Source organism: Cornus florida, unplaced genomic scaffold (assembly GCF_030987335.1).
Source record: "Cornus florida cultivar Cherokee Brave unplaced genomic scaffold, ASM3098733v1 CherokeeBrave_3.0.0_Hap2_Chr05, whole genome shotgun sequence".
Classification (NCBI taxonomy): Eukaryota; Viridiplantae; Streptophyta; class Magnoliopsida; order Cornales; family Cornaceae; genus Cornus; species Cornus florida.
In genome coordinates, this window is record NW_026775575.1 from 52,546,800 (window position 1) to 52,618,888 (window position 72,089).

Here is a 72,089-nt window from a genome sequence, read left to right on the forward strand (position 1 = left end):
TAGAGCATATCACTATAAATTTAGCCACAAACTATTCAAATGCTTCCTAACTATCATTGACTTCCAAGTGAAGAACCCTACAAGCATTTGGATGAGTTTCTTGAAGTATGTTCCACCGTAAAATATACGGACATGCTGGAAGAGGTCTTAAGACTCAAACTTTTTCCATTCACCTTAAAGGACAAGGCAAAGTATTGGTTTAACAATCTTAGGCCTTTTTCAATCACTTCTTGGGTAGAAATGCAGCAAGAGTTCTTGAAGAAGTACTATCCGGTTTCTAAGACCAATGCCATGAGAACTTCCATTAGAGAATTCACACATGGGGATGGAGAAACATTTCATGAGGTATGGGAACACTTTAATGAATTGCTTAGGAAGTGTCCATATCATGATATGCCCAAATGGCAATTAGTTCAATATTTCTTTAAGAGCTTATCGGATAATTATAAGGGCATGGTTGATACTTCCATGGGTGGCTCTTACATTGATAGGCATGAGGATAACGTGTGGTGTCTTTATGATAGCATGAGTGAAAATTCTTTGTATAGAACATTATCATCTAAGAATGGTAGAAATTCACAAGGTAGGAAGAGTGTTGGCTTACATCAAGTCGACCATTCAAATGAAATAGCCGCCGAAATAAAGTCTTTATCTCAAAGGTTTAATCAATTTTTGATTAACCAAAACTTAGCGAACCAAGTATCTTCCTTCCCTAACCATTCTCATCGTGCATCAAATGAATCATGTATGACTTGTTCTAGTGTTCTTCATTCTACTTCTCATTGTCCTCACGGACAAGTGCAAAATAAACCTAATGAACAAGTCAATGCAGCTTTTGTGAACCGAGGGAACAATCATTATGGTACTCATTATAATCCAAGTTGGAGAAATCATCCGAACTTCTCTTGAAAAAACCAAGGAAAGGGCTCAAACCCTTCCCAAGACGGTTTTCAAGGGAAATACATTCCACCTTTACTTCCAAGCCAAGGATCCCAAGGTTATAGACCTTATCAATCACAAGGGAATCAATTTGCTAACTCTCATTTTCCCAACCAATCTTATTCCCAAGGAAATGCTAGAAGTCCTGCCTTTGAAGAAAAAGTTTTGAATGCTTTGGGCACTCTTGAGGCAAACACACAATTACTTCATTTCCACTCTCAATCTATTGCAAAGCTAAAAACCCAAGTAGGGCAAATAACAAGCACTCTTAATACAAGAGAGAAGGAAAAGATGCCTATGAATGCCCCACCTAAGCAACAATGTGTTGTGGAAACCCATTCTTCATCGGAAGGCCACACCATTGAGCATGTTAATGTGGTGACTACCTTGCGGAGTGGTAGGATTGTGGACAATCAAGTTGAAATGTTCAATTAAGAGAGTGAACCGGTACAACCTCAAGTTGTCACCCGTCCCGTTTCATATCCTATTCCTCATTCATTGCATATACATGATCTTGTGAATGAGAAAGCTTCAAAATGTGATTTGAAGAATGATTTTGAAAATGATTTGAAGAAAGATTTACCGAAAAATGAATTTGAAAAGGTTTTGTTTAAAAATGATTTGAAACAAAGTGATTTGAAAAATTCTTGTATTGAAGAGTTTTCAAAAGAAAATGCTGAAAAAGTGTTTGAGCCAAAAGCTCTATTTCCGGATGTCTTAAAGGGAACCATTTCAAAAGACAAGCAAAAGGCAAAAACCAATGAAATCATGGAAATGTTTAGGCAAGTGAAAGTCAATCTTTCACTTTTGGATGCAATCAAACAAATTCCGGCTTATGCCAAATTCTTGAAAGACTTGTGCACCCAAAAACGGAAAAACAAGAGCCAAGCACCAAGAAAAGTGGTTTTAACTGAGCAAGTGAGCTCAATTTTGTAACATAACACTTTACCAAAGTTTAAGGACCCCGGTTCACCTACCACATCATGCATCATTAGTGATCATATCATTAATCGAACGCTTTTTAACTTAGGAGCAAGTGTTAACCTTCTTCCATACTCGGTTTATGTCAAATTGGGCCTAGGTGAATTGAAACCGACGTCGGTAGTTTTACAACTTGCTGACCGATCCATTAAGAAGTCTAGGGGTATAATCGAGGATGTATTGATTAAAATTGATAAATTCTTCTTTCCCGTTGATTTCGTTGTCATTGACACGGAACCGGTCCCAAACCCTAAAAGCCAAATTCCCGTTATCCTTGGCCATCCTTTCTTGGCAACCACTAATGTCAATATCAATTGTAGGATGGGGATAATGAAGATCTCATTTGGCCACATGAAGGTGAGTTGAATATCTTCAATCCCACACCCAGCTCATTTGACAAATATAAAGGAGAGGTTAATGTTATAGATAAATGCTATGATCTTCAATGTCAAGGAAGTGAGCTTTTGTGTAAGACCAAAACTTCAAAGGGATCATCTTCAACCTTGCATTCTCAAAGTGTTGTTTCAAATTCTTGCTTTGAAAGGGCATGGAAGGCCAAAGATTGTGATTGCATTGACAAGGGATCAAAAGTTTCTTTTGAGCTAAATTCAACAAGTTCTTCAAAAAACCATTTGTTGGGTGGAGTTCAAAGCATCTATCACCCTAACAAGGAGGGGATGCATTATAAGATCTTTGATCCAGGCTAAAAGACCCCAATGTCTTGCTAGAGACATTAAAAACTAGCAAAAGTATTCGTAGGGTGTCAAAACCCTATTCCTTCCTCATTTCTATCTTTAATTTCATTTCTTGCGAAGTCTAGATACTTGTTTTTGATCCATATGCATTAGAAGGAACTGTGGTTAGGATTGCATGAGCTTTCATATTGGAGTTGAGTATTTTGTATAAGTTCGATCGATCTCAAATGAGAGTTCAATCGATCGAACTTCTACCTGCATCCGACACTTAGAAAAATTTTCGACCTGCATCCACCTGCATCCAAATCACCTCTCTGTCCTATCGTTCGAACTTGTTCTCAGATCGATCATAACTTTTTCAATTGATCCAAACTTCAAGTTCGATCGATCTTGAGTTCCAACACTTAGACAAATTTCTGAACCCAAAAACCTACATATTTTTCCTCTATGTCAGATCGATCGAACAATTTGTTCAGATCGATCTCTGTTCTTCAATTCATTATTTTGACTTTTGCTTGACTTTATTTTTAACTTTTAATTTTTAAAATACCAAAAAGATTTTATTTTATTTTATTTTACTTGTTTATTCAATGAAAAAAAAATACTTTTATTTTCATTTTTAATTTTCAGTTTTGAATTTTAAAAAAAAAAAGAGAGAAGAGATTTTACTTTATTTATTTCAAAAATCCAAAAAGATTTTATTTTATTTTTATTCTTATTTTTAAAAAATCCAAAAATATTTTCTGTTTTCAATTTTAGTTTTAATTTTGCAAAAATTAAAAAAAAAAAAATCCAAAAATACTTTGAAGAAAGATCATCACAGTTCGATCGATCTAAAAATTCAGTTAGATCGATCGAACTGGTCGGGGATAGTTTTAAAAAAAATAGAAGCCGAGGGTTTCAAGATCGATTTCAAAGATCGATCCAACCCTCTCATTCTCAAAACCCTTGTTCCTCATCTTCGCCACTATGCATCCATCTATCTTCTTCGTCTCCGGCAAGATCTCCGGCGAGATCCAGTGAGCGTTGACTTCTCTCTTCACTCAGATCTGAGTTTGTATCACCTCTTCGCATCTCCTCTCCTCGATTTTGGGTAAGATCTGAACTCCATCTTTGATTTCAAGCTTCGGATTGATGCATACATGTTTTAAATGTTGACTCCATGATATATTGATGATGATTTCCTCCATTAATGAAGCTTGAGGCACTATGTATATATGTGTATATATATGTTTATATGTTTTGTATATATTTGAGTTTTGATTTATGGGAGTATGGGCTGAATCAAGTGAGTAATATTGATTGTTTGTTGTGTTAATGGGCCCACGACACTATTCGTGAAGGCCCCGTGCCATCCACGTCACAGATCTGTGACTTTTCGATTTTCACATCGCATAGTTCGATCGATCGAACTTATTTCTCAGATCGATCTTGAGCGATCGATTGAACTCAGTTTTTCGGTTTCTCAGATTGATAGAAGTTTTGAGATCGATCTCACATTTTTTGTGATCGATTGAACTTCACAGATTTCATACACACATTCCATGCATCTTATCTTGTGTCCATGCTATCTCATTCATGCCCAATGCCTGTGATTTTTCACATTGGATGCATTTTACGCTTATACTGCTTAGCATGTTCACATCCTGTCACTTGTATAGATTCATATCATATATGTTTTGTCTATCTTATTTGACATGCATGTTTCTATTTTGTGCTTTAAATTCTTTATTCTGGCACTGACTCCCCTTGCAAGTTTTAAATTATTTTCAGGCCATGACTAAGCGCAAGACTGCAGCCCGCGGACATTATCACCGCCGGGGCAGGCACACTTTCAATGACGAGGTTGGTCCTTCTCATGCACAGGACCCTGCACAGGAGGAGCCATTAGAGCCTACTCCACCTCAGTCACCTTCTCATCAGGCTCAGGCTGAGTTTACACCATTTCCATCTCCTTCACCAGCTTAGCCAGCCCAGGAGCTTGACAGACCATTGCCTAGATATACACAGATAACAGTGGCTCATGAGTCAGTTTTTGATGTTAACTTATTTTCCAGATCGGTGCTGACCCGATCAACTTATGATGATATTATCCGGAGGGGCCTTGCAACTATTCTTGCGCCAGTTACTAGCCCTGTGTATCCGAGGCTTGTACGGGTGTTCTTCCAGAACCTCCGACCATCCCTGCGTACCACAATAGAGCTGGTTACTACCATTGATGGCCACCAGATCTCTATTACTGTGGACACACTATCCCGATCATGCCATTATCCATACCGATGCCCTCCGGAGCTACAGGAGCTTTATCCCAGGCTCTACAAGCCTTTTTATGCCGACATGGCAGTTTTCTTGACAGGTCACTATGCCAATGGTGAGACTTTCGCCACCCACACTTATCTTCCAGATGACCTATGGTTCTTTGATTCCGTTCTTTTTCGGAACATATACATGGCCGGGCACAAGATTTAGAGGCGAAGAGATTATCTGACAGCCCTATACGCATTCTATACAGGGCACTGGGTGTCTATCCCCGCGCTCATCTGGAGTGTGATAAGGAAGCTTTACGATGAGTATATCAGTAAGGAGAGGCCCAAAAGGGCTAAGTCTCTCCCAGGCCACCTCATCACCCAGATCCTACTAGACCAGCGATATCCTTTCCATCCTCGGGAGCACCCTGAGAGAGGTTCCTGTCACTTCTTGAAGAATGACTGGGACAAGAGCTATAATGCTATTATTGCCTGATTACAGGAGGATGCAGCTCAGGCGGCAGAGGACTTAGATTTAGACGATTTAGAGGCTGAAGCCCCAGCAGCAGCAGTAGACCCGGCAGTGGACGACACACTAGTTGATCCGGCTATCAAGCGTATGGACATTGATTTAGAGCGACCTGCAGATGACGCAGAGCAGCACTTTCCAGCTGGATCACCTATTCATGCAGAGGAGCAGACTTAGGATCTTTCTTTTGATTCATCAATACCTGAGGCTCCTAGTCAGACCCCCGGCTTTGGAAAGCGTCTTCAAGCTCTGAAGGATGCAGTGGTTGCTATCAGAGCTGATATTGCTGCCATTCGAACCGATGCTGTGGCCTATAGAGCTGATTTTGCTACATTCTGCACGGATGTCATGACTGCACTCCAAGACTTATCTCACGATATCCGCGGAGCTCACCCTGCCAGTCCTGCCCCACCTACCTGAGATTATAACTTCTTCTATCTCTTTATACTCCATCTCTCTGATTCATATCTATTACTTTCATCACTGTATATTATTTACAGCCGGATATGTCGGCTTTGATCTTTTGATATACTCTATACTTTATTTTCTTTATATATATTTTTGCTGTGGATGTCATCTATTATGTTCTTATATCTATTTGTTTGACTCCATCAGGTGCATCGAATGGCTACAGTGAGAGAGAATGCTACATAATTTTTAGGACCATCTTTATACCTCTCTCACTGCTTTATTTCATTTACACTTGCATGTCCACTGTGCACTGATTATCCCTTTTGTTATCTGATGAGTTTATTTGAGTGCCAAATTTCAGGACCATAGTTAATCCCAAGTTTGGGGGGGCCATGCCACCCACTTTGGATACTTCAGTCCCAATCATTTTTTGCCTTACTTGCACTGGTATACTCTTTCCCTTTATTCTCTTTGCACATTACGGACACTATGCCGTTTAAGTTTGGGGGTAATGGTGTATGTTACAGTGTTTTAAATTCAAAATTTTGAGCATGACTTGTGTATTTGAGAGATTTTCTATGATTAGTCCATATTAGCGATGATTTTGATCTTTTGAGGACTATATTGCTTTAAATTTAAAAATTGCATGACTTGATAGTCCAATACTCCTTGTATGCCTTGTGGATGCCATTTATGAGTAAATTTTTCGAAAGATTGATATTTTGCTTGCACTTGTGGTCCACATCACCTTGATTTTGTGTTTGTTTTGAACTCCACTCTAGGATTCTACACTAGCACAGACGCACACTAACATTCATTTGTGGGGTACATGCTTTGTTGATTATTGAATTGGTTCTATCCCAATTGGGCTAGTAGTGCATTGAAAACTTTCATTCTTGATAAAGGTGCATAACAAACCCTTTTCACTAAGTAACCGGGATTCTAGCCTCATCAAGCACTAAACTTCCCGCGCCGAAAGGTGGAGGGCCCAAACTTTAGGTTAATAATTCAAAAAAAAAGAAAAAAAAAAAAGTTGCAAAAACAATAAAAAAGTGAGGACTTATCCCAAAAAGTGAGAAGTGGGAAATGATTAGATGGAGGTTGTCTTAATTTGTAGCCTAGTTGATTTAAGCTTGTAAGTCCGTAGGGGTGTTTGAACGCCTAATGCCCTAAAGCCGTCTGGTTTGGGAGTCATTGACCTAACGCTCGATCTCATGAATAGCTAGAAAGCTTAATAGATCAACACATTGCACCATACTTCCATCTTTGATCCTCAATAAATAAAAAATAAAAAAAAAATTGAGTGAAAAGAATAAGCGCACCTAGAACAATAAAGCTTTAATAAAAGTCCACTTTTTGTCTTGATAATCGGTACTAGATTTGTGTGCTAGTTTGAGGGTAAGGATGTGATTAATTCTTTAGTTGGCTTAGATAGCAACACATTTGATGCCGGTCCACTCAAAAAGGATTCTAGAGTTGTTTTGATTTGCATGATCATTTTCTTGATGTTTGGAGGACCATACTTGTTTGCTTGATGTTGAAATTTTGGGAGATTGCTTGGAAATGTTTGAAAAAATTGCATACTTGAGGTAGTTTTCTCTCAATGCTTGTTTGCAATATTGGTGTCTCTTTTGTGAAAATGAGCTTAATGTTTGTGGGTATCATTTCTGGAAACCCTCAAGAGACTTCACTAGTCTACTAGGGGTAATCTAGGGGTTTAAAAGGTTTGTTGCATATGCTAAATGTAATCGTGTTCCCTACGAAAGTGGCGTTATCCATTTATTACTTTCTAGTACATAGTTGTATAGTTGTTCATTTCATTCCTTTACTTTCTAGTTCATTGCTAGGGACTAGCAATATTTAAGTTTGGGGGTGTGATGAGCACTAAAAAGTGCGTATTTAAACCCCTTAAGCTTAGGTATTCTAGTACCTTTATCTATCTTACTTTACCGTTTTAGATTGATTTCGTGTTATTTCCATTTTCAGGCACTTATCCCGAAAATAAGCTAACTCAGCCAAATAAGAGCAGAAATGAAGCAATTCTGGGATGAATCAAAGAAAGGAGCCAAGTGGAAGCAAAAGGTGGAATTCAACATCTTCGATTGATCTCAGATCAAAGTTCGATCGATCCAACATAATCGATCTTAGCACTTCAAGATGGATCTGAGCCATGATGACATTTTTAGAGATCTCAAAAGTTTGATCGATCTAACATCATTCTTTGATTGATCGAACTACCTTGTCCTTATCCAAATTATTGATCTTATCCAGTTGTATCACCTTACCAACCACTTTTGTCCTTTTCTCAAAAATATCTTCGAAATATCTCAGATTTGTTTTTATCCAAAAAGGCGCTGCCATTAAGGATCAATCTAACTTCAGTTCAATAGATCTCAGCAAGTTCGATCGATCCAAGTCCAAGGTTCGATCGATCTAACTTCCTCCAGTGCTAAAAAGTTAAATTTTCAGATCATTGAAAGCTGTCCTTATCCAATCATTGGGGAATATTTTGTGCACGACCCCAGCTCATTTTGTGTGTCACTTGACCAACCTATATATATAATATGATACACTTTTTGAAGAGGATCCATCTATCACAATAGAGGCTATTCTTAGGGAGGAAGAAATGAGGAGAAGGCTATAGACACAAGCTTAGGAGCTCTTCATCAACCAAGGAGTAGATTTCTTCCATGGAGTTTGCCCTTGAGGGTTGGAGAAACATTAGCATGAGTGGCTAGACATCCTCTTGGAGCTAGAGTTAGCCCCAAACATGCTTTATACATCTTGATTTTGTATATTATTGAGGGATTAGTGTTGTAATACATGTTTTGGCACTTACATATATATAGATCTTGTTTATTCAATGATTTATGTGGTTTAATACTTCCAATTGATCATTTCATTTTATCCATATGTCTATGTATGCTAGAATAGATGTTCATGTGTTTACCTCTATTTCTTGTGTTATTGATGCATATCTATGTGTATTAATGCCATAGATTTAGAGATTGTCAAAACATAGTGCTTAATGGAATGCTCTTGTAATTTTATTGATGGTTCATGCTTGATGGATTGTGCCTCTCCCTTAGTTTAATTAGTTTAATTTCATATCATTAGATTAATTGTAGTATAGTGGTAGTATAGTTGTTAGATGGGATGACAATCCATGCTTGTTATTTGATGTTCCATACTTTTAAATGCAAGTAGCATATGTCTCTAACCTTGTGGTGTATTTGGTTTGCGAGCTTAAGGAAAGGATTAGTGACTTGCTAGATATATTGTGCTTTTCACATGCTACTTAGACAATATATACTTAATTGCTAGATATATTATGCTTTTCACATGTTGTTTAGACAATATATATTTAATTGGTCATCCTTGTTAATTGAATCAACCAAACACACACACACATCAATATTGCAACACGCATTTTCCTCATTAGTCACTTGTTAAGGGTGTAGAAAAGTATTCTTTGGTGGTGACCTCTAAACCCCAAGATCTCTCTTTCTTACTTACTCTTTATTGCATTAAATTATTTAGTTTAATTTTCTCTCTAGTTTAATCAACCAACCCACTATTTGTTTGATCACTCGACCTACTAACCCTAATTGTGATTCCTGAAGCTAGTACGACAACTCAATCCCTTGGGACGATCTCTTCTCACACATACTACATAGTATATGTGTTAAGCGGTTTATAAATTTAAATTATGGTGCCCACTTGACACTAATTTCTAAATTCAAAGTTTTGTGCATCCTTTTATGCACATGCCCTAGAAGACACCAGTAATACCCTTAATTTTAAAAGGATAGTCTTAGTATTTAATTAATTGCTTTATTTCATTTAATTTAATTATTTGTTTTTTTTTTTGCCGATTTATTTAATATTGATTACTTGGCTTTTTAATTGAATTAGTTGGTTAATTGTTTTATTTAGTTGATTACTTGGTTTATTTGTTTTTATTTACCTTTTTGCTTAGCAGGAAAAGTTAATTTAATTATTTTCTTCCATTAATTGTTTAGTTAGGTTATGAGATTTAAAACATTATAAATTTTAATAATGTTAAATTAGGTTTTTATTCTTTTATGAAATCAATCACGTGTTGGCCGACTGGTATTTAGTTAGGTTTTCCGTCTGTAATTATAATTGGACTTAGGTTTTATAGAGGCCTATAAATATACTTGTATAAGTATTCCAAGGGTTTTAGAACCCTAATCACGTAATTGTGGAGGCAACGAGATACAGAGAGGGCTGAGAGAAAACAGAGGAGTTAGAGCAGTGCAGGGTCGTCAGAAAACTTAGGAGGACGAAGTTAAGGTTTTAATATTGAAATCTTCAAGGCAAGTTTTATTCTTACTTTCTCCCCTTAACTTGTGTTCTGTGCATGCCTAGGTAGTCTCTAGGATTTAAACAGACATTAAAATTGATCTTTTAATCATGTTTGAAGTGAATGGAATTGAACTGGATTGAATCAAATTAAAAATTGTTTTACGGTTAATTTATATTCTTGATTCAATCTTATTTTTTTTCCTGAATATAAATTTGTTTTAATTCATGTTGGTGACGTATAATAAAGTTATAAAATCTGTGGGACGTAGATTGAACCATAGGAGTCGTGATAAAACAGTTACGGAGGGTTTAAACACCACCAGAGGCGAATAAGATGACCGAAAATAGGATACGGCTCTCTGTGAGAGAGAGAACCGGCTGCCTAAGTGAGAGAGCTGGCTCTCCATGAGGGAGAGCCGGCTCCATGAGTGGGAGAGCCGGCTCCCATGAAAGAGGGAACTGGCTCCCTTGCTGGATCACCCTACGGGGTGTATTTTTGATATTTTTTTTATTCCAGGGGTTTAACTGTGGATTTTGAAAACTAACGGGAGGTTTTAAATGTTTTAAATTAACTTGTTAAAACCCTAAAACAGTTAGTATATGCTAATATGCTAATATTACTGGATATCATGAAATTTAATTAATTATTTGCATGCTGTCAGTGGATGTGGACTATTTATTTACTTGTTGTTGCTCTAGCAAGTTAATTGGTTGTGTATGATTATACCTAAGTATAATTGAATATAATATGCTCAGTTGGTTATCTGATTTATATTATATCATTCCCTGGATTTTAATTGAAGCTCTATTGATTACTACTTTGTCAATTATTGGACTGTCTTGTGGATTAATTGAAGTTTAAATCTAATTATTTAAATTGTTAGTTACATGGATATTATTCTGGATGTTAATTGATGAACCTTTAAATTATGTTTTATCAATTATATGAAAGTTATGGATTGTATGCACTAGTATAGAACGGTGGCATACTAGGGATGGTTTAGCTAAAAACGCTAAGTCCTACCTACTTTAGAATAAGGGAATGGATTATAAAATTAAATCCTACTTATATTTAAGTCAAAGCAATTGAGTAAGTTGAGTGACTAATTGGATTATTTGTTATTTGTGTTTAAGTCAGATCAACTGAATAAGTTGAGTGACTAACTGGATTAGTTGTTATTTATGTCAGATCAATGAATAATTGAATGACATACTTTGGTTTTGGATGGATTTTAAATATATGATTATGGTACCACGATTTGAGCTTGAGTCTCAGAATCGATAGTTAGGGAGTATATATGCATTGGGATGCATAGCTGGCTATGATGGTTGAGGTGTACCCTGTTTGGTCTAGGTATTTATGCCCACCTTTGGTGCGTTTTGCATGTTACATTCTATTCAGGTTGAGACCCCCTTTGTATTCCAGTGAGAATCCCTTAGTGTGGATATATATGTGTATGGACTAGATAGATATTGTTGAGATATCTAGGGTGTATCTGCGTATCGGGTCTCTGTTTGGATTATAGTTAGAATAGAACTTGTTCGTGGGCCTGACCCACTATCATTTTTCAGGTATCGGACGGTTCCAGTCTTAAAGCTTGTTCGAGCTGAGCAGAGACGGTCATTCACTCCTCCAACGACGTAGGATTTCCTTTCATATTTTAGTTTTGGATTTTATTTTTTCCGTACTTTACTTTATATTAGGATTTTATTAGAGGTCTACTAGATAGATTCCCGAGTTGTATTTATTAAAGGTTTTGGGAAGTTTGGATTATATTAATCTATAACTTATGAGAATTTTATATTTAGAATTCTTTTAGCTTTATTTTTATTCATTAAATTCTTTTGTATTCTGTGTTCATTTAAATATTAATTATTTGGTATTCCCTCGGGTTTTAGGCTTGGGCCTGATCAACCCATGTTTCGGAGTTGAGGGGTATCACAAAAACTCTCTCTGATGCTCAATTGAATTACACTACCACTGAAAAAGAGTTGTTAGCTGTGGTGTATGTCTTGGATAAATTCCGTTCGTGTCTTCTTGGATCCAAGGTCATTGTCTTTTTGGACCATGCCACTCTAAGGCATTTGCTCGCCAAGAAAGAGACCAAACCCCGACTAATTCGATGGATACTATTACTCTAAGAGTTTGATATTGAAATTCGAGATAAAAAAGGGACAAACAATGTTGTCGTCAACTATCTTTCTCGTTTACTCATTGAGAAGTCTTCTGAATTTGCTGCAGTTCGTGATTCCTTCCCAGATGAGCAACTGTTTCTGATTTCTCATACAAATCTTCCTTGGTTTGCTGATATTGTCAACTACCTTGTGGTTGGAAAAATTCTGTCCAAATAGTCCAAACAAGAGAAGGATCGGTTCTTCTCCCAAGTCAAAAATTTCTTTTGGGAAGATCCAGAATTATTCAAGTATTGCTCAGACCAAATTATTTGGCGATGCATTCCCGAAACTGAATTCTCAAGTGTCCTAAATTTCTGCCACACTCTTGCGTGTGGAGGACACTTCAGCGCTAGGAAAACTACTGACAAAGTCCTTCAAAGCGGATTTTATTGGGCCTCTTTGTTTCGGGATGCTTACAATTTCTGCAAGTTGTGTGAGCGTTGCCAAAAGCTCAGAGCCATGTCTAGAAGAGACATGATGCCCCTAAGCCCCATCTTAATCATAGGAATTTTTGATGTGTGGGGAATTGAGTTCATGGGACCGTTTCCATCCTACTATGTGAGTATATTCTTGTAACGGTGGATTATGTGTCTAAATGGGTTAAGGCTAAGGCTACCAAAACCAATGATTATAAAGTTGTGGTCAAGTTTGTTCAATCGAACATTTTTAGTTGATTTGGTATGCCTAGAGCCATCATCAGTGACGGAGGTTCTCATTTTTGTAATCATTATCTCAAATCCGTCTTTCTTAAGTACTCTGTCACTCACAAGGTTGCCACACCTTACCACCCTCAAACGAGTGGTCAAGTGAAAGTATCTAATCGTGAGATTAAGCATATTCTGGAAAAAATGGTTCGACCGGACCGCAAAGATTGGTCATTACGACTAAATGATGTGCTTTAGGCCTGCTGGATAGCGTATAAGACGCCCATTGGCATGTCATCATATTGACTTGTCTTTGGCAAAGCTTGTCATCTCCTAGTGGAGTTAGAGCACCGCGCTTTTTGGGCCATAAAATGGTTTAATTTTGATCTTAAGCAAGTCGGCTCTACTCGCAAATTGCAGCTCAATGAGCTTGAGGAAATTTGAAATGATGCGTTTGAAAGCGCCAAAATCATTAAGGCAAAGACTAAAGCATTCCATGACAAGCACATTGTCAACAAGTATTTTGCCCCTGGACAGAAAGTTTGGCTTTTCAATTCTTAGTTGTGACTTTTTCTCGGTAAACTCCATTCACAGTGGGATGGTCCATATGTTATCCCATCCGTCTTTCCTCATGGTGCTGTTGAACTTCATGATCCTACCGATGGATCTCTCTTTAAGGTTAATGGCCAAAGGCTTAAACCTTATGTTGATGGCATCGTCCCGCTTCGAAAAGTGGAAAAAGTCCTATTAACGGACCCAATTTACAAGGATTGATGCGAAATCATGGTTCATCTAACTATCGACACTAAATTTAGCACTCATGAGAAGCAATTCTTTCAATTCCAAAGCTTCCATCTTCTAAGATTGCCTTAGCAAAATTTTTCGGGAATTAGCTAAGTGTAGCCACAATTTGAACTTTTTCGGAATTGTTTCAAATTGCGTTCCAAAAGTCACTTTAGGCTTACTCGGTTATTTTAAGGTCTCGATACCATTTTCGGAATTTTTCAAGGTCGTTTCAGCAATTTTCTCGAGATCCAAAAATCACGGGAATTTTGGACCTTAAAATTTGTGCCTTTGCAGATGCGTTTCGATTCCCGTTCCAAGGGTTATCCCAAGTGTCTAGGGTCCATAAGAGCTTAAGTTTCTAATTGGACCAATTTTGGACCCGGCATCGCCCACGTTAGGCCAAAAATGAAAATTCAATATATTCAAGAGCTTTTAATTTTTTCCAAGGCAAGGATAAGCGCTCATCCCTTTACCCCACGAGCGCTCGTAACTTAAAAAAATTGCACTGCCTCGTTTTTGAGCTGTCATCCAGGCCAACGAGCACTCCTCTGTCTAAGCCACTGCCTCCTCACCATCAACCCAAAGCCACGCGAGCGCTCGTCCCTACCCCACGAGCCCTCGTGGTTCTAAAAATGTTTACTGGTTTATTTTCGAGTGCTCGTCCAGGCAGATGAGCGCTCATCCTGTTTGGCCCCCTTTTTAACTGACCTTCCCTCTCCCACTTTTCACCTTCCCACGTCTCTCCCCTTACCCCTATGACCCCCTCCTATGCATGCACCATCTTATTAACCTTCATATCTTCCTTTTCCTCATTTATACACTCCTTTCCTTTAAATACCCACCCCATTCACCCTCCATTGTCATTCCCTTCAAGATTGTTTAAGCATCCTCTTGGTCCTTCCTTCTCAGGGATGCTCTCCTCCATTTTCTCTCTTTCTTTTCCTTTTTCTTCATATTAAGAAGTGTGGGAAATGATATATTGGAGGATGTTGTTTGGTTGTTGAGGTTGGTGTTTGGCTAGGGTCCTTTCTAGGACAAAAATTTTCGGGTTTTCTCTTCCATTGGTAACCTTCTTTCCCTTCCTATTTCTCCGTGCACATCAGGTGTTCACTGAAATTTCCCATCCAATTCTCCATCTCCAAATGGCTCGTAGGGAATTATCTTGCCATCCTAGAACATCTAAGGATGCCCCTGCTATAGTCTGAGAACAACAAAAGGCTGCTTGGCTTGCCAAAAAGCTCAACTATGAGCTCCTATTCCAGCTTATGGATGTCTTTGCTGAGCACCCAACGTCCTCTTGGGCTATCACTGAATTGACCAATCGGTATCTCCAAGGCATATGCAAACCGGTTACCAAGGTTGCTTGCCCATGAGTGGTACGACTGTTTTACCAAAACCTCCATTGCCCGGAAGAGCCGGCCAACACTCTCGCCACCTCAATTGGTGGCACTCTCTACTTATTCAACCTCGATGACATTGTGGCTATTTCAGGCTGTCCTCTTCAATGCCTTGATGAACTTTTGGATGTTAGGGGTCGTTTTTATATAAGAAAGTTGATGATTTGACCATAGAGTAAATTGTTGTCGCAATTTGCAATGTCGCTGATCCTCATTGTCCGCGTAGTTTCACTCTCAAATCCACTCTCCCCGAGCGGGTTTGGTTCCTTGATTCGGTTCTTAAGCATAATGTGTGCCCTTTAGTACACAGCACCGAGCGCTGCGGTTTGGTGTTAGATGTTTTGTATACCCTGGACCAAGGCTTTTGGATTTCTATTTCGGAGTTGATTCAGAACCAGTTCATGAAGTTTTGGGATGAATGTATTCATTTAAGGCATCAAAAAGCCCAAACCTGGGCTTTGCCATTGCCACTCTTCATTACCAAGCTCCTTAAGCACAAGGGTTTTATCATTCCTCCTCATGAAAAGAAGGGCAAAAAGATTCGACCATTTTCTATGCAGCGATGGAACAATGCTCTTGGCCATCTTAGGCACAATCAACCCACTGCTACTCTGCCACCACGAGAACCATCTCCTCCTATCCATGAGGATGATCCTATGGCAGAAGATTTTGATTGGGAGGAGCCGCCTATTGCACCTCAGCATTACCATGCCTTTCTTCGAGCTAGCATTGCTAGTGTCCATACTCGGATGGACAACTTTGATAGCACCCTAGCTGATTATAATAGGGCCGTGCAGGAGGACTACCTTGCTGCAGCAAAAGACCGTCATATTACTGCGGAAGACCATCGGGTGGCTCAAGAAGAAAGGCTTGAAACTAGATCCCTCCTCAATGCACTCCTTGCCCATTTCCCTCCTGGTCCTTAGCTAGCTTGACCTGTTCTTGTCTATGTTTTGTGTTTTGCATATTCTATTGTTATTTCCGTTTCTAAGTTCTTTTTATATTTTGTGCTGTCCTTTTGTTGAACTTTGGGAATCTGTTTTTGATCTAGCTTGTTAGGTTAGACATTTTGGAGCTACACTATCACCTGTAAAATGTCAACCTCATATTCAATAAAAATTCCCTCTTTTATTTTTATTGCTTGTTGAATGCATGTGTTTCATTCTTCATTGTTATTTCTGTCCTTAGAGTTTTTTCCCATTTGTTTCTATAAGTGTTCTCTTTACAGGTTATTCATTCCAAGTTTGGGGGCGTTGCTTTTGGCATTCGCATGGTGGCATGTTGTCACGCCGCCACTGATTTTCCTCTTATACTTGGTATTATTGCTCTTTTTGCCCTCTCTATTTTTCATTTTCATTCTTTGTCTTCCCACATTGAGAACAATGTGACATTCAAGTTTGGGGGTATATTTTGGTGTACATTTTTATTTGCATGTGCTAAATTGTTCATGTAAATTGATAAAATAATTTTTTGGGAAGCAATGATCTTGTAATCTTGGAACTTGTTGGAGATTGAAGCATGTGTTTAATACTTTGTGTATAGAGGCAAATGATAATTTTGAACTAAGGAAAATTTGAAATGATTATGTGGATTCAAACTGGTTTGTATAAATGCTTCAATTAGATTTTCGTCGAATTTTATTATCTTCTATGCTTCACACTTCACAAATGCACACTGAAAACTTAATTGTAAGGCATGCAAACCCATTTACCTTGACTAAGACTCAGTTGATTTGAATTGATGACCCTAATGAATGGATATCTTTGGCATGAACTTAAAAAAAAAAAAAAAAAAAGTTGAATAATGAAAATGACTAGTTTAAGTTCGTAGTCTTGCTAACTCAAGTTGTTAAGCCCTTAGAGTATCCTTACACTTAGCACCCTAAAGCCATCTGGTTTGGGAGTTTTTGGCCTAACACTTGTTACATGGGTTAGTTAGAAAGTTTAAGGGACTTAGGCATTGCACGGTTATTCACAAAAATAAAAATAAATAAATATGGTTAGTTTGAGTTCGTAGGCTTGTTAATTCGAGTTATTAAGCCTTTGGAGTGTCCTTACACTTAGCACCCTAAAACCATTCGGTTTGGGAGTTGCTGGCCTAACACTTGCTATATAGGTTAGTTAGAAAGCTTAAGGGACTTCGACATTGCACGACCATAATATAAAATAAAAAAAAAAAAGAAGTTGTATTTTGAATAAAATCATGCCTTAGAGACCTTATTTAAAAGGGAAATTCAATGATTTGAAGATTTGTGTTCTTAAAATGGGAAAAAGAAGGTAAAACCTACATATTGGGAATTCGGTTCACTTTAAATGAAGTTAGAGATGATTTCTTTTATAGATATAACAATTAAAGTATTTAAATCAACTGTGATGTTGATGCATGAGAATTGAAAGATGTTTAGCCATTTTGTTATATCAAGGCTTCATATACACAAGGTAGTCTTCATAATGATTCCATCCCCAATATTCTCTATTTCTAAGTTGCATTTGAGCTTTGTGCATCTTCTTGCACTATGTTTGATATTTTTAGGTGGCATTCCAATTATTATCATTTCATTACATACTTCATTTTGGTTTTGCTATGGGACTAGAAAAATGTAAGTTTGGGGGTGTGATAAGCGCCGAATATTACATATTCAAGCGCCCTTATTTGAATTAGTTAAGTCCATTAGATGGTTTTATTGCATAGATTATCTCCAGTTCTGTGTTTCTGTGTATTTTCAGGTTTGTCTCCCAAAAAGAAATAAAATGGAAATTTTAAAGGCTTTTTGATGATCAAGTCATTCCAGGCCTTTGCATCCTATCATTTCCAAGAAGAAATTGCCAAATTTTGTTCTTAAAGATTCTCTACAAAGCAAAGGGCAGAAGATGGACTCAATGACCTAAAACCAAGATCAAGGTGAAGGAGGATTAATAGCGTGAAGAATTGAAAGAAGTGAAAGAAGTGCAAAGCAGGATAAAAGAAAAATAAATTCTATGGCATGGACGAGCGCTTGTCCATAGCCTTACAAGCGCTCGTCCAGCATTTATGAGCAACCGGCGCACGCACCATGTCACACGAGCACTCGTCCCTCTTACGAGCGCTCTAATTTGAGGCAGAGAGAGAAAAGGGAACTTACGAGCGCTTGTCCCTTCAATTACGAGCACTCATCCCTGCTGCTCTGTACCATGAGAAGAATTCTAAGGCTTGGACGAGCGCTCGTCCAGCGCCCTATGAGCGCTCGTCCAAGCACTGCAGACCCAGCTGGCTTTTTGATCCTTTCAATTGGATTCCCTCCTTAATTGGGTTATTGGTAAAATACTTTTAGGGGACATGGACCTCAGTTTTGGGGAGGTTTGGTAGACATCTTGTCTATATGAGAAGGGTTAAATCAATGTAAAAGGGATATCAAAGATTGTAAGGATTTCTAGAGAGAGAAATATTGTTCTTGAGATCTTGTGTGTTATTCTTGGCTGTTAGTTGCAAAAATGGAGGGGAAGATCTCCTCAACCTCTTCCTCTCTTGCTTCCATGGGTAACTAACTCCCTTTTTAGGGAGGTGATGAAGCCCTTCTTTGTAAGCATGCTCTAGTTTTATTTTTAATTTGGGTAATGAATCATGCATATGATAGTTTCATATTCTAGAGCTCTACACATGTTGTAATAGATCTTAATTTCTATAAATGATTATGTTAAATCTATTATCTTATCTTAGATTATATTTTCTTATGATTATGTGGATTGCATCTTCATAGTGAGAATAGAGATGAGATTATGAAATGGTGTTTAATGGCATGTTGTATGATAAGCTTGATAGTCCATAGCTTAGGGCTTCCCTTTTGATGGATTATTCTTGGTTTTTAACTTCATATGCTATTATCATTTGATTGAGGAGTTTGATAGTCTCTAGCTTATTGAGCATGTCCAAGGTTACACCCTAGTCTAGGTAGTTCAAGCATGTAAAACTTTGATGAACTATACTTGTTTCTTGATTTCATGAATTTCTTGAAGATAATGTAGTAATCTTGTATTACTACATATCATCGTCATATACATAAGTAGTTTCCCAAGTTAATCATGAGCAAGCATGTTTATATGGTTAGAGGTGGATTCACTTCCCTAGCCCTCTCTACATAAGTTCATCTCCTCTTAAATTGATTCCATTTATTGTTTTATGCAAATTTTATTTCCTAGTTTCTAAGTGACAAACAAAACCAAACCCTACACCTCTTTCGTCAAACAAAATGATTTTAAAGACCTTAGTTGCCATAAACTTGCAGTCCTTGTGGTTTGACTTACCCCTATGATAGCCTTATTTTACAATGATTTGTGCTATTACAAGGGTTGATTATTATTGGTAAACGTATTCCATCCACCAAATTTCTAATATCTTTATATATAAAAAGCACAATTACTTGTAACCAAACAAGTAATAAGAAAATATAAGATTAACCTTATCTCTTTAATCCCCCATCCCTTTCATCTTTTTACCCCCTTGTCTCTCTTTTCCTCGTTTGGCTCCTTTTTTTTTTTTTTTTTTTTTTTTTTTTTTTTTTTTTTTTTTTTTTCAGCCGATCCTATGTCATCCCCTCCTTCCTCTTTTTTCCAGCCGATCCTCTGTCATCTCCTCATTCTTGTTACTGTTAGAAGATCTTTATCTCTCTTGAAATGAATATATATAATTTGGATAAATGTGTATACATACATATATAGTCGATACCCATATCATATCTTCCACAAGAGGTGTGTCTCTTTGTTTATCTCTTTTCTCTCTGTTGAAAAAAGTATGAATGGAGTGTCTTGGTCCCACCAGTGACACATTGTGTCCGATAGGAAAAAAAAACAATAAAATAATCTGGACACGTGTTTGAGCCTCAGACAAATGTCTGATACTGGTATGTCCTATGGTTGAGATGTGTCGGTGTTGTGGTTATTCAAATTTGTTGTATTTATTCTGATGGAGGAATTTGAGAGAAAGTAGTACAATAGATTATAATCAGTTGATAAGATATAGTTAAGGTGAGTAAAAATTAAAATTCAAGCAGCGGATAAGCTCGCTAACAAATCTCTAAGGTTATTACAATGATCTGAAACAAAACGCCATCTATAAATACAAAATCTGACTAGGGGTATGAGACATTTTAATACATTAAATTATTGCCATTATTTCAGAGCTCCGGTGACTGACTTGATCATCGGAGAACTCTTGGCAGACACCACAACGGTGTTAGTCAAGGTTCATCTACATTGTTTGCAGAGAAACGGTGTCATCCTAGGTTGTGTTGAATTTTTCTTCAACAGTTGGTGCCATCTGTGAGAACAAAAAGTTCTCTTCATAAAATATCATGGTTCAGTTGCGATTCGGCCTGGCCACCGGTGAGGGAACATTGTTGCAAGGTCTTGGTCAAGGCAATTGCCTAGTAAACATCCATATGCCTCAAATGACCGGGAATGCGTCGCATTATTGGAGCGATAGGTTAAAACCTTGAACTAAGGACTGAAAATACGACAATTTTGCAACGGGTTGCCCTAGCAGGACCACCAATCCAACAAGAATTGCTTAGTGGATATCTAGATCTTCTCAATCTAAATGATGGGGGGAAAAATGGGGTTGACTAAGATAATAATCCTCCTTATGAGGGCGAGGTAGAGTAAAGCCAAGTTAGAAACCGACATAAAGAGCCAACTCCTTTTTTTCCTTCCCGAAATTCCCAGCCCAAGGCAGACACGACTGCCTGTATCAAGGAAAAGATTGAAGAAGTTACCCACTTCGACCTACAAATCCAAGATCTCAAGGCAAAAATGGAAAATGTAATGCAAGCTAAGAAAGGAAAAGGTCAAGCCGCCATAAATGACTTGATGTAGAGGACTATTTTCCCATTCAGTCCTGTTGTCATGAAATGCCCCCTAACAAGCAAGTTTAAGATGCCCTCGATTGAAAGTTTCGATGGGACCAAAGATCCCTTCAACCACCTAGAGACCTTCCAAGCTCTTATGCACCTACATCTTATGCCGGATGAACTCATGTGTCGAGCCTTTCCCATGACCAACTCTACTTATGTCTTCCAAGAAATAATAGAAACCATACTTATCAAGGTCTACATGATTAATAGTTTTACATTTTGACTGGTAGTGAACATGAAAATTATGATAAATATCTCCCATCACTGTAAATAATTCAAAAAACAAGAAAATTTTCAATATACATTGAGAACTCAAATGAGAACATAAAATAACTGGCATAAGAATGCATTGTCCAATTGAAACAAAGAAACCCTAAACCCCCAAATTCAATTGAACCAATAAAACAACAATTTTGCAAAAGTTAAACAAATCCATGCATTTTCAAATAAAACCCTAAATCAATTGAACAAATTAAAGAAAAGTCAAACCGAATTTGAAAAAATTCAACTAATCGAACAAATCAAGATCCTAAGTTACGGATAAATTATCATTACGAGCATATTCCTTAAATAAATCGAACAAATTAAACAATAATCGATTATAAATTGAAATTTTACATAAATTTAAAAAATCTTAAACCCCCAAACCAAAAGAAATGAACAAATAACACTCATACACTAACGTACTCATAGAAACCCTAAACCCCCATCAAATACAACAAAAATCGATTTATAGAGAAATCATTTTCCTTGGAATCACTAGACTTGCTCAATAACTTCAAATCAATCTAACAAATCCTTCATCTTTGAACCTTCAACTATGTGCAAATAAACAATTCGATCAAGTGTATTTGGTCTAGTGTTCTGCCATAATTGATGTGTTGAGTTAACAAAAAGAAGTAGGGTTTTTTCTTAGTCTGTCTCTCTAAGGTTAGTTGCGAAATGAATGAAAAGAGTTAACTATTTTGTTTTAAGGAAGTGGAGTGGAGTGTTTGGGTACATGAAAACCTTTGACTAAAGTATTTAGACAAGTGTATATGAATAAATAAGGTAACCATTGGTGGGAGTTCTAGAATAGTTGTTTGGATAAACGTATTTGGGAAAATGACAAAAAGGGTAAATTAGTCATTATATTCATTTATTTGTTTTTGTTAACTGACGATGTCTCACAGGGGTCTGACTAAATTTTGTAAATGTGTGTTGGGTAACAATTAACTATCTCTAACTCACTCAATGGTCAGTTGTTGTTGAGAGTTATATCCCTCTTTCATCACACACGGCGGAAGCATCATCACATCACATCAACACAAACATATATGGAGATAAGAATCACATGCATCCACGTACAACATAATATTTTACATGGTTCACCCAACTCTAGGGTTACGTCTATGGGAGAGAGAGAGATCTCACTATTATGTTTCAAGAAAGAGAATATACAACCACATGTCAAAACCCCATTTACTCACTCATCATCTCTTTTGGGGCTACATGTATCCACTCGGGAATTAAATATGTTCTTCCATCTCTTCACAACATTCACCCTTAAACCCCTTACATCTTTCTCTCTACTCTCTCACTAAACCTCTCATACCTATCTTTATTTATAGACTCTTCAAAACTCAATTCCTTGTTAGGCAAGTATTCCCAACCTGTCTATAAGGAGTTACCATATTAATCCCAACTCTAAAATAGAAACTTAATGAAATACAATTTCCTTCACAAATTTTGACACTCCAAAACATAAAAGGAAATTAATTTTTGTACACAATTTTGAGCCACAAACCCAACAATCTCCACCTTAGCTCGAAATCAGTCTTCACGCGCTCCTTTATAGATCTACCTCGAATGAAGATCACTCCACCTTGAACAAAACTCCATCCATCATTTCCATTGGTGTTCAATTACTCACGCATGGCAACCCTCTAATCTTCAAACTCATCTTCATCATTTGTTTTTCTCGCTTAAAGCAACAAACATATCTTCTTCACTCTTCATATACAAGGAAAAAGGGTTATTAGTGACAGACTTTTAGGGACAGTACAAAAAACTGTCCCTAAAGACCCTATTTTTGGGCACGGGCTTTAACAGGAAACTTAGCGCCAAATAAATGAATTTTTTTAATAGAAAACATAATTAAAATTTACTCTTTAGGGACGGTAAATGCACTGTGACTAATGTGACCTTAAAAAATGACGTAGTTTTTGTCCTTAGGTATATATATCATTGCCCACCTAGAACCCTCTACATAACTCTGCTCTCTCTCTCTGCGAAGCCCTAGGTTCCTCTACACAACTCTGCTCTCTTCCTCTCGCGTTCGAGCCCTAACTTTCTCTCTCTGCTCACTCTCTCTCGTCGAAGCCCTATCTTTCTCTCTATGTTGTCTCTCTCTAGATGAAGAAGATGCCGACAAGATTATGCTGTAGTTTTGATATAACCTCCCTATTCGAGTTCTCTCTCTGGTTCGCCTTTCTATTCGAGTTTTCCCTCTGGTTTGGACACGACAAACAAACATTTGGAACCACAATTTCTTCGAATTTCAGATGGCTATACACCTCAATTTGGAGCAAAAAATTAAGGTTCGTCTATCTTTTTCTATATATGTATCTATTAGTTTTGATTTTTTTATTAAGAGTAGTTCTATTTAATTTTTTTTTGGGTCTTTCTGTAGTTTTTTTTTTTTTTTTTTTATGCAAATACATATTCTAGGTTTTCAAAATTGCAAGTGAAATTGAAGATTTGGAAAGGTTATTACATATCTAGGAGACTAGGGATTATGTAATAACCTTTGAAATCTATTTGTCGTTTAATATATTGATGCATCTTGAATTTACTGTTAGTTTTATGCATGGATTTGAAGATATATCTTGTTATCTCATGGGTTACTAGTTTGGATGTCTTCAAAAGAAATTGTTAACATAAGACTGCGACCTGATTGCACACCCATCTACCCATTTCCCACAAAAAATGAGCTTGAAGCAATTGAAGCTAGCACAGCATACTACTCGTTTCCTTTGCATTATTTAGCTCCTGCAATATCTTTTCTATATGACCTCATTCAATTGCTTCTCCATTAACAAAAGCTGTAGTCATTCAAGAGATTGTCAGAATTGATTGAAGGATCTATTCAGTAATTAATCTTGCATCAAAATATTCATTATCTTGGTTGATATGATTTATATGCTTTTACATGTGAACGCTCCACATTTTGCAGTTGAAATATGCTAGTACACAAGATTTTGATTAACTTTTTCCAGTGCAGTCCCTTTTCTATATTCCAATTAATCGTCCTTCTGTATTCTGCAGGTATCTAAATTCCAATAGCTTCACCAGATCAATACCACCTTCCATTGGAAACTTATCAAAACTTTATTGGTTGGATCTAGTTAATAATAAGCTTACAGGAAACTTATCTAAATTAGTTCTTCTCTTACTTTAATTTGTTTTGCTTACTTAAGCTTCCATCTATTATTTACAATCATTTTGGAATAAATCAGCTTTCTGGTAAAATCCCATCCCAGCTTTTTAGCTCAAACATGGAGCTAATGCATTTATAAGTTTCATTGAATTGTCTAGTTACAAGACTTATACATTTGAGTCTTTAAGATGCTGCTGCACCTACATTTTTGCATACTTGAGTCTTTAACAACCTCTCGCATTTCAGTGAGCTGTAGACAAGAAAAAACTCATCAACTTAAGCCTCTATACTTGTTTTTTAGGAATTCCTCATTATCCTGCATTTTCTTTTTTTGTTTACCAATGAGGCTTTTAATTATCCACTTTCAGGTACTTGTCCAATAATAAACTGACTGGTCCTATTCGCAATCTTACTGGCATGAATTCTCTCAATTATGTGCAAGTATAAACCATATTACAAACTGCCCGAGCAAAATTGGTATATTATCTACTTCTCAAAACACACCCCCCCAACCCCCCCCCCCCCCCCCCCCCCTTTTTTTTCATTACGCTATAACCATCAAACACAGAAATATGCCCAAGGGATACTAATCTTCCACTGTTATTGGATTGTGTTGTGTGGAGATTGATTACCATTAATAAAATTTCCAGTATGATCTAATTATCATGACTAATAAAAAAAATGAGATGAATGAAATATCTCTCTCTTTTTTTTTTGTTCTTTTTTTTTTTTTGGAAAAAGTATTTTGCTTGCAGGAATAGTTAGATGCCTAAATAATCTTTAGTTTTTTAACTTGATATTACAAAAGAATGCTGTCATGAACCTTCACTAGATTTGTTTTATAATTTGGATTTGAAATAAGTTTGTAAAGTTTTGTAAACATGTTTTCCCTCACCTCAAATCAAGAATAGTCAAATTAGACAATTACAGGTGATTTTTTATTTTTATGTTTAATGTTTCTGGAAGATGGCTTTGAGTATTTAACAACACAAAAAAAAAAAAAAAATTAAATAAATAAAAAATAAAAGGATTACAAAGTCCCCCTCCTTTGTAGGAAGTTTATGTATTTGGACATTTTGTTTTAATCATATTTTTTTGCCTGTCCATTCTCTAGCTGGTTTGGAGCATGCTAAAAAAAGTGTGACTGAGATGGTTATATGGCCTTTATTACGTCCTGACATTTTTAAAGGTTGCCATTCTTCAGGAAGAGGCCTTCTTCTGTTTGGTCCCCAGTAAGTATATGTTGCCCCTACAAATGAAAGATTAAAAGCATTACCCTTTTGTTCTTCATTCATTTTTTCTCATGTCTTAGGGAACGTTTCTTCTCATTATGGTCCACCTCTTGTACCAGAAATATGAGTCTAATATTGTATATGGGAATGTAGACAAAGATTGCCTGTTGTACTTGCATCTTGGTAACATTATATGAAAAAAAAAAAAAAAAAAAAAAACCCTTAAATTTTACAAAAGTAAGCCTAATATACTGTTTTAAGGCAAGAATCCAAGAAGCTAGACTGATTTTTAGTTAATAGTTATGGATCTTATAACAAAACTAGTTTACGATTGAAAGATCCTTATATGTTTTGTTACTGAAATTAATGGTTAGAAGGATTTAAAAGATTATGATACTTAACCACTTCAGTCTCATTATGTATTTTTGTGATATAATTACAGGTTTCATCCTTATTTTGTTTAATTTAATTTTTTTCCTGATGAAACAAGGGATTTGGCTCTTTCCACTTGCAGGGTCATTATTTTGGTTCATGTGGAATGGGTGTCTTCGTATCTGATTGGTTCTGTTGTTTTGCTTCTACCGGCATCTGTTCTTGGTATGTGCCATGGTTCTTTGATCCGCCCTATCTTCTGCTGCTTGTCTTCCAGATGTAGGGTGGTGCTGGTTTTTTTTTTTTTTTTTTTTGCTCCAACTTGTTATATTTTTTTTATTGTTGTGCTATATGAGATATTTTTTTTTATGTTTTTTTATTTTAAAAGTATTGATTTGCTTTACCTTTTTAGACAAAACTTGCATCAATGGACCATTTAGGAATAATGTTTCATGTTTTTTACTTTCCATATATATATATATATATATATTTTTTCACCCTTTTGTACGGCAAAAATTTTGGAGTTCATTGTCAGGTGATATATGACTGATACCCTGAAATAAACATTAATCAGTGTAATGTACATAATATTCGTACACTAGTAGCAGTAATAATATCAACTGTAATGGTTGACCTAATTCTTTGTAATACGAGAGATATTTTTTATTAGAAAACCAGTAATTATTGAATTCTTTAACCCTACTCTTTCCATTTAGATATTTGCACATTGTATTAACTATAGAGATAATTGGTTACCAAATCTTCAATCAACCAGAAATAGTAAATAAAAAAGGGAAAATCCAAGAAATGAATAATTGGATAATGTACACAAAATAGGCATTATTTCCATAGTTTAAAATGTTGTATTTATGTTTCGTCACTATTATACAAGTGGTGGGAGGAATATGGACATGGATTAGAAAAACTCTTGAGAATAACATTTTTCTATATATAATTCCTTCAAATTCATTTTATTAAGAAGGCACGCCAACATAGTGCAAGTTTCATGTTTAATGTTTATCCATAATATCCATTACTCCACATAATCAATGGAGGTGTGGACTTCCCAATGAGAATCTCAAATTAACTTTCAGTTATACCCATAATCTAGAAGCATAAACAGCCACTGAATATCAAGATTAGATAATTGATAATTCTTCCTTTATATTCTTGAGTTTCTTCCTCTTTCTCCCCCTATCTGAGGAAGAAAAGCTGGATAAAAAATAAAAAATATATTTAATGGATACTTTCCCGGACCAAAATGTAGCAGGACCAGGTTCAACTGAAGTTTTACCCAATTTTAGTTGGGCTTTATTTTCAAAAAAATTATTCCAAGAGATGGTATAATTTGATACCTATGTTCATAGCCTTGTTATTCTAGTGGGCCTTTATTTATTATGTTGTTTTTGAATTGCACGCAGTTGCGTCGCATCTGGGATTAACTTGTCTCAAATAAGTCTCTTGTAGTAACTTGTAATTTTATCATAAAACTAGTTCTAAACAAGAAACAAGATTTAAATTAATTGAAAGAATAAATAGTGATAGGAATAACATATATACTGTTTGAAATAAAAATTGCGGTAAACAAATGCTAATGGGTTTGTGATGTAGGACAAAAAGTGTTGTCATACCAAACTGATATAGAACTAGAATGAAAAAGGGGATGAGAATGAGAAAATGAGGTCAGGCTAGAAGGTCATATGACATATGAGGGGAGTGAAAAGTAAGATTGAAAAAGATAGGCTAAAGAGACTGAGAGATTGAGAATAACAGCAACAAAGAGGGAGAAAGAGATATAGAGAAAATTTGCAAAATCGCGATAAAAATTCAATAAAAAAACTAAGTTTGAGCATTGTTTTATTAAGATATTTCCCCTCAAACTCATTAAAATATCTTTTTCTTAATGTGATCAGTTTAGCCTTTACTATTTTCTGGTACAAGTCTTTTTCTCCTTAATTTGTATCGCATTTCTCAATTATAAGACTTATATGTCAATTGCAGGATGAAATGATGCATGGGTCAAACATGGTTTCATGATTCCAAGCCGTCAACATGCATCCTCATTGTAAAAGAGCAGAAATTACTGAGGAAAATAATGCACAACTGAAGGAGGAAGTAAAAAGTTTGCGAAAATATATGGAAAGAATTGAGAAGATGCTTCAGCAGCAGCAGAAGATTCTGAAGCTATATCATGACTAGCTTATATCTAGCTCTTTTTTGTCATTGAACTAGAGATTCTGTTGGGCTTTTTGCATTTAGTTTAAAATGATGCTTTGATTTTTGAACATATTGGAAGAGGTTTAAAGTTTATTTTTATACTTTATATGTCTTTATTTTGATGTTGGTGGAAAGTTCCGGGTCGCCACTTCCGGAACCCACACGGTTTGTGCACACCGCCAAAAGATATAGCGGTGTAGGGCTATGATGAATGTGGCCAAGTTTTACATTTAGAATTGCCACTACTACTTTTTATTAAAAATATAGCTAGGACAAGTAGGGATCGTCCCAAGGGATTGGTGGGTCGTACTAGGTTGAGGAATCAAGATTAGGGTTAGTAGGTCGAGTGATCAAAATAGTGGTTGGTGGTTGAATTACACTAAGATGCAATTTAAACTAAAGTAAACAATAATGCAATAAAGAGAATAAGAGAGAGAGGGAGAGATCTTGGGGTTTAGAGATCACCAGTAAGCATACTTTTCTACACCCTTAATGAATGATTAATGAGGGAAAAACATGTATTGCAACAAAGTGTGTGTGTGTGGTTGTTCCAACAAGCATAGATGGCAAATTAAGTATATATTGTCTAAACAACATGGTGGAGAGCACAACATATCAAATTAAGCCATTAATCCCTTCTTTAAGGTCACAACCAAACACATCACAAGGTTAGAAAAATATGCTATTTCCATTCAAAAGCATAGAATATCAAACAACAAGCATGGATTGTTCTCCCATTTAACAAGTACACTACAATTAAGCTAATGATATGAAATTAAACTAATTAATTTAAGGGAGAGGTACAATCCATCAAGAAATGAGTATGAACTCTCAAATAAACCACAAGAACATTCTGTTAAGCACTATGTCTTGACAATCTCTAGATCTATAGCATTAATACACATAGACATGCATCAACAACACAAGAAATAGAGACAAACACATGAACATCTATTCTAGCATACATAGATATATGGATAGAATAAAATAATCAATTGAAAGCATTAAACCATATAAATCATTGAATAAACAAGATCTATATATACAAAAGTGTCAAAACATGTATTACAATACAAATCCCCTCAAAAATACATAAATCAAGATGTAGAAAGCATGCTTAGGGCTAAATCTAGCCCAAAGAGGATGTCTAGCCACTCATGGATGATGTCGTCCAACCCTCAAGGGCAAGCTCCATAGAAGAAATCTGCTCCTTGTTTGATAAAGAACCTCCAATGGTGTCTCTAGCCTCATCCTCTCCTTTGCTTCTTCACTAGGTATAAAAGTATCAAGTCTCCAAGTTTCTCTTAAAAAGTGGTTCATATTCCTTATATAGGTAGGTCAAAAATCACCTCAAATGAGCTGGGCTCGTACACCAATAATCCTTTAATGATTGGATATGAGACAACCTTTAATGAGCTGGAATTTAGAATTTTCTTGAGATTTGGGAAGTTCGATCGATCGAACTTATGGTGAGATCGATCGTACATGGTTGAGATCTATCGAATTGAAGCTGGATCGATTCTCAATGGCGGCGCCTCTTTGGATAATAACAAATCTGAGATATTTTAAAGATTTTTTTGGGAAAAGGACAAAAGTGGTTGGTAGGGTGGTATAGTTGGATAAGATCTGGCATGTGGATAAGGATAAGAAAGTTCGATCGATCAAAGAATAATGTTGGATCGATCGAACTTTTGGGATTTTTGAAAATGACATTATGGACTGGATCTATCTTGAAGTGCTGAAATCGATGAAAGTTGGATTGATCAAACTTTTCTTTAGATCGATTGAAGTTGCTGAAATTCCACCTTTTGCTTCATTTTGCTTTACTTTGCTCATTTCTTTGATTCATCCCTGAATTACTTCAATTGTGCTCTTATTTGGCTGAGTTAGCTTATTTTGGGGATAAGTACCTGAAAATGAAAATAATACGAAATCAATACAAAAAGGAAAAATAAGATAAATAAAGGTTCTAGAATACCTAAGCTTAAGGGGTTTAAATACGTACTTTTCAGTGCTCATCATACCCCCAAACTTAAATATTGCTAGTCCATAACAATGAACTAGAAAGTAAATGAATGAAATGAACAACTATATAATTATGAACTAGAAAGCAATAAATGGATAACGTCACTTTCGTAGGGAACACGATTACATTTAGCATATGCAACAAGCCTTTTAAACCCCTAGGTTACCCCTAGTGGACGAGTGAAGTCTTATGAGGGTTTCCAGAAATGATACCCACAAACATTAAGCTCATTCTTTCAAAAGAGGCATCAATATTGCAAACAAGCATTGGGAGAAAACTACCTCAAGTATGCAATTTTTCAACCATTTCCAAGCAATCTCCCAAAATTTCAACATCAAGAAAGTAAGCATGGTTCTCCACACATCAAGAAATTGATCATGAAAATTAAAACAACTCTAGAATCCTTTTTGAGTGGACCGGCATCAAGTATGTTGTTATCTTAGCCAACTAAAGAAATGATCACATCCTTACCCTCAAACTAGCACACAAATCTAAGGCCGATCATCAAGACAAAAAAAGTGGACCTTTTATTAAAACTTTATTGTTCTAAGTGCGCTTATTCTTTTCACTCGATTTTTTTTTTTTTTTTTTTTTTTTTTTTTTTTTTTTTTTTTTTTTTAGGATTAAAGATGGAAGCATGGTGCAATGTAGTGATCTATTAAGCTTTCTAGCAATCCATGAGTTCGAACGTTAGGTCAATGAATCCCAAACTAGACGGCTTTAGGGCACTAGGTGTTCAAACACCCCTAAGGACTTACAAGCTCAAATCAATTAGGTTACAAATCAGAACAACCTTCATCTAATCATTTCCCACTTCTCACCTTTTGGGAGAAGTTCTCACTTTTTTATTGCTTTTGCAACTTCTTCTACCTTTTATTTATTTATTTATTTATTTTATTTATTTTTATTTTTTAAGCAAGTTCAATTATTAACCTAGAGTTTGGGCCCTCCACCTTTCGGCGCGAGAAGTTCAGTGCTTAATGAGGCTAGAATCCTGGCTACTTAGTGAAAAGGGGTTGTTATCCACCTTTATTAAGAATGAAAGCTTTCAATGCACTACTAGCTCAATTGAGATATAACCAATTCAATAATCAACAAAGCATGTACCCCATAAATGAATGTTAGTGTGCGCCTATTTTAGTGTAGAATACTAGAGTGAATCTTAAAACAATCGCAAAATCAGAATGATATAGTCCACAAGTGCAAGCATGATATCAATCTTTCAAAAAATTTACTCCTAAATGGCATCCACAAGGCATACAAGGAGTATTGGACTCTCAAGTCAAGCAATTTTTTAAATTTTAAGCAATATAGTCCTCAAAAGATCAAAATCATAGCTAATTATGGACCAATCATAGAAAATCACTCAAATACACAAGTCATGCTCAAACTTTTGAACTTAAAAATAAACACTGCAAAGCACTATTACCCCCAAAATTAAATGGCACAATGTCCTCAATGTGCAAAGAGAACAAAAGGGAAAGAGTATACCAGTACAACTGAGGCAAAGAGAGACTGGGATAGAAGTATCCAAAGTGGGTGGCATAGCCCCCATAAACTTGGGATTAACTGTGGTCCTGAAATTTTGGCACTTCGATAAAACTCATCAGATAATAAAAGGGATAATAACAGTGCATAGTGGACATGCATGTGTAAATGGGATAGCAACTGAAAATAGAGAGAGGTATAAGTGTGGTCCTGAAAATTTTGGGCAGTACTCTCTCTCACTGAAGTCACCGGGATGCACCTGATGGAGTCAAACAGATAGATATAAGAATATGAAAATAGGACATCCATAAAGAAAACATATATAAACCAAATATAAAGTACAGTACATCCAATATCAAAGCCAGCAGACACGGCTGCAAAAATAATATAACAGTATAAAAAATATGCAACTATCACAGATATATAAAAGGAATAAGAAGAATAGAAATATCGAGTGGAGGAGGTAGGACGGGCAGGTTGCGCTTCGCGGATGTCTGTGGATAGATCTTTAAATGCGGTCATGACATCCATGCGGAGGGAAGCAATGTCAGCTCTAATGGAGACATTCCTTGTGCGGATAGATACCACGGCATCCTCCAGAGTCTGAAGTCACTCTCCAAAGTCGGGTATGTGAGCAGGAGCCTCAGGTGTGCCTGGATCGGGAGAATGATGATCCTAAGCCTGCTCCTCATCGTGAACGGGTGACCCGACTGGAGAGTGCTGCTCTGGGCCCTTTGCAGGCTGCTCCAAATCAATATCCATGTGTACGGCAGCCGGATCGACTGGTATATCATTCGCTGCCGAGCCTGCTGCTGCTACTGTCGCCTGCTCCTCTGCCTCTAGATCCTCAGCTGCCTCTACAGCATCATCCTGCAAACTCTTGATAAGAGCATTATAGCTCTTATCCCAATCCTTCTTCTTGAAAGAGCAGGCCCTAGACTTAGTCTGCTCTCGTGGCTGGAAAGGATAGCGCTAGTCTCATAGAAACTAGGTGATGAGGTGGCCGAATGGGAGATACTTAGCCCTTTTGGGCTTGGCTTTGTTGATGTGGTCGACATACAGCTTCATCATGACGCTCCAGATGAGTGCAAGAATGGACAGCCAACACCCTGTATAGAATGTATATAGAGCTGTCAGGTAGTCGCCGTGCCTTTGTGTCTTATGGCCGGCTATGAAAATGTTACGGAACAAGACAGAGTCGAAAAACCACAGGTCATTTGGAAGATAGGTCCGGGTGGCAAAGGTCTCACCACCGGCATTGTGACCTGTGAGTAAAACGGCCATGTCTGCATATGATGGCCTGTAGAGAGTGGGATAAGTGTCATGTAGCTCTAGAGGGCAGACGTATGGACACTGGTAAGATCTGGACAATGTGTCCACAGTGATGCAGATCGGGTAGCCATCAATGGTGGTCCGCAGCTCCGCCAGGTTACTTGGGGTAGGCCGGAGGTTCTGGAAGAACATCCGGACCAACCTCGGGTACACTAGGTATGAGACAGGGCTAGTATGGCTGAGATGCCCCTCCGAAAAATATCATCATATACTGACCGGGTAAGCACCGATAGGGAAAAGAAGTCTGTGTCAAAGACCGACTCATGTGCCACTCGAAGGCCTGAGTATCTATGTAATGGCCGGTCTAACTCCTGGGCTGGCTGAGCTGGCGGTGGTGGTGGAGATGTATGTGCTCAGCCTCAGTGTCACCCAGTGAAGAAGATACCTCGGCTGAAGAGTGCAATCTGGTGTCAGATAAGGGAGACTGAGGTGGAGTGGGCTCCTGGGCATGAGATGGACCGTCGTCTTCCAAACTCGGCCTGCCTCTGCGGTGATAGTGTTTGCGAGCTACAGTCTTGACCCTAGCCATGGCCTGCAAAATAAAAGCAAAACTTACAAAATGGGAGTCAATGCCAGCATAAAGAATTAAAATACAATTTATAGAATCATGTATGTCAAATAGGATAGACAACACAGATAAGGAACATGAATCTATGTAAGTGACAAGAATTGAGTGACATGATGTGAAGCATGCTCGACAATATAAGTATGGAATGCATCATCCAATGTGGAAAACACAGGCATTGGGCATGTATGAGATAGTATGAAACACAAGAGATGGTGTGTGAGATGTGTGAAGCAAATCTGTGAAGTTCGATCGATCACAAAAATGTGAGGTCGACGCAAGTTCAATCGATCAAGAATAAGTGAGAACGATTTGTGACAGATCGATCGAATAAAAAGTTCGATTGATCAACTGTGAAGTGAAACTCGAAAAGTCACAGATCTGTGACGTGGATGGCACGGGGCCTTCACGAACATGGTCGTGGGCCCATCAACACAACAAACCAACCTATTGGGTCACTTGGTTCGGCCCATAACTCCAAAATCAAATCAAAATCATGAAAAAAACAAAAACATATATACATATATATACACATATATACAAAGAGCTCAAAGCTTCATCAATGGAGCTATTCATCATGAAAACAACTTAGATCTAGCATTTAGAGCATGTATGTATCAAATCTAAGTTTGAATCAAAGAGGTGAGGTTCGGATCTCACCGAAATCAGGAGAGAAGTGGAGATGCGAAGGGGGTGAGATTTGAATCAAGATCCGAGAGGAGAGAGAGTGATTTGACTCGTGGGATGCTCGCCGGAGTCTCGCTGGAGATGGAGAAGAGTTGGTTTGTAGTGGTGAAAAGGGAACGAGGGTCTGAGATCGATTCTTGTGGAATCGATCGAATGACCCTGAATTGATAAAAAAAAAAAAAAAATTTCCCTTGCCAGTTCAATCGATCGAACTGAATCCTCAGATCGATCGAACTGACATCGATCTCTCCTCTTAAGTGACAAAGTATTTTTGAGATTTTTGAAAAAGTAAAAATAAATAAAAATAAAAAGAAATTTTTTTTTAGGATTTTTGAAAAATATTTATTTATTTAAATTATTTATTATTTTATTATTATTTTTTATTTTGGAAAATAAAAATAAAAATGACAATAAAAATTAAATAATAAAATATATATTTTTTGGAATTTTTGAAATTTAAAACAAAGTCAAATTGAAAAACAAAGAACAAAGATCGATCTCCCCAAGCTCGATCACAGAATACTTTCGATCGATCGAGAATGCATAGAGTTGAAGAAATGTTCGATCGATGAGACAGAGAGGCTTTTGGATGCAGGTGGATGCAAGTTGGAAATTTTTCTAAATGTTGGAACTGCAGATCGATCCAAGATGAAGTTGGATCGATCGAAGAAGTTTAGATCGATCTAGGAACAAGTTCGAACGATGGGATAGAGAGCTAAAATATGCAGGTTTTGTTCGAGCCATTGGACAGAGAGTGATTTGGATGCAGGTTTGATACAGGTGGGAAGTTCTATCGATCGAACTCATTTTGAGATCGATCGAACTTATGAAAAATGCTCAATTTCAATATAAAAGTGCATGCAATCCTAATCACAGTTCCTAGCAATGCATATAAACCCAAAGCCAATATCTAGACTTCGCAAGAAATGAAATTAAAGATAGAAATGAGGGAGGAATAGGGTTTTGACACTTTACGAAATGTCTTGCTAGTCTTTAACGTCTCTAACAAGACGTTGGGCTCTTTTAGCCCTGATCAAACATCTTATAGTGTATCCCCTCCTTAATGGGGTGATAAGTGCTTTGAACTCCACCTAACAATTAGTTCTTTAAAGAACTTGTTGGATTAAACTCAAAAAACGTCTTCGGTCCTTGGTCAAAACAATCTTTGGGCTTCCACACCCTTTCAAAACAAGATTTTGAAACAACTTTCTTTGGTTTCAAGTTTGAAGATGGACTTTTTGGAACTTTGGTCTCACACAAAAACTCAGTTCCTTCACTTTTAAGGTCATGACATTTCTGTACAATATTCACTTCTTTATGCCTGTCAAATGAATTGGGGGTTGGGTTAACAATATTCAACTTTTCCTTCATGTGGCTAAATGAGATCTTCATTATCCCCGTCCTACAATTAATGTTGGCATTCGCGGCAAGAAATGATGGCCAAGGATAACGGGAATTTGGCTCTTAAGATTTGGGACCAGTTCCGTGTCAATGACAATGAAATCAACGGGAAAGAAGAATTTATCAATCTTAATCAAGACATCCTCAATGATACCCCTAGACTTTTTGATGGATCGGACGGCAAGTTGTAAAACCACTGACGTCGGTTTCAAGTCTCCTAAGCCTAATTTGACATATACCGAGTATAGAAGAAGATTAACAATTGCCCCTAGGTCAAGAAGAGCCCGATTAATGATATGATCACCAATGATGCATGAAGTGGTAGGTAAACCGGGGTCCTTAAACTTTGGAAGAGTGTTATACTGCAAAATTGAGCTTACTTGCTCGGTTAAGACCACTTTTCTAGGTGCTTGGTTTTTGTTCTTCCTCTTTTGGGTGCACAAATCTTTCAAGAATTTGGCATAAGCCGGAATTTGCTTGATTGCATCCAAAAATGGAAGATTAACTTTTACTTGCCTAAACACATCCATAATTTCATTTACTTTGGCCTTTTGCTTATCATTTGAAATGGATCTTTTTAAGGCATCCGGGAATGGAGCTTTTGGCTTAAAAACCTTTTCAGAAATTTTCTTTGAAGTCTCTTCAACACAAGAAGTTTTCAAATCATTTTGCAAATCTTTCTTTTCAAAATCACTTTTCAAATCACTTTTTAACACATTCTCATTTGAAAGATCATGCATATGCAATGAAAGAGGAATATGATATGAAACAGGACGGGTGTCAACTCTTGGTTGCACTGGTTCACTCTCTTCATTGGATATACCTACTTGGTTATCCACAATCTTCCCACTTCTCAATGTAGTCACCGCATTGACATGCTCTATTGTGTGACCTTTCGAAGAAAAATGAGTCTCCATAACACATTGTTGCTTAGGTAGGGCATTCAAAGGCATTTTCCCTTTCTCTCTTGCATTTAAAGTACTAGCTATTTGCCCTACTTGGGTTTCTAGCTTTGCAATGGATTGACAGTGAGAATGAAGCAATTGTGTGTTTGCCTTTAAAGTGCCCAAAGTGGTCAAAACTTTCTGTTCAAAAGTGGGACTTCTAACATTTCCTTGGGAATATGATTGATTGGGAAAATGAGAATTAGAGAATTGGTTTCCTTGTGATTGGTATGATGATCTAAAACCTTGGGAACCTTGGCTTTGTAGTGGACGTGGAATGTATTTCCCTTGAAAACCGCCTTGGGGAGGGTTTGAGCCTTCCCCTTGGTTTTTCCAAGAGAAATTCGGGTGATTCCTCCAACTAGGATTGTAGTGATTGCCATAAGGATTGTTCCCTTGATTCACAAATTTTGCATTTACTTGTTCATGATGCTCACCTTGCACATGTCCATGGGGACAATTGGAAGTAGAATGTAAAACACTTGAACAACTCATACATGTCTCATTAGATGCATGATGAGAATGGTTAGGGAAGGAAGATACTTGATTTGCTGAGTTTTGGTTGATCAAGAATTGATCAAACCTTTGAGATAATGATTTCATCTCGGCGGCAATTTCATTGGAGTGGTCGACTTGATGTAAGCCGACACTCTTCCTACCACTAGAATATCTACCATTCTTCAAAGATAAGGTACGATGCAAAGAATTTTCACTCATGCTCTCATGAAGACGCCACACGTCATCCTTATGCCTATTAATGAAAGAGCCACCCATGGAAGCATCAACCATGTCCTTGTAATTGTCTGATAAGCTCTCAAAGAAATATTGAACTAATTGCCATTTGGGCATGTCATGATGTGGACACTTCATAAGTAATTCATTAAAGCGTTCCCATGCCTCATGAAATGTTTTCCCATCCCCATGTGAAAATTCCCTAATTGAAGTTCTCATGGCATTGGTCTTAGAAACCGGATAGTACTTCTTCAAGAACTCTTCTTACATTTCTGCTCAAGAAGTTATTGAAAAAGGCCTAAGATTATTAAACCAATATTTTGCCTTGTCTTTAAGGATGAATGGAAAAAGTTTAACCCTTAAGACCTCTTCCGGCATGTTTGTGTATTTCACGGTGGAACATACTACAAGAAACTCATCTAAATACTTGTAAGGTTCTTCATTTGGAAGTCCATGATAGTTACGAAGCATTTGAATGGTTTGTGGTTTGATCTCATAGTGGTGTGCTCTAAATGGTGGCAATTGGATGCATGTGGGTGCATTATATTCATTAGGCACATAGTGATCTCTTAAAGCAAAGGGAGGATTAGCAATTGGAGGTGCAACATGGGCACCTTGATTTCCTTGAATGATGAGAGGTGGTGGAGCATAGATTGGCCTTGGCATTCCCAATGGGACTTGGCCTTGTTGCTGTGGTGGATGAATGAATGGCCTTGCCATGCCTAATGGAACTTGCATGTTATCATGATGTACATTGGGGTGGAGGATACCTTATTGGTCTATGTGACCAAGGTCCTCCACATGGTCCTCATTGTGTCCTTCCATTGATGAAATGGATTGACTAGAACTTCTTCTTCCCCTAGGGTTTTGAACAATGGATTCAAGATGAAAATTTAAAAGGATAAGAGTGGGTCTCAATGATCTACGACCATGCATGCACAATGCAACACGACAAGAAATAATGGCAAACACTTCACCTTCACAACAAGTCAATAACCAACAAAATTCCTCCACATACAATGTTCCCATACTCCCATGCTTTAACAACAATATGCAAGAAAAGTAAAGTGCCTCCATGCGGGCTTACGATTTATCTAAGAATTGAAATACAAGCCTCCATGCGGGCCGACGATTTAACTAAGGGTTTGAGTAAGTAAAAGCTCATAAAGGTCCTTTAGCACTTCAACTCCAAATTTTTAGCTTTTAGCTTAGCAATTTTTTTTGATAACTTTAGCCTTTTTCTCTGCTTGTTTAGCTCCTTTGCTTAGATGTTCCTTTGCTCACTTTCTTAGCTCAATGCACCTTGTTAAACAAGAACCAACACAATAAGTAACAAAAATTGAAATGAAAATAAAGTAAAGACACGATCAAAAGAGTACTAATTCCTAATTGATTTCACAAATTCGATGTTGCCTTCAATCAATCTGCTACAACGGCGCCAAAAACTTGGTGGAAAGTTCTGGGTCGTCACTCCCGGAACTCACACATCTTGTGCACACCGCCAAAAGATATAGCGGTGTAGAGCTATAATGAATGTGGCCAAGTTTTACATTTAGAATTGCCACTACTACTTTTTACTAAAAATATAGCTAGGGCAAGTAGGGATTGTCCCAAGGGATTGGTGGGTCGTACTAGGTTGAGGAATCAAAATTAGGGTTAGTAAGTCGAATGATCAAAATAGTGGTTGGTGGTTGAATTACACTAAGATGCAATTTAAACTAAAGTAAACAATAATGCAATAAAGAGAATAAAAGAGAGAGAGAGAGAGAGATCTTGGGGTTTAGAGATCACCACTAAGCATACTTTTCTACACCATTAATGAATAATTAATGAGGAAAAAACATGTATTGCAACAAAGTGTGTGTGTATGTGTGGTTGTTCCAACAAGCATGGATGACAAATTAAGCACATATTGTCTAAACAACATGGTGGATAGCACAACATATCAAATTAAGCCATTAATCCCTTCTTTAAGCTCACAACCAAACACATCACAAGGTTAGAGACATATGCTACTTGCATTCAAAAGCATGGAATATCAAAAAACAAACATGGATTATCCTCCTATTTAACAACTACACTACAACTACACTACAATTAAGCTAATGACATGAAATTAAACTAATTAAACTAAGGGAGAGGTACAATCCATCAAGAAATGAGTATGAACCATCAAATAAATCACAAGAACATTCCATTAAGCACTATGTCTTGATAATCTCAAGATCTATAGCATTAATGCACATAGACATGCATCAATAACACAAGAAATAGAGACAAGTATATGAACATCTATTCTAGCATACTTAGACATATGGATAGAATGAAGTGATCAATTGGAAGCATTAAGCCATATAAATCATTGAATAAATAAGATCTGTATATATAAAAGTGTCAAAACATGTATCACAATACAAATCCCCTCAAAAATACATAAATCAAGATGTAGAAAGCATGCTTAGGGCTAACTCTAGCCCCAAGAGGATGTCTATTCAATCATGGATGATGTCTTCGAACCCTCAAGGGCAAGCTCTATGGAAGAAATCTGCTCCTTGTTTGATGAAGAACCTCTAATGGTGTCTCTAGCCTCCTCCTCTCCTTTGCTTCCTCACTAAGTATAAAAGTATCAAGTCTCCAAGTCTCTCTCAAAAAGTGGCTCATATTCCTTATATAAGTTGGTAAAAAATCACCCCAAATGTGCTGGGCTCGTACACCAATAATCCTCTAATGATTAGATATGAGACAACTTTTAATGAGCTGGAATTTGGAATTTTCTCGGGATTTGGGAAGTTCAATCGATTGAACTTGTGGTGAGATCAATCGAATATGGCTGAGATCTATCGAATTGAAGCTGGATCAATCCTCAATGGCGGCGCCTTTTTGGATAAAAATAAATTTGAGATATTTTAAGGATATTTTTGGGAAAAGGACAAAAGTGGTTGGTCGGGTGGTACAGTTGGATAAAATCTGGCATGTGGATAAGGACAAGAAATTTCGATCGATCAGAGAATGATGTTGGATCGATCGAACTTTTGGGATATCTGAAAATGACATCATGCCCTGGATCTATCTTGAAGTGCTGAGATCGATGAAAGTTGGATCGATCGAACTTTTCTTGAGATCGATCGAAGTTGCTGAAATTTCACCTTTTGTTTCCTTTTGCTCTACTTTGCTCCTTTCTTTGATTCATCCCAGAATTGCTTCAATTGTGCTCTTATTTGACTGAGTTAGCTTATTTTGGGGATAAGTACCTGAAAATGGAAATAATATGAAATCAATACAAAACGGGAAAATAAGATAGAGAAAGGTTCTAGAATACCTAAGCTTAAGGGGTTTAAATACGCACTTTTCAGCATTCATCAGATGTTTATCTATGGTGCGCGGCATAATATTTTATGGGTTAAGTTAAGAGTTTTGAGTTTTCCTTATAAAGAACCTAAGAAGAAATGTATATACACACACATATAGCTGAAAAAAAAAAAAAATTTATTAGGGATAGTAAATACTGTCACAAATAGTTTAGGTATTAGTGACAATCAAAAAATTGTCCCTAATATATAACTTATTAGTGACGGTAAATCCGTCCCTAATAAGTTTTACTTTAAGGGTTTTTAGTGATGGATTTGACTGTCATTAAAGACCCATTTTCTTGTAGTGATATTTCCCTTTCCCTTTATCAGGCTTAGAACAAACCCCTTCATTCTTCACACCCCTTGCCCCATCTTGAGAACTAGTACCCACTCTTGGCCTGTCCCCAAAACTTGTTCCTCAAGGGCTTCAACTCTATCATCTACGCCCTATCTTTAAAACGAGTATCCTCCGACTTATTCTAAGACTTATTCCTCATGGGCCTATGTCATCATACCATCTATCTTCTTCCTGTCCTCATCAGTTCTGATTGAATCTCAGTAGCACATCATGATCATCATCTGCTCTAACAAACTTCACACTAATCTCCTGCTACTTATCTTCAGGAACAATCACAGGCTTTGACCCACCATCGGCTCTGATACCACTTGTTGAAGTAACAATTAACTCTCTCCAACCCACTCAACGATCAGTTATTATTGAGAGCTAAATCCCTCATTCATCACACACCGTAAAAGTATCATCACATCACATCAACACAAGCATATACTGAGATAACAATTACACACATCCACGCATCTTTTCTCTAAAGTGATTATTCTTACTTATCGTAGATTCCTTAGTAAGATCCTTTCTCATATAATCTTCTTCTTCCTGGTAGTGATCTTCCCTTTAGGAATCACCCATAAACCTTGATGAATGACCTTGGAGGTAAGGCTTGTAGGAACCTCCATGAGATAAGAACACTTACCCTAAAATCATAGAGAGAGAAATTATTATCTTGTCTTCCAAAATTGTTGCACAAAGACGTAACCTAAAATATGCATGGACCCCATGTATATACAGGAAAAATAAAAATAATAATTGAAGACAATATAATTTTCTCAATCTCTAAAATTCACTTGATAACTCAAATCTAATGGGCCTCCAATATCAAGTTGGGCTACGAGTGAGAATCTTTTAGGCCTATTATTTTCTTGGCTACAATGAATTAATAATTGGCCCAGTCCATTATACCATGAACTTAATTAAATTAATTCATAAATTAATTTCTACTCCGCTAAAAGAAATTAATTGAACTCCAATTAAATAATAAATAACCTCTAAGTCAATGTTGCATAATTAGTTATCAGATAAATAAAGCCATCAATCTGACTACTAAATTAACATTTGTTTGACAAAATTAATAATTTAAATAAATGAATATATAGAAAATCAGTTTATCTAAAACACATGAAGGCCTTCGAATTTACTTTGTGATCAACTATAATAAATACAAAATAAATACAAGTAGCAATGATGCAAATATTAAAAATATAACCCTCTAACTATTAATTACATAATTACCCAAAGTACCGGTCTAGGGATTCCGAAGAAATTAAAGTAATTACTAATTAATAAAAAAATCTATACTTCCCTCATGCTTAAGAGTCAAATGCCATGACAGCGATATGGAGCAATTGCGTATGACGGCTCTCGCAATATATCTCAGCTTAATGCGGATCCGGTTCAAGTCATAGTTAATAACGAGTCTATCCATAATTACCGACTATGAACTATTTATGATTATTATTTATGTTTATGTATTGAGCGCCATCATACATATAAATATCTCTTGTGATCAAATGGACACTATCAATTCCATAATGAATCGAAATATAATACATTGTATTCACCAATTATATAAAGCATAAATATTTCAGATATGTTAGGAACATATGTCAGTTAATCTAAGTAGGAATTCGCTAAGCCAGGGCATACAAATCCCAACAATTATAGTAGTATTTCAGTGATGTTTTAGTGGTATTGGAGTGGTTGAGCTTGGGTAAATTAGTTACATTTGGTGGATTAATTAAATAAACAAAAAAAATCAATTTCTGGTAGGTCTTTGTCGACGTGTGAGTGTTACACGTCGACCGGTATCTCAATATTTTGGACAATAGGCTTTTCTACTGTACATGGCACAACTGGTCGATGTGAAAGGGTTAAGGTCGATCGATTCACTCAAATTAGTCGACGTGTATGTGTTAGGTGTCGATAGGTTTCTGTTATTTTTCCTTTGTAAATTATTTTCCATTTTTGCCCTCTTCCACTCACTTAAAGATATTATTACACACTATGTGATCTAGTAAAATACTATAATTATATTTTAACAACAGGAATGACCATATTACCCCTAGACTTCATCCTAATCATTGAATGACCTTAGTAAATGACCGTTTTACACTTTTGGGTTTTAAACCATTATATATAGGTGTGGTAAAAGACTATTTTGCCCTTATTGGGCCTTAAAGTATTAATTTAATGCGAAATGACCGTGTTACCCTTAGATGACTTCGGGTCAGGTAAGGACCCGGTTAGTGATCCAGATCTAGTGAATTTGGGTCATTATATTCAAGTCATCATAGTCATTTAAATCCATTACATGGGGTTTTTAAATACACGAACATGGTTTTCCAACAATTAGGCATCTTTGGTTTAGGATATTTCTAGAATAATCCATACTAAAATAGGTTATAACTTCTTCTACTGTCGGAATCTTAGAATAGGGTTGGTACCATTTGAAAGTTAACTCAAAATCCTTGAAATTGAGCTCAAGTGTGACCAATTTTGGAGTAAAAATGAAGGAGGTTTTTTGTTTGAAGTTAGTGTGTCAAAGTTATCTTATATGAAAGGAATGAGGGGGGTTATGATGGATCAGCCGGTTGATGATGAGGATTAGCTAGCTAATGATAAGGATTAGCTGACCAAAAATAGACTTTTAGTTAGATGATGGTAAGGATCAACCTGAAACACACTCCCAACAAGCACACATTCTATCCAAGCCCAAATTACACTGTAGGTCAGTTGGCTTATATCACCAACTGACTGAAACACACTAGGAGCTGAATGATAAGTGATAAAAAATACACATCTCAGCCCTTATTCTCGCATATTTTAGTGCCTTACTCCTATCTTTGTTTACCTTTTTAGTTATAATCTATTGTATTAATGATTTTAGGTGCTTAAGGCTAATCAGAGCTAAATCCAGTGCTTTAAAGCTTCAATGGAGTCTTGGCAAAGAAAGGCAACCAAAAGGAAGCTGTGGTGTATATTCGCATGCAACTAAATCGATTGAGTCATCATTCGAGAAGTGTTTGAGTGCAATTGATCGAGTCTTTAACTAGATCGATTAAGTTCACGGCCGAAGCTCTTCAACTTCAGATCTTAAGCTTTCTTTAAGGCCATTTAGTGGTGCACTCAAATAATGAGCCTCATGTACGGGTTTTGATCATTTGGCAGCTAAGGAGCCAATGTATAAATAGTAAATTGAACCCATTTTGAAATGATATTGGTGTTGGCAGGGATTGAAGCTTTTCTCTCTCTAGGGTTTTTCTCTCTCTCTCTCTTAACGAAGATTGAAGAAGAAGGTTGGGCTGTACTTGAAGATGGAGATCCGACCAACATTGAAAATCTAAACCTTCTCCACGGATAGCTAAACCTTCACTTAGGGCTTGGATGAATCCCTAAGCCAAGTAATTGTATTTTTGTTTTCAATTTGGGGATTTATTTGTCTTGATTGCATAACCTTGAGGGTTGGACTTATTTGTACCAAGCTTGATTGTATCTATTTTCTATAATTTATCCATTTCTAGTGTTTATATTGTCTTGTACATTGATGAATTGATATCAACCTCTTTATCTTTTGTAAATGTAAAGAGGATGGTTATATAATGGAGCATAATGATATAATTGCAATCAATTTGATAGTTCATACTTAGTGAAGATGAATTGTGCTACACATTAGATGATAAGTATGTAGGTAAATAATGCATGCTTAGCTTTGATGGATTATGCTTATTGATGTCAATTGTAGTATTTTCTTGATTTCAATTGTGTGCTTGTAGCCACAATTCATTGATTTGCACTTTTATTCCCCATAATTGTTAGCAATGATATGATTACATGGTGAAGGATGGATTACATGCCCTAAGCCTCTTCACATTATCCTCTCTTATTCATTGTCATCTATCTTTACTTGCAGTCCCATTAGTTTTAAATTTAGTTGTTAATTAGGAACCAAAACAAACATTTCTATATTGCATCATTTATTCATTGACATTGAATCGAATCAAGCTAATAGTCCTTGTGAACGACACCTTACTTCACTATATTGCGTAGTAGTGGTTACAAATTTAAAATTGATTTCCAAACACAAAACCACTATTTAAATTGAGTGCTTATGACGCATCATTGAAAAATGGGTCATTTTTAAGGTGCAATGGCCATGGACTCCACCTATGTCAATCACATGGGTTCTAAAATGATCCAAAACTTCCAAAAAAAGATGAAATACACTAAAGAAACATCATTTACACATGAGACCATGACAAGTTGATTCACTTGTGCATTTAAAATTCTTCCAATCCTTTCATAAATCCATTTCATTGACAAAAATAATGATAAGATCATTAATACATGTCCAAGATGAATTTTGTAGTTCAAAAGAATAGGATTACAATAATAAGACCACTGTAACGTCAACCACAAGTTTGTACATCAAAAGATCAGAATAAACATCTTCATAGAGTGGCAATTCTTCAATATTTGTCTTAACAAAAGAGATGAAGTCAAAAAGAGGTCGCTATATCCATATATATACTTGGTAAGGGGGGGGGGGGGGGGAGGGGGGATGTACATCCTCCATTACTTCTTTCCCAGTTCCTGAAAATGTTAAATAAAGGAATGAGCATGACGGCTCAGTAGGAAATGCCTAAAATACACACTTTGGACTCCCGTGAGCCTACTAAACACCCAAAGAATTGGATGATAGTGGAATGGGCTTAAGGAAAAAACAACAATTATACCAATGATAATGAACCATGCAATGACATGCACTCCCGACTCCAACCCAACTCACACTACACACACCAAAAATCGTTAATCGGTCAACTTTACCACATTAATCAAGACAGAAGTATACAAAATACACACAAGTATAAGATATATATATATATATATATATATATATATATATATATATATATATATTATAAATGTATGCACACAAACGCACATACATATATCATAAAAATTAAAGGGTTAAAATCATAAAACCTCCATTTCTTTTAAATTTTGATCATAAATGTGACCATCTGTATTTTTCGTAATTATTTTATTTATGTGCATCGTTTTGCATGTTATGGATCGATTAGCCTACCATGAGGGTTCTAAAAGTCATTTAGGATATTTATTTGAATTTAGAACTCTTAAAAATGTGTTTTGATGCATTTTAGCATTTTTTCGATTTTTGGGTCAGAAGGTCCGTGTGGGCCCCACGCCCAGATTTGCATGCTCGGGATTATTTTATGGACCCATTTGCATGTTATAAATGTAATTTGATGTTTATATGTGGTTATATATGTAAATTGCATGTTTTTGGCATTTTTAGGATTCACATTCCATGTGGGGGCGTTTTATACATTTTAGTGGTGTAGGGACAAATGCCACAATTTTCTGCCGATTCCCTCTCCCCCCATCCAGCCCACACTTCTTCTTCTTCTTCTTCTTCTTTCTTTTTCATTTCACCAATGTTACACCTTTAGAGCTTGATTTTGACCCATTTCTTGTGAGATTTTGACAAAGTGCAAAGAGAAAAGTTGAACCTACTCCTCAAGAGCTTTCCATTGATACAAGAGTCATCTCTATTTACCCACTTTGTAATTTTGGCCCTTACCTAGGTGGTTGATTTTGAAGAAACTCCAAGAGGAAAACTATTTCTCATTACTTTCCTCTCCTCATTGGTGTTGGTAGATTTCATTTTGGTGGAGATTCATACTTGGTGGGAGCTAGGGTTTGTGCATCATTGAGGTAGAGTTGTCTAATTGTCATAGTCCTTTAATTTTATAGGCAATATCATGTTTTTCCCCTCGATTAGCATGCCATAATGATGTTAATTGTGTAGAGAAAGTTCTAGGGTTTTATACATGTTAATGTTCTTGTCTAATTGTTGAACTACGAAAGGTTGTATGCACAATCTTGTGAATATTATGTGATTAACATGCTATTGGGTTCATTATGTGTTGATGAATATGATTATTTGGTGTTAAATTGAGATACAATTGTTGTAAGAAATGCCAAGCATGCTATTTGTTTTAAATTATTCAATGCGAACTTTTCCTTGCCAAATTGCCATTAATCATACTATGATGTTGTTATGATTGGAATGCTAAATGTTAGTTAATTGTTTATGTGATGCCATTTTCTTAGGTAAGTGTTGCTATAATGTCCATAATGCTATATAAGTTGTAAATTGGTGGAGAAAGATCAAATTGTTAAAAGTAGTTCATTACATACTCATGGCATTGATGGTACTTCATGAACATTGGACATGGGTGTGTAGAGATGAATGTAGAATGCGAATTGTGAATTTTGAGAATTTTTGAGGAAATTTTTTCTCAAACCCGGTCTTGGGGAGGTACCCATTTATCAGTGGTACTACCTATGAGAAATTTTCCGACTCGAGCCCCAAATGGTAGTTGGGAGCTACCTCTTGCCAGGGACGATAACGAATTCTCCCTAGGGATGGAGGGAGTTACCCAAAGTCCAGTCAGTTAGTATGTTTTTGGTGTAATGTGTGGAAATGCGGGCGTGTGTGTGTGGTATGGGTTTGTATAATTCATCTCATGCATTGCATCACATTATAGTTGATTAAGGTGATCTTTTAATGAATTAATTGATGTTAAGTGATCCAGGCATGATCCCATTTCACTTACCCCACTTTTTGATGTGTATAAACATGCATTTGTCTACTTGATTTGAGGATATGCCACTTAGGAAATCTCTACCGAGCCATTGTACTCATTCCTCTATTTAATATTTTCTGGAAATGGGAAAATGGTGATGGACGACCCCCAATCCTACCCTTGAAGTGATGAAGCATTTCTTTTGCCAGACTTAGAGTGTAACTTGTACTTACTTTTAATGTATATGGCATTATGTAATTTAATGATGTATTATTTTGTCAACAAGTTGTAATTGAGGGCTATTTGTTTGTATTTCCTAGATAGAAATGGTTTTGAGACCAAAGTATCATCTTTTGTGGTCTCATTAGGCTTTCCATTCCCTCTTGAGATTCCTAGACACTCAATGATGTATTTAAACTAATTTTAACTATGTTGATGAAATTGAATCTATTATGATGTATGGTTGTTGTTTCATGGTTGTTTTAATTTAAATCAATGTTTTGGAGCAAGTTTTATATTTACTCAAGCCCACATTTGAACCATGGGGGATTCTAAAGGTTTAATGTAGCCAAACAGGCCTTAGTGCCAATTTTTAGGCAGAACCAGTCGACGCTTGCTTCTGCCGGTATCTCAAAAATTTGGGCAATAGCAAAAGCTACTATGCAATGACATACCAGTCGACGCTTGAGGGGCACACGTCAACCGAAAGTCCCATTCTAGTTGACGTGTAAACCTCCACACGTCGACCGAGTCCTGTAGCCTTACAAATATTTTCCTTTTCCCATTTTGCCCTTTTTCATCCATTTGATGGCATCATTAGGTACCATGGGACCCAGTAAAGTGTGTTACATATATTTAAAGTTTTAACAATGGAAATGATCTTATTACCCTCGGATGACCTCAAGTTTGAGTAAGGACCTGGTTAGCGATTCGTGCCCCCGGGTTCGAGTCATTACAATAAAACCCCTACACTTTTAAAAAGTGATCACATTGCCCCAATATATGTATCCAACCCGTTAACCAGGCTATGAAATGATAAATTTAACCTTACACTTTAATGTTAAATTATAAACTACAAATTATTTTTAAATATTACAAAAATAGTCTTGAATTCATCAAAATGATATAACGAGATAAAACATTATCTTCCTCCATGATTATAACGAGAGGAGAGAGGCACCAATGGTAATTGCCCGACAATCTCTTGAATCTTTTCAAATGATATCTATTGACCTTGATCATATGACTTGTAACTAGTCCAATAAACATACCTTTTTTCATTCTTCTCAGGATTTTTATTACACCAGACGGCGAAAGATAAAACATTATACATGTTTGGGATCATATCCTAAAAGTAACAACATGAAGGAACCTAGGATTTGTGAACAACAAAAGACAAAACAGAAAATACCGCTTGCAGGATATTAAGCAGAAGCAATAGAAGGGCTCCAACAAATGAAAAGATTGCCCACGGACTATTGAAATAATCACGCCTTAATGCCGCCATCCATCTATTTCGACGTTTCCTGCAATGAGTATTCACATCATTCAAAATTTTACCGTATCTGGAAAGATTATCATTGATGGTGACATTGTAGCAGAGCTTATTGAACATGGTGCCAGCCAGTGCATCAGCACCCAGCCAGTTTGTGACAATTCCTTCTTGACACAGTAAACCAAGGTCCTCTGGGGAGTCAATGAGATAATCCATGAAGCTACAGTAATCAGTGATATAGCAAACAATACTTCCCTTATCACGGACACCACCATACTGCTCATGCGCGATGAGGTTTCGAAAGAGGGACTCTGTTCTATCTTCAATGGTCAAATGTGGGATTGTCATTGTCCCATTAGAGAGTGTAATATCAAATAAGTTGCTGTTTTCAGCCTTCTTGAACTTAATTCCGGCCTTTTGAAGTTGAGATGTACATTGCATGCTTTTCCAATCACTTCCATTTCTTGTCTCAATCCTTATAGTCGGAGAGCATCTACTACTGTGTAGTAAGTCTAGTAAATGTTGGAATGCGTGAGGAGAATCCATATCATATCTAGGCTCGCCTAGACCTTCAAAGAGAGGGTCAAACAAAACTAATACAATTTCAACGAACTCCTCCAGTTTTCGACCATAAATCAAGTCATATAATTTGAGAAGAACAAAAAAAGGAAGCTGATTTTCGAATAAGATCAAATCAAGCATTAACCAGTGGATCATCCACTCTGTTCTGAAAATAGGATCATTCTCATCTTTTGTAATCTTGTCTGAGAGCTTCAAGAACAGTTCAATGATGAAGCAACCATCAAGAAGCATCATATGCACGAACTCATCGGAAATGAGGCTTATGGGCTCTGCATAACATTTACGCGTCTTTTCCTCCAATTCCCTCATTGCAATTATGTATCTCTCTGCACTTGTCTCCTTTCGTACAAGAAGTGATTTTAGATAGTGTAGTTTAAGCTCTTCCATTCCTTGGACATTATCTTTTTTTCGGTGGTAAGGACCAATTGCAAGAATATTTGGTTCATATGCATCGATTTATCTTACGTAATTTTTCATGCACTTTGAAGATACAACGCTCACGAGGCAAATCAGAGTGATAGGCAAGCTTTCCATCTATACTAATGGAAACTTGTTCTACTCTGCTATCGCATTCCATGTTCTATAATTATCTGCCCAATATTAAAACTGCCAATAATTAATTATCAAGATATAATAGAATTATCATGCTTGAAGTAAGACTTTTACCCGATATTTAGTTGGACTTCTTAATATGAGCACCACACATCATGATAGATCACATATGATTTGTCCATTTGAAAAAATCTATTTAAAATGGACAAGTCATATTTGAAGTACTTTGCTCAATTATTCACCTTTTAGAAGAAGAGAACCGAAAACCATCATTTACATAATGAAGTCCGATAATTGAGCAAACTTGTGAAGAGTGAATAGTTGAGCAAAGTGCTTCCAATAATTGAACACACTAAGTTTTCAGAAGATAAAGCCAAAACAGAAAAGTAAAAGAAGTTGAAAATGAACAAGAGAAAGAGAATTCTATTGGCTAGAGAAAAGACAATTTATTTTCCTTTTTTTGTTTTTTTGTGGAAAAGAAAAAGACAATGATCAATGATGGAAATGGACGTTTTTATTTTCCGTTCTAATATTGTATGCAAACAATAATTAAAGTATTTTAACTGTCAAAGAGTTTTTATATAATATACCACCAAATATGTTTTTTACTAACACTAATTTTATAAGAGCTCTATTAATAATTAAAAGTTCTTTTAAGAAAAAAAAAATTTCTAGCCTCAACATGGAATAAGCTCAAAGGAATTGCATTACAGAAAATTTTCCAAAAGATTGAGATTCATATCATCATTGGAATTTATTGTAACATGCTACTTCCGCTTCATTATCTTCACGTTCAGATCGAACACGACTGCGAAGCAAATGGAGGACAGCGAAACTAGCTCCTGGGTTGAACATGTTCCTTTACGTTCCCAGTCTTGGATTATATTGTAAATTAGGATTAAGATATTCAGTTAGTCTTCTTCACCTACCCCTCGTTACACTGTATATCACACGGTCTACTTGTTATCCACTCACCCACTCACCTACTCATGTGATCTCTCCTAAATAAACCCGTTGTACGATTGTATCACTCACTCAAAATAATATACCGTTCATATATTATATATATCATTCAACATGGTATTAGAGCCATCCTCTCCATCCGCTCCTTTTTCTTATTTTCTTTGAGTACTTGGTGATATTCCTCAAGCTCATCAAGAACGCATATTCTGTTTGGCATTTGAAACAAGTCCTCAACGAGTCTTTTTGTTGTTCTGAATATATCAGGAAAAAGTCTAGACTTGAACCATCACTATGCCACCAGAAATGGCTCAAAAAGAGCTTACACGCTCCGCCACGCGGAACCACAAACCTCTGGGCTTTATTTTGCTCTAACACATGCTTCCACGCACCGATAGAGGCCATTCCGCGCCTTCCACACGCCGACAGCCGCCTTCACGTAGCAAAGCCATTCTGTGACTAAATTTAGCCTGCTACATCAGCGCCACCTTAGTGACTATGTCATGAGTTTGTCACGTCAACAAGGCACGTCATCTGCCACATCAACATCATGTCAATCATTTCTTTTTGTTCCCTATTTAGTCGTAACGGTTTTGATGAGTGTTTAGCGAATTCCTTCAGTATTGCAAACTATAGGAATTCATGCTTTGTTGTATCCTAGAAGTGTTTTACTACACAACCCGATGGCAAAGTCAATTCGAGTAGGGGAAAATAACACTTTATGGAAAGTGAATACAAGCCTCAAAGTTTGTATTTTGTTTTGGTTATCAAGTTACAAAGGGTTATCAACTTGCAAAAGTAGACATCAACATTTTGAATTTCTGTATTTTTTGTTTGGGTTATCACGTTGGAGAAGTTGACATCAGTGTTTCATTATCTTGACGTTTTAGAAGTCTGATCATCTCCAACAACATAGTAGACAGTAGTTTTGGGTCAGTTGTTTCAAGCTATTTTGGATAGAAACTATATCAAACAACACTACGTTTAAAGTTATGAATCAAGACTTTATAAAGTTAGATCTATTTGATGGATCTAACTTTACACGTCGGAAGATAAATTACTGTTTTTACTCATTGTTTTCAAAATATCATATGTTTTGGATCCAAATCTTCAACCATTCCTAGAGCCAACAGATAAAGACACAAAAAGTATTATTGAAGAGAAGAAGAAACAACTGGAATTGGTCTGCATATGTCACATTCTGAACACACTTTCAGACCTACTCTAGGATCACTAGAATTTAAGTACAAAACAAAGAACTAGGTATAGATAAATTTTTAATATTTAATTCGAATTCTCAAAGGTTGATAATTTGTCAGTTTTAGATCAAGTTCATGAATTGCAAGTTCTAGTCACAAAGTGAAAATTGTACTTCCAGAATCCTTCTAAGTGAGGGCTATCATTTCAAAGTTGCCTCCTAGTTGGAATGATTATAGAAAGAAACTGTAATGTCCCGGATTTTTCTGAATTTATTTTATTTATTTTTTGTGTCTCGTTTTGTATGCCGCATGGGCCCCGAGGGCCGTTAGGTCATTTTCTCAAGCTGAGAGTTTTAGAAATACATTTTTATTTATTTTGAGTTAATTAGAAGTGATGGGTTATTTTTAGAATTTTTCGAAGTTAGGACAACTTTCGGGCTCGGGAACTTCTCCTGGTTTTCTCATTTTAAGTGAGAGGCTTTATTAGCATTTCACACACACACACACACACATATATATATACATATATACATTGAGAAAATATTGATAAGCGCTGAATATTGTATATTCGAGCCCCTAAATATACGTATGTTAGGACTTAAAGAAATACTTCTACCTGTTGTTAGACTGATTTATGATTATTTCATATTTGTAGGTACTTTTCCAAAGAAATGATTAAAACCGGTACTTAAAGATGAAAAGATTGATATCGAAACTTACAGAGTCATTGTCGATCATCTAAAGCAAGTTGGGAGTCAAAATGGTGAAATTTGGAAGAATTCAAGTGCCAAGGCTCGAGCCTCAGTTCGATGGCTCGAGCACAATAATAAAGAAGTAAGAAATTCCACCAAGCCAAAAGAACTCGAGCCCAGATTCCTAGGGCTCGAGCCTAACCGCAAGGTGCTCGAGCCTTTGTCAGAAAGCTCGAGCAAAATGTGCGTCAGAATATGAAAAGTTGCTTCTGATAAACTAAGTTACCAGGACCTCGTGCCAAGACTAAAGGGCTCGAGCCCAAAGCCAAAAAGCTTGATCCCAAGACCTAGGGCTCAAGCACCATGAAGAAGGGATCGAGCACTGTTAAAAGAAGAAATCCAAAAATATTCTAAGTGTTGATGAAAAAGATGCTTCAGAAAATATTTAAAGAAATTTGGCTAAGTAAAGAAGTTTAGGGCTCAAGCCTTGTTCTAAACCACTCGAGCCTATGCCCTAAAGCTCGAGCCTATGCCCTAAAGCTCGAGCCTAAGCTTCTAGGCTCTAGCCCTTAATGATAAGTCAGAATTTTAAGTTGCCGGATTTGTTCTAAATGTGTCATCTTCATTCTAAATGGGCCCAAATTACCCTAGAAGACCTAAAAACCTGTCTAGCCCTTATTAGAAGTTAATTATTCTATAAAAGGAGGCACAAGGCCACAAAATCGAACTCTTCTCCTAGTTATTATTTCTCTCAATTTGTAGTGGCTTTTAGGGTTTCTTGGTGATTAAAAGTGCAGTCCATGATGATGAAGACCACAACAACATAGATGATATCTTGCATCATCATGAGTAGCTAAATCATCTCTTAGGGCATTGATGTAACCCGATCTGAGTATTATGGTTTGATTGTTCTAACTTTGGGGATTTAATGATTTATATATTTTGATCGCATGATTATGAGTAATTGAGTCACATTAACTGTAGTTTTAATAAAACATTAGTTTCTAAATTATTATTACCTTGTCTTAGATATAATTATTCTTAAATTATTCTTAACCCATTATTAATGGACGAGATGGCGACATAAGGGCTTCTTGACATTAATAATGGAGATCATGCAATGATGTTAATGTTTTCATAGGCTATGCTTAGGAAAGACAAATTATATTGCAAAATTAGTTAGAAGTACTTAGGTGAATAGTTCATGCTAACCGAAGATAGATTATAGTTAGTTGAAATTCATGAAATATCCTTCTTTAAAATCGAATTAAATGAATGTTATTGAGTTTAATTCATATAATATATAAATTTTTGAAATCCCAATATTGAACAACTGACCATAATAAAAGGATCGTGGTGACGTCAATCCCTAAGAATCTCTCTCTCTGTTCTCTTCACTTAAATTTAGTTTAATTTTGTTTTATGTTCATGACAAACAATATTAAAACAATCAATCTTTTTCTCTTTGAATTACAATTGGATTAATTACTAAAGTAAACTGCAATATTTCTGTAGGTTCGACATCTTTAATATAGCCACATTCTATAAAGATTCGTGTTATTCCGAGTGATAATAATTTGACACACATTAGATATTTTGGGGATATAGATGGAGTATGGTTTGTTAAGGGAGGGCAATAAGCTAACTCGACCAAAAAGGTAGACCCACCCAAATGTTGACAAGTGGCACACTTAGGACCATGGGATCATTTGGAAGATAAGCCAACCCTCCCCCTTTCCCCTTCATTTCGGCCAACCCTTCCCTCTCTCTATCTTTTATTTTTCTCTCTCTATATCCATATACACATATATGTCTTATATATTTCAAGCTTCAATTTGAGAGGGTTAAGGTATGATTTTGCTAAAGCCATAGAAGGGAGTTTTGTTCCACTTGAGAATGGCTTCATTTTGAGACTACCTTTGCTAGGATTTGGAGAATTTTGAATTTAAGGGCTAGCTAAGGGCTTGTTTGATTGTCTTCATTGAGGTAAGGGTTTCCTAATGTTTTAAGCTTTGCCTTTCATTGAGTAATCATGCTTTAATTTCTTTTAATTTCTCCATGAATATAAAATTGTGACCAAAATGATAATAATATGAGGTTGTGATGAAAGCATGCTAGAAATTGATGTAAAGATATGTCTTATTTTTATGCTAATGAAGTATGTGTCATTGACTTATTGTGAAAGATGCTTGATTTTCAAAAATGCCTAGCATGATTATGATGATGGGAGTTTTATGATGACCATGCTTGTAGTTGATTTCTATATAATGCTATGCTTGTATTTATTTTAGGGAGAATGCGATGCTTGTAGTTGGTTTGTGGAAAATCTACGTTTATGCCTAATTTCTAGAAAATTTCATGATTATGCCATTGTTGTATATAAGTGAAATTGAGGTCAAATTGATGAAATTACATCATATGCATAGCATGTCAAAAAGTTGAACAAGAAAGGGTATGAAATGGATTTTTATAAAATAAACCGGATTTTGCGAGTCTAGTGTTAATTCGATTTAGAGGGAGCACGTGCCAGTTTTAAATGTGTAAAGTTGATTACTAGACCCTAAATGGTTGCCGAATTTGGAACCAGGGTTAATTAATCAATCTCGCCTCGGTAAAGTCGGTTAGCGATTTTCGATGTGAGTTAAGGTCGGTAGAGACCAAGTTTGGGGGATGATTGTGCATTGTCTTACATTTCTATGCCCGATTATAATAAGTTGTATAAATGCCATTAATGAGTTTTATTTGTTATTTAAATGCTATAAAATCCCCTAAGTATGATCCCGATTTCTATTAAGCGCTAATGTGTCATGTGTGGCTCAAGGGAGTCTAAAGTTGGCGCCTTAGGTATCTTCTACTAAGCCTTCATGCTCACCCCTTCCTTTAACATTTTTCAAGTCATGGCAAAGATGTGGTGGTTGATGATATTCTTCCACAAGTATAGTTGAAGTTAACGGAATCATCTTTTATAAATTTTTATAACCAACGCTAGTGACGATGATCATTTTTGTACAATGATCATAGTTTTGTTATTTATTTTTTATATATAAGGAATTGTAATTATGGCCTTAAGGGCCTTAGCTATGTAACTATACTCTCTTTGAACTGCTTTTGGTATTATTTTTTGGCCTGTAAGTAACAAAACAATGACATTGTTCATGCTTGTCAATTATATAAATTTTGTAATGAAATGGAGTCAATGGTATATTTGAGATGATGCAAGACATCGTTAATTATCTTATTAATTGCATATGTGTGTTGGGAATGGTATCCCATAGTCTAAACGGCCAAAGTATAACCCAGGATTAAGGACCGAGTCAAATAAGTAAGGGGATAATATTTTAAGCTGGGCATTCGAATGACCGAGAGCCAGGAGCGACGACCGGTCATCACTTTCCATGCGCACGTAAAGGTTGTCCAGGGTGCTGGATGAGGATTGGCTACCGGTCGTCGCACCCACACTTAGCCAAAATTTCTTCTTTTCTTGCATCCTCAATCCTGAACTTTGACGTGTCATAACTTTTTCGTTTCAAACCCGAATAGACTTGTTGGGCAAACCCGAAGTTATGGTTATTTTACGTTTATGAACTGAAATGGTTAGTATAGTGTCCCGGATTTTTTTGAATTTTTCAGTATTTATTTATTTCATTTAAATTATTTTTATTACATTATTTAATTAATGTGGGACCGGTGTTATTTTATTCCATGGTTAATTATTTTATTTAATGGGTGGCATTGAGATGTTATGTGTGCGTGTGTGTGTGTGTGTGTGTGTGTGTGTGTGTGTGTGAGGGAGTCAGTGGTAGAAGATATTTGTTGGGACAAGGTGGGGAATGATTTAAAGAAGGGGGACTAGTTAGTACTTTGAGTGGTCAAAGTTGTAAGATACAATGTGAGCCACACAAATTGAGTGGCTGTGAATGGGTCAATGAGTGTTGGGCTAACCTTTTGGATGATAAGGTCAAGCTTTAACCATCACCAATTCACCCTCGCCCCTTTACTTTCGGCCACATATTTCCCCCATCGCTTTTCTTTTCATTTTTCTTTCTTTTTTCTCTTCTATATCTCTCTACCTTTTCACTAAGATTTCACCATGTTAGAGAAAGATTCGTGAAGAGCCATAGTTAAAGAAGTCATAGATCTCAACAAGGAGAACGTTTTGACAACCTTCCTTGCAAGCATTTGGGTGGATTTCGAGTTTGGATATTAAGTGATTAGCGCTGAAAAGTGCGCATTTAAACCTCTTAAGCTCGAGTATTCTAAGATCTTTATGCATCTTATTTTCCCGTTTTAGACTAATTCCATGTTTTTGTCTATTTTAGGTCAATAATGTTAAAATGAGCTAAAAATGATTTTTTAAGGCCTTTTTGGAGTCAAACTAAGTCTTAATGAGAATTTGGAGCAAAAAGAGGCTGATTTGGAGCAAAAGGAGGCCGATGCCGAAAAACTGCTAAGTGAGATAGATCGTAGAAAAATGAGATCGATCGCAGAAAAGTGAGATCGATCGAAGAAAAGTGAGATCGATTGAACCCTGATCGATTGAAGAAAAGTCTGATCAATCGAACTGTTCGCGAAAGTTATTAAAAAGTAAATCTGAAGCTCATTTCAAACCAACTCGGGCTGTGCTTGAAAGAGGAGATCCTAGGGCCGAGTTCTCACATTCTTAGGCTCTAAAAGCCTTGTATATAAGAGGGATTCAACCATTTTTGTGGGAGATTCATATATTGTAATTTCTATATTGTTGTAGCTTTCTCTCTCTAGAAAGTTAGAGATTAGGGTTAGAAGAAAAGAGGGAAGTGGAGGCACATCTTAAGAACCTATCTCTAGATCTACATACTCTTTCTCTAGAACTTCAAAGAAAAAGAAGAAGAAGAGGAAGAAGAAGATGGAGCCATGTTTGGAGCTTGCCCTTGAGGGTTTCATGACCACATCCACCTCCTCCATGATTGGCTAGATCTACACTTAGGGCTTGGATGAGCCCTAAGTCTTTTGTAATCTAAACCCTTGTATTTCTATTTTTAGGGATTTATATATATATATATATATATATATATATATATATATATATATATATATATATATTGTTGTGATTAGTGCTTAGCCTTGTGATTGTTAATTTAATTCTTCCTTATGATTCTCTATTTTAATTACATGTTGTCTTATGTGTGATTATTTGGGAATTGATTTCTACACTAGATTCTCTATGCTAGTTGCATGTCTATGTGTGATTAATTAAGGATCTAGTGATGACTAAGTATGGGTTTTCATTGAATGGGTTTGTCAATTAATTTGATGGATTATGCTTACACTTGATAGGTTGTTCTACAATTTAATTCATGTTTGTAAGTAGGTAAACAATCTATACTTGATTTGATATTCCATGGCTCATTATTACAAATTTCATAATTCTCTAGATTGATATGTGTTACAATTGTGACTAGTTTGATGGGTCATGCTTAGATTTGATAGGTCGTTCTACACTTATTTTATTTGTTGGTTAGGTAGACAATTCATACATGAATTTGATGGTCCATGCTTAATAATGCAATTAGTAGTCACATTGTTCACAACAATGTATTCCCCATTAATGGAAAGCAAATGGTTAATTACATAAGCTCAGTGGTGATTCCAACACCCTAAGGCCTCTATTCATATCTCTTTAATCTCTATCTCTCACTAGTTTAATTTATTTGCATTTTAATTTAATTGTTTTCTAGAGTAATTAAACAACCAACATTCTTTTGCAATCTTTTGATACGCTAGAGTCAAAGTTAAATTGCAACACGTATAATCTCTATGGACGATCCCTACTCGTTATACTTCATTAGTTGTAGTAGTGGTTTTATAAATGTAAATTTGACTAGAAATGCTCCCGAAACCACATTCATATTTTAACTTGTGTAATGACCCGTTCATTTTCTTCCTTTTCCCTTTTTCCTCAAATTTTGCGGATAAATTTTTTCCGTTGTCTTTTCTTTTCTGTGGATGGTTTTTCGTCGGTTAGTGTCATCTCGAGTGCTCAGAATTGGTTTCTGATACTTTTTCATGTGAATTGACAACTTCCTTTGAGGACCGAGTCATTTTCGCATTTTTCGTTTTTGGACACTATGCGTTATTTCGTCTTTTCCCTATTATCTCATTTTCCCTATTTCGTCTTATCTCTGTTTGTCAGTTTTTGGCACAACCTCACTTCTTATGCTCGGAGTTGGTTTTTGACTTCACGTATCCTTATCGTGAGTGGTTTCCACGAAATACGTATCTTTACTTTTGCAAGAAAGTACTCTAGTTGCTCCTGGTGCCCATAGGGGCATGGATGCATAAATCTTTGGAATTAATTTCATTTCTTGGGGTGTTTTTCATAAATATCTTTTGAAGATATTTTATTTTAGGGGCATCTAAGAAAATATCTTTTGGAAGATATTTTCATTCTAGGGCAGTTTCGCAGTTAATTGTAGGGGTCATTGTGCAATTAACGAAAGTTATTGCAAAATGTCTCGTCTGGAACTTGGATCCTCATACGGGATTCATTTTCACTTTTTGTTGACTTGTAAATTCATATAATTCCGTTCTGGTCGTTTTTCTCCAGTTTCAGAGTTTTTGGACCCGGTTGTCACCGAACTTGTTTGGGGCATAACTTTCTGCTCGGGACTCGGTTTTCAACACTGTTTCTTCCGTTGTTCATATTTTCTCATTTTGAATCTTTTTCATTCATGGAGTTTTTCTGTTTGAGCCCGTTTGCTCAAAATCCATTTTCCGGATCCGGCGGGGCCCTTTCGGGGCACTTTTTGTGATTTACTATAAATAGGTGCCTTAAAGAAGAAAAATTAGATTTTCTTCTTCTTCCTCCTCTCCTTGCACGACCAAAGGCAGCCATGGATGCCCATGGAGCTGCCATCTTCTCTCTCCTCCTTTAACCTACTTTTCCTAAGTGAAAATCCTTCGGCCTTTGCATTTGTTGCTCGCGTCATCGTGCTCTACCATTACCCCTTATTAGAAACCATTTCTAACCAAATTTGAGTTTGGGATTTAGGCCAAGTTTGGATTTTCATGGGGCTTCTTGGAGATTCATATAGATCGTGTTGTCCCCGACAAAACCTAGGAGTTTCATCGGATTCGGAGCCGTTTCGTTTTGATGGCTTTTGAGATTTTCATCTCAAATTGAGGTAGGGGGTGTCTTAGGATTATATTTGTGTTGTATTGATGATTATATATGCTTATACAACTTGTATGCATGTTTTGTATAAATCTTGGAATTTAATTTTAATTAATTTCTTTGTAAAGGATTTAATGCTCAAGGATATGTATGACTTGGAATTGAATTGTAACATGTTAGGAAATTATGCTTGGATATGTTGGTTAACATATATTAAATTTGGCTCATTTGATTGAGAATTACAACTTTTATTAATATTTATCTTTAGTGAAAGTTTAATTCACATGGTTGTATGAAGCATGAAATCAAGTTGTAATGTGGTATTTAAATAGGCCTTGGCATGTTCTCTAACATAGATTAAATTGAGGGTATTTGGAATTGTTTAAAAATCTAGAGGAAATTAATTAATTAGCTTGATTAATTTTGTTTTAAGTGTTTTAATCACTTAAATTGTCATTTGATAGTATACATGTGATGACCATGACATGTCCTTCAATATATATTAAATTGAGGTTATTTGGGATTAACTTGGAATTTAGAGAATTTAACTATTTATGTCTAGTTAAATTCTATTTTATTACTCCATGGATTTAATTGCATTTTGGAAGTTGTTTTTATATTTAAATCATGGATTTGGATTTGGTATATGTTCACTTGATTACTTTTGAGTATTGGATAACATAGTTGTTACTTTTATATTCATGAGAATATGTTTTTCCTTATTGAATGTATTGTTGCTATGTGTAAGGAATTGCACACTTTGTATTTGACATCTTTCATGCCATAGTAGTTGTAGACTTTGAGCATGTATTGTATATGTTTCCAAAATTTGGGTTGTGCTTAGTAAATGGTTGATATCTTGTATATACATGTTGATATATATACGTTGTTGCACAATTTGTTGATTTTGGAAATTTGGGGATGTCGTTGTTGGCTACGGCTAGGACTTGGTTATAGTACAGGGTATTGTTCCTCTATATAGTCTAGTGCGCACATAGGGAGGTTACCCATGGGCTAGTAACCTTAAAGTAACTATTTTGTCGGTCTGATCCGGCGCGACGTCCGAGTATCCACTTTGTTTGATTTCGTATTTCATTTCAAGTTGATAACTAGATGATATCGTAACTTGTGGTTCCTTATTTGATTTCCTATTTTGAGCTTAAGATGTAACTTTGTGAAAGCATGCTTTGTGCGTTGTATTGGAAGTTCCATTGTTAGTTAAATTGCATTGATATCATAAATTGTATTTTGATGTTCAAATGTAGTTTAGGAATGATCCTATAGATTCATTTTGAACATAGACGTTAGGTGGCATGACCCACTCTTGTTGTTTTCGTATTTTGGATTTTAAGTTAAGGACTTTGAGAATCTATATCTAGTTGCTTTATATAACATGTTTCCATGTTGTTTGAATTGCATGAACAATGTGACTATGCTAGAAATGATCTAGTTAGCTTAGGATGATCCCTGGGTCTCACTTGACATAGACATTAGGTGGCATGAGCCCCTTTAACATGTTTCACCCTAAGGTGATAAAACTGTAAAACGCTAGGTCAATGCATGCTCATCTCCTACGAGTAGCTTTATGTTACTCATCCCTACGTTACTGGGGTATATTTCAGGTACAGGACTTAGGACTTGAAGATTTCATTGCCTTGGATCGTTTGGTAGCTTTATGTATCAAACTTGTATTCTTTGATTCTACGTATGTAAAGTGTACATAAGTACACTCCTTTTAATGCATTTGACATGTAGGACATGAGGCCAAGGGCCAAGCAAGTTTATATTTGCACTTGTATTCAATTGGTGCCATATTTTGCTTGAAAATGTATTTTTATCAACTATGGAAGCTTTGTACGCTAAAACTTGTTAATGGAATGTAAAGAGGCTTTAGGCCATGTTGGTACATCTATTTTATCATATTGCATGCACTTGCATATTCACTTTGGCAAGCAACACCATCCTTGATGAAACAAAAACTCTAAGTAGCATTTTTAGGGAGTTTTACCGTATTATGTTCCAGGGGCATTTCGGGTATTTCAAAATACATTTTTTTTCATTTTTCCTTGAAAGTTATGTAGAAAACTCAATTTTGAGGGGGGTTTCTTCTTTATGTTTTTCTAGAAAATGCCATCTTGGCCCTCAAAAATTCATATTTGTCCGAAAAATCCTTGCTGCCAGGTTTTGCAGATTTTTAGTGCAAATGTACTTGGTACTATTCATCGACTTTTTTTTTTAAAAGTGTGACGACCGATCTTGTGGGTGTATTTTAAGATTGCATTTTCAATTTAGGCAATTTAAAAACCTCCCGAAGCCATATTTCCAGCATTTGCATTTTGACCCCAAACTTTGGTACAATTGCATATTTACCCCTAAATTTGTTATTAATCACTGAATGACCCTAGTAAATGATGAATTTATCTTTTTTGAGCCCCAAACCATATTTAACCACACTAAATGACTATTTTGTCCTTGGGAACTCCAGAACTATTATTTTAAATAGGAAATGATCGTAGTATCCTTATGTGACATCGGGTTTGGGTAAGGACCCAAGTAGCGATCTGAACACCCGAGCTTAGGTCGTTATAGCTTTGGTATCAGAGTGATGGTTTGAATACCATTAGACGACGGGAAAGGCCTACCTAGATAGGGTAAATGATTTATTTGCATTGTTTATTTGATACATGCAAGGTGTTTAAAGTTTTGCGAGCTTGCTTACTTGATATAGATGTTTACATGTTTAATTGTTGAAGTATGTGTTACATGGCTTTGTGTATGTAATGTTTATACGATGTAATCATTGACTTATAATGTTATATATGTTGATATGACTATCGATTGAGTTGCTTACGGACGTCGATTTCGGGTTGATTGTTAATGTTGCATTTGTTGACTCGTTTTCTCGTTTCATAGCATTATGCCACTGCATTTTAGACTGAAAGGTGACGTTGGGGAGAGTTCTAGCTTAAATCTCATGAAACAGGTTGATGTGGAGACATTTCTTAGGGATATGATTCCACCTAAGGGTGTTCCCACTAGAAGGGAGAATGTTGAGGCTAGTAAGGGTTCAATCGAACAGACCCTAACCATTTTGTTACTGGATGTGTTGCGGGCCATGGTTGTTATAGTTCCACAACCGACGCCCCAATCGGTACCATAAATAGTTGTTCTATCGGAAGAGGCAGAAATGGAGAAATGCCTTAAGCTTATTTCAAGGTTTATGAAGCTTATGCCTACGTTGTTTGAGGGCGGTATAGACCCTATGGTTATAGATGATTGGTTTGATCAGGTGGAGAAGCACTTATTGACTATAGGTGTGCCGAATGATCGTTTAAAGATTCTTTTGGCCACTTATAATTTCTCTAAGGAGGCGAAGATATGGTGGAAGTAAGTTACGAATCGGTACAATGTAGAGGCTATGGATTAAGACACATAAAGGGACTTATTTTATGATAAGTATTTTTTGATAACCAAGAGGTAGGAGTTGCATAGTGAGTTTGATCATCTCATTTAGGGCAGCATGTCAGTGACAGAGTATGAGAGTAGGTTCACTAATCTCTCTCGTTTTTCTCCTGATTCTGTGAGAGATGAGGCGAACAAAACTCAGAAGTTTTTTTTTTTTTTTTGGCCTTTATCACACTATTAGGCCATGAGTGGCAGCTCAGAACATCAAGGTCTATATAGAGGTGGTTGAGAGAACTTTAGTGGTTGAGATTGAGGCAAATGATTGGAATGCGAACAGGGAGTTGTGGAGACAGGGCAGGAGTGTAGGTCTCATGATAGAGGGGCAGTCAAAGAAGAAACAAAAGTGCGAAACATCAGGGTTCCAAGGGCAGAAGTCGGCACGATCTGCACGTATCACTCCTATTCGAGCCAGTTCTTTCAGGTCGGGGGTAGTATGCTTCCAATGCCAGTAGCCAGGCCATTACAGATCATAGTGTCCTAAAGACTTACTTAGTGATGGAACTTGTTTTGGATATGGCCCATAGGGCCATATTAAGAGGAAGTGTCCATGACATAGAGGTGGTACAACTAGTAATAGGGGGTCACAACAGAGGCCAGCGCTGTCGGCCATAACTCAGTCAGGATTTCAACCACCGCCATCACTACAGCCAATTATGTCTCCATAGGGTTCACGACCAGCTAGAGGAGTTCCTTCTAGTACACCTACCCAATAGTCAAGCTATCATACCAGTGGATCTCAAGGCAGATGACCCAGGGTCAGGTGTATGCAATTACTCCAACTTTGGCTCCAATCCAGCCATATCATGGTCCATCAGTTGTCAAAGATAGGTTTCTCATGTTTTATTTGAGGGCTAGAGTGTTGTTTGATTCTGGTGCATCTTATTCTTTCATTGCATAATCCTTTGCATTTGTTTTAAGGTAAGAGGTCAATCGGTTAGACAGACCACTCAATGTAAATACGTTTATTAGAGTCTCAGTTGTTCTTGATAAAGTTTGTCACAATTGTGCTGTTATGATTGCAGGACGAACACTCGAGTTTGATCTTATTCTTCTCGAGATGACGGGTTTTGATGCCATCCTTAGGATGGACTGGTTGTCATCGTTTCGGGTCATTATAGATTATTTCAGGGGCAGAGTATTAGTTTGTACTCCATACGAAGATTACTTTTGTTTTATGGGAAATCAGGGCAATTATCTCATTTCTTCATTTTATGGTGTAAAGGCTCGTGCTTTACGTTATTTCTTTTTGGCTAGTCTCTTGGCTGATGATAAAGGGTTTCATGAGGTGTTATATCGGGCGATTGTGTGAGATTTTCTTGATGTGTTTTCGGAGGATTTGGTGGAGTTGCCTCTACATAGGTAAGTGGAGTTTGTTATTGATCTTATGTCCGGTACGACACCTATTTCTATGACACCGTAGTATATAACACCGATAGAACTGGAAGAACTTAAAAAGCAACTGGATGATTTGAGGTTGAAAGGGTTTATTCAACCTTGTGTTTCACTATGGGGAGCACCGTTCTTTGAGGTTGTGTATTAATTATCAGAAGTTAAATCATGCCACCATCAAGAACAAGTATCCGTTGCATAAGATTAATGACTTATTTGATTAATTAAAGGGTGTTTGCTGTTTCTCAAAGATTGACTTGAGGTCGGGTTATCACCAGTTGAGGGTCAAGGAAGAGGATATTCCAAAGATCGTTTTTCGTACTCAGTACAGTCATTTTGAGTTCTTAGTCATGCCATTCGGTTTAACAAATGCTCCAGATGCATTGACGGACTTAATGGATTGTGTTTTCCACGCCTACTTGGATAGGTTTGTTGTTATGTTTGTGGATGACATATTTATGTATTCATCATCCAAAGAGGAGTACGAGATGCATTTAAGTATAGGATTGCAGATTTGAGAGAGCATCAGTTGTATGCTAAGTATAAGAAATGTGAGTTCTAGTTATCCGAAGTGAAGTTTCTGGGATATATTTTTGGAGGCGGAGTTTCAGTTGATCCTTCGAAGATTGAAGCTATTTTGGATTGGGAAAGTTCGAAAAATGTGTTTGAGATTCAGAGGTTCTTGGGCTTAGTAGGATATTATCAGAGGTTTGTGTTGGAATTTTCTCACATAGTTACCCCTATGACGAAGCTTACTCGTAAGGGTGCGAAGTTTATGAGGAATGACAAGTGGAATCAGCTTTTCAAGAGCTGAAGACGAGGTTGACTTCAATGTCGATTCTTGTTATACCCGAACATGGTTTGGGTTATGTCATTTACTGTGACACTTCCCATGATGGTTTGGATTGTGTCTTGATGCAAGAGGGTAGTGTTGTTGCTTATGGGTCTAGACATTTGAAGACTCACGAGCTCAACTACCCCACTCATGATTTGGAATTAGCGGTAGTTATTTTTGCACTAAAGGGTTGGAAATACTATCTATATGGCAAGAAATTTGAGTTTTTCTCAGACCATAAGAGTCTCAAGTATCTTTTCGTTCAGAAGGATTTGAATAACAGACAAAGGCATTGGGTTGAGTTTATAGAGGACTACAACTTTGATTTACAGTATCATGCTAGAAAGGCAAATGTGGTTGTAGGTGCCTTAAGTAGGAAGTCTCTTGATGATTTAACTTGTCTTACCATTCGAGAATAGAAGATGTTAGAGGACATCGTGGCAATGGGTTTGCATTTCAATGATAGTGACGAGCCTGCAACACTGTTCAGTCTTGTGGCCCAGCCGACACTTTTTGGTAGAGTCATTGAGGTACAGAAGCACGATGAGAAGCTTGGTGTTATTCATACATGGACTTCAAGTGGTGAGACAGTTGAAGGTTGGACCTTGCATTTAGATGTTGTTTTACGGTTCAAAGGGGTGACAGTTGTTCTTACGCCTTGTCGCGAGGAAATTTTTCGAGTGTTCCATACTTCTCGTTTTGCGGTGCATCCCAGTAATACCAAGATGTACAATTTGAAATGGCAGTATTGGTGGAAGGTGATGAAAAGGGACATGGCAGATTTTGTGTTTAGATGTCTCACTTGTTAGCAGGTGAAGGCCGAGTATCAGAGGCTAGTAAGTTTACTTCAGCCTTTGGAGGTATTACAGTGGAAGTGGGAACATGTCACTATGGACTTTGTGATAGGACTTCTGAGAACGGTACAGGGCAACGATGCAATTTAGGTCGTAGTTGACAGATTGTCCAAGATAGCTCATTTCTTACCTTTAAGTACGACAGATGATGATAAAACACTCAGCTAGTTGTACGTCAGTGAGATGGAGCCCCAATGTTTATTGTTTTAGATAGGGATTCTGTGATACCCCTCGGATCCGAGACACGAGTTGATTAGGCCTAGGCCCAAACTCGAGGGAATATCAAACAATTAATATGTAATGCGAACACAGATGACAAAATGAAATAAGAATAAATAGTAAAAGCTAGAAGAAACTAAAATAAAATCCTTTTACAAATAATATTTAAATTCGGTATTCCAAAAACCTCCAATACTTTAACAACTTGGGAATCCATCTCTAGTGGACCCCTAATAATAATCCAAACTGAAAAGAAAACTACAAAAAGAACATCCATAGTAAACCATGGAGAGAAGTCCTACATCGTCGGAAGAGTAAGTAGTAATCTCTGCTCAGCACGATCAGGTCTAAGTCTGGAACTGACGAGTACCTGAAAAATAGAAGTGGGTTAGGCCTACGAACAAGTTCTAACCTACTACAATCCAAGCAGAGACTCGATATGCATATACATTCTATACAATTCAACAATAGCTAATAGTCCGTAAATATATATATATTCACACTAAAGGACTCTTACTGGACTGCAGGCCGGTCTCAACCGGAGTAGAGGTAACATGTTAAAACGCACATGAAGTGGGCATGTGTACCTAAGCCTAAACAGGGTACACCTCCAACCATCGTAGCCAGCTATGCATCTTACCACATATACGCTCCCTAACCGTCGACTCTGAGACTCAAGCTCATATCGCGGTACCATAAAAATATATATAAAGTCCTATCTTATCCATCCATAAGAAATCCAGTTAGTCATTCAGCTTGTGCAGCTTCTTTGACTTAACATAGATATTCAGTAATCCAGTTAGTCATTCAGCTTGTGCAGCTTCTTTGACTTAAGTATAAGTAGGATTTATTGTATAATCCATTCCCTTATTCCGTGTAGGTAGGATGTAGTATTTTGAAACTAATCCAAACCTAGGCATGTCACTGTCCTATACCGGTGCATGTAATCCAACGTCCAGCAGTTGATAAAACAAGTAAATAATGGAATTATCAACTATTTCATACATCCAACAATTGATGACAAAATATTATATCTATACATCAACTGTTCCTTATTAAGCATGATACAATTATATAAGTTAACAGGCTTAATAAATTTCCAGATCGCAAAGTCCAATAATTGATTTAACATGACATATACGTAAAATAATTTATTCCAAGTAAGCACAATCAAAATATATACTTCACAGGCTTAGTTTAATACTGCTGGAACATGAATGATTTTCATTTTTTTTAAACAAAAGAACCATCCATGAGAAGTGCTATTCTATATTGCAGCAACTTAGTAAACAAACTTAATTCCAAATAAGCGTATTAAAATCTATAAATTCACAAGCTTATTTTTTATCATACTTTGACATGATTTAAACCATAAACTTCATAATTCAACTACCAATTTACAAGTAGACAACTTGAACCATTCGCAACCACCAATTTTATAAACTTTCTACAGAGTTTTCCATTGTTTTCTACGTTTACTTCCTATGGTATATTATGTATTACCATACTTTATGAACCTTCAATAAGAGTCTAGACACGACTGTACACCCCCAGATTAACTCCTGTTTCAACCTGCACCTTTAAAAATTCAACCACAGCAGCCCATAAATCGCAGAAAACCAAAAAAATTACAAAAACCATGAAGGAGCCGGTTCCAAACAAGTTGGAGCCGCCTCTAAACATGATGGAGCTGGCTCCAACCTATTTGGAGCCGCCTCCAAACCTTTTTAAAGCCTACTCCACAATTCCATGGAGCTGTCTCTTACCCCTTTCCTCCTCTTTACTTGTTTTCTTCCCCTGTGTCCACTCCGGCGACATCCAGTTTGTCTGTCCTCAATTGTTAAGCTTTTACCAGTTAAAAATTTGTCCTAGTGTAATCCCAAATTAATTAAACTCTTAATTCATCAACCAACGTTAATTACAATAACTTTTATGCAAGAAGAATCTAAACTGAAACAACTGCTCATTCATTATCATACTATTTCAAGTGATCACCCCTGTGAACCAAACTAAGTTTAACACTTTCCCAAGGTTTTCCAGGCACTAATTAAATCTTTTACTATTTAATTAACATCCATTAAAACATAAAGTAAAGCAAGAGTTACACAAAGAAAAAGTTCAAAACAAATAATAACCAACTCCAAGATTCACGTTCAGGTTTAATTATCCTAGACATGCAAACCCGGTTTAATTTTAAACCTTTATATATTCCTAGAATTGTATTAGAGATGCAAAGAACACGAGCCTAAGGAGTAGAGTTAGGATTAGAACTTGTCTTACATCGATGTCGTTCTAAATTCTCCGGTGAACTCTCTGTTTGCTCCCTCTGGTTCCCCTCTGCCTCCACAATCGTGAACAGGGTTCTAAAACCCTAGGAAGAACATTACTCGTATATTTATAGATCAACTAATCTTACGCTCAATTTAAACCCTAATTTGACTTACTCGGCCCATAAACCAACCTAGGTTTTAATCATCGTCGGCTACTTATGTGAATTGTAACCGTAATGTAACTATATGTGTGAAACAATAAAACAAACACGTTTAAGTAAAAAAAAAAAAATAATGAAATTCCATTACATAAATTCAATTAACTAATTAACTAAACAATTAATGCACTTAAAATAAATTAAACCGATAATCAAGTAAATTGACACATCATTCAAATAATCACAATTAGGTCAAATAATGTAATCAATTTAGTAATTAAACAATTAACCATTAAAAATTGCAATTAAATAATTAATGAAATACCAGGACTATCCTTTGTAAAATTAGGGGTATTACATTCTTCCCCCCTAACAAAATGAATTCTGTCCTCGGAATTCGCTTTTACCTTCTTCCAAAATTTCAGGAAACTGTGAGCGAACAACATCCTTCCGTTCCCAAGCAGAGTCAGCCTCATTGTGATGACTCCACTGAACACGTACCAAAGGAATAACCTTATTACGAAGGATTTGATCCCGCTGGTCGACAACATGACCTGGTGGCTCCAAATAAGTTACATCCGGCTGCAACTCAATCTTCCCAGCATCGATATGCTGATACCGATCTTCATCTCATAGAAATTTCTGCAACATGGAAACATAGAACACATTATAGGCGCAATCCAAATTATCCGGAAGTGTCAACCGATAAACGACAACTCCAACTCGATCCGTAATTATAAATGGACCGACAAATCGCGAAGACAACTTCCCTTTCTTCCCAAAGCGCATTACACCCTTCATAGGCGACACTTGAGTAGTACCTGATCCCCAACCTGAAACTCCAACGCACGTGTGCGATGATCAGCATAGCTCTTCTGCCGACTCTGAGCAGTGCATATGCGATCTTTAATAAGAGCGATCTTCTCAGAAGTATCCTTGATGAACGCAGGACCCAAGAATCTGCTCTCACTAACCTCCATCCAACAAATAGGCGATCGACACGGGGGCCGTATAACGCTTTAAAAGGTGCCATCCCAATAGTCTTTTGAAAACTATTGTTATAAGCAAACTCCACAAGCGGTAAGTAATCCTCCCAGTGGCCCTTGAAGTCAAGAACACACACCCTAGGCATATCCTCCATGATCTGATTCACCCTCTCAGTCTGTCTATCAATCTGAGGATGATAAGCAGTACTAAGGTGTAATTCTGTACCCAAAGCCTGCTGAAAACTCTTCCAAAATCCTGACAAAAAGCTCGAATCCCTGTTCGATATAATAGACAATGGAATGCCATGCAACTTTACAATCTCTGAAATGTAAAGTCTCGCCAACTGCTCTGAAGTGAAGTCAGTGCGAATAGGCCAGAAGTGAGTTGATTTCATCAAGCTGTCCACGATAACCCAAATGGAATTGTAATCCATGAAAGAATTTGGCAACCCTTCCACAAAATCCATAGAAATTCTCTCCCATTTCCACTCCGGGTATCAGCAGTGGCTGTAGAGCTCCTTGCGGCCTCTGATGATCAATCTGGATCATTCGACAACTACTACACTGTGAAACAAAAAGAGCAATGTCTCTCTTCATACTTACCCACCAAAACTGCCACTTCATATCTTGATACTTTTTGTCACCTCCTGGATGAATCGAAAACTCAGAGTGGTGAGTCTCAGTTATCACATCCTTCCTCAACTCATCAGCAGAAGGTACCACTACCCGTCCCTTGTACCGCAAACCTCCATCAGCCCCAACATAATAGAATGGAACCTCTCCAGAAGCTATCTCTGAAATTTTGTTAATGCACTGTTGATCTGTGAGTTGTGCCTTCAGCACCTTGCAACTAATAGAGGGTGTAACTACCATGCAAGCCATAAAAGAATCCGACAACTCATCCACATTCCTCAAAGCACTCCACTCAGTGGTGAATAAAGCAGAGAGACTAGTATCAGGTCGGTGACTGAGTGCATCGGCCACCACATTTGCTTTCCCTGGATGATACTGTATAGAAAAATGATAGTCGTTTACAAACTCTAACCACCTGCATTGTCTCATATTCAGCTCCCGCTAAGTGAATAAGTACTGCAGACTCTTGTGATCACTAAATAATCTGAAGGACTCACCCAGCAGATAATGCCTCCAAATACATAAGGCAAAGACCACAGCTACCAACTCCAAATCATACGTTGGATAATTAAGCTCATGCGGCTGAAGCTTCTAAGAACCATACAAAATCGATCGCTCCTCCTGCATTAAAACACATCCAAGACCCTGCAACGAAGCATCTGTGTATACAATATACTTTATCCCACTCTGTGGGGTAGACAACACCGGTGCAGAAGTCAACTTAGTTTTCAGCTCATCAAAAGCTCGCTGACAGTGTTCAACCCACACGAACTGTACACCCTTTTTAGTTAGGTGCGTGAGTGGTCTAGCTATCTTAGAGAACCCCTGGATGAACCTCCTGTAATATCCTGCCAAACTGAGAAAACTCCGAATCTTGGTAGGTGAAGTAGGTTGTCCCCACTCAACC

At 36.7% G+C, this 72,089-nt stretch overlaps 1 protein-coding gene and 1 pseudogene across 9 annotated transcripts; both read left to right on the forward strand.

The window, feature by feature from the left end:
* The first annotated feature begins 23,263 nt into the window (after window positions 1–23,263).
* LOC132306465 (uncharacterized) lies at window positions 23,264–28,359 on the forward strand. Of its 9 annotated transcripts, none has more exons than XR_009482003.1 (5): window positions 23,264–23,595; window positions 24,323–24,911; window positions 25,549–25,666; window positions 26,181–26,263; window positions 28,040–28,359. XR_009482003.1 is itself a non-coding variant. In XM_059803850.1 (4 exons), the coding sequence occupies exons 1-4, from the start codon at window positions 23,411–23,413 to the stop codon at window positions 28,047–28,049; spliced, it is 321 nt and encodes a 106-aa protein (XP_059659833.1). In that variant the 5' UTR covers window positions 23,264–23,410; the 3' UTR covers window positions 28,050–28,359. The 9 variants fall into 9 exon arrangements, 3 of the variants coding, with proteins under 3 accessions (XP_059659833.1, XP_059659834.1, XP_059659835.1); XR_009482007.1 differs by having other exon boundaries at window positions 25,639–25,666; XR_009482004.1 differs by having other exon boundaries at window positions 24,803–24,911.
* A 9,186-nt stretch (window positions 28,360–37,545) lies between these two features.
* LOC132310696 (small nucleolar RNA R71) lies at window positions 37,546–37,644 on the forward strand (annotated as a pseudogene).
* Window positions 37,645–72,089: the final 34,445 nt, after the last annotated feature.

What these genes read in the sequence shown, in the direction of transcription:
- LOC132306465 (XM_059803850.1), top strand. Translation starts at nt 23,411, where the DNA reads ATGAAGAAGATGCCGACAAGATTATGCTGTAGTTTTGATATAACCTCC. An exon ending in ATTTGGAGCAAAAAATTAAG is followed by an intron (nt 23,596 to 25,623) that starts GTTCGTCTATCT and finishes ACATTTTTAAAG; the next exon opens with GTTGCCATTCTTCAGGAAGA. An exon ending in CTTCTTCTGTTTGGTCCCCA is followed by an intron (nt 25,667 to 26,180) that starts GTAAGTATATGT and finishes TTCCACTTGCAG; the next exon opens with GGTCATTATTTTGGTTCATG.